The sequence below is a fragment of the Chiloscyllium plagiosum genome, unplaced genomic scaffold, assembly GCF_037043375.1.
Source record: "Chiloscyllium plagiosum isolate Xiang-an unplaced genomic scaffold, Cpla_swu_hap1 HiC_scaffold_6, whole genome shotgun sequence".
NCBI classification, from domain to species: Eukaryota; Metazoa; Chordata; class Chondrichthyes; order Orectolobiformes; family Hemiscylliidae; genus Chiloscyllium; species Chiloscyllium plagiosum.
The window spans coordinates 133,574,106-133,645,570 of NW_028270144.1; the positions used below are offsets into that span (position 1 = coordinate 133,574,106).

The 71,465-nt window shown below is 50.4% G+C and overlaps 1 long non-coding RNA gene across 1 annotated transcript; it reads left to right on the forward strand.

Annotated features, from left to right (window-relative positions):
- Positions 1-32,309: 32,309 nt before the first annotated feature.
- On the forward strand, positions 32,310-50,907 carry LOC148149854 (uncharacterized). Its single transcript, XR_015757511.1, has 3 exons — positions 32,310-32,458; positions 50,248-50,535; positions 50,823-50,907. It is a non-coding gene; the product is annotated as an uncharacterized LOC148149854 (long non-coding RNA).
- The last annotated feature ends 20,558 nt before the right edge of the window (positions 50,908-71,465 follow it).

A 71,465-nucleotide genomic window follows, 5' to 3' on the forward strand; every position in this document is an offset into this window, starting at 1 on the left:
GTGTGCGGGGCTATATCCCAGTGAGAGACAGTGTGTGCGCGGGGCTGTATCCCAGGGAGAGTCAGTGTGTGCGCGGGGCTGTATCCCAGTGAGAGTCAGTGTGTGCGCGGGGCTGTATCCTAGTGAGAGTCAGTGTGTGCGCAGGGCTGTATCCCAGTGAGAGTCAGTGTGTGTGCGGGGCTGTATCATCGTGAGAGTCAGTGTGTGTGCGGGGCTGTATCCTAGTGAGAGTCAGTGTGTGTGCGGGGTTGTATCCCAGTGAGAGTCAGTGTGTGTGCGGGGCTGTATCCCAGTGAGAGTCAGTGTGTGTGTGGGGCTGTATCCTAGTGAGAGTCAGTGTGTGTGCGGGGCTGTATCCCAGTGAGAGTCAGTGTGTGTGTGGGGCTGTATCCCAGTGAGAGTCAGTGTGTGCGCGGGGCTGTATCCCAGTGAGAGTCAGTGTGTGTGTGGGGCTGTATCCCAGTGAGAGTCAGTGTGTGCGCGGGGCTGTATCCTAGTGAGTGTCAGTGTGTATGCGGGGCTGTATCCTAGTGAGAGTCAGTGTGTGTGCGGGGCTATATCCCAGTGAGAGTCAGTGTGTGCGCGGGGCTGTATCCCAGTGAGAGTCAGTGTGTGCGCGGGGCTATCCCAGTGAGAGTCAGTGTGTGCGCGGGGCTGTATCCCAGTGAGAGTCAGTGTGTGCGCGGGGCTGTATCCCAGTGAGAGTCAGTGTGTGTGCGGGGCTGTATCCTAGTGAGAGTCAGTGTGTGTGTGGGGTTGTATCCCAGTGAGAGTCAGTGTGTGTGCGGGGCTGTATCCTAGTGAGAGTCAGTGTGTGTGCGGGGCTGCATCCCAGTGAGAGTCAGTGTGCGCACGGGGCTGTATCCCAGTGAGAGTCAGTGTGTGCGCGGGGCTGTATCCCAGTGAGAGTCAGTGTGTGTGCGGGGCTGTATCCTAGTGAGAGTCAGTGTGTGTGCGGGGCTGTATCCTAGTGAGAGTCAGTGTGTGTGCGGGGCTGTATCCTAGTGAGAGTCAGTGTGTGTGTGAGGCTGTATCCCAATGAGAGTCAGTGTGTGTGCGGGGCTGTATCCCAGTGAGAGTCAGTGTGTGTGCGGGGCTGTATCCTAGTGAGAGTCAGTGTGTGTGCGAGGCTGTATCCTAGTGAGAGTCAGTGTGTGTTCGGGTCTGTATCCTAGTGAGAGTCAGTGTGTGTGCGGGGCTGTATCCCAGTGAGAGTCAGTGTGTGTGCGGGGCTGTATCCTAGTGAGAGTCAGTGTGTGTGCGGGGCTGTATCCCAGTGAGAGTCAGTGTGTGTGCGGGACTGTCTCCCAGTGAGAGTCAGTGTGTGCGCGGGGCTGTATCCTAGTGAGAGTCAGTGTGTGTGCGGGGCTGTATGTGTGTGCGGGGCTGTATCCTAGTGAGAGTCAGTGTGTGTGCGGGGCTGTATCCCAGTGAGAGTCAGTGTGTGCGCAGGGCTGTATCCCAGTGAGAGTCAGTGTGTGCGCGGGGCTGTATCCCAGTGAGAGTCAGTGTGTGCGCGGGGCTGTATCCCAGTGAGAGTCAGTGTGTGTGCGGGGCTGTATCCCAGTGAGAGTAAGTGTGTGTGCGGGGTTGTATCCCAGTGAGAGTCAGTGTGTGTGCAGGGCTGTATCCCAGTGAGAGTCAGTGTGTGTGCGGGGCTGTATCCTAGTGAGAGTCAGTGTGTGTGCGGGGTTGTATCCCAGTGAGAGTCAGTGTGTGTGCAGGGCTGTATCCCAATGAGAGTCAGTGTGTGTGCGGGGCTGTATCCCAGTGAGAGTCAGTGTGTGCGCGGGGCTGTATCCTAGTGAGAGTCAGTGTGTGCGCGGGGCTGTATCCCAGTGAGAGTCAGTGTGTGTGCGGGGCTGTATCCCATTGAGAATCAGTGTTTGTGCGGGGCTGTATCCCAATGAGAGTCAGTGTGTGTGCGGGGCTGTATCCCAGTGAGAGTCAGTGTGTGTGCGGGGCTGTATCCCAGTGAGAGTGAGTGTGTGTGCGGGACTGTCTCCCAGTGAGAGTCAGTGTGTGTGCGGGACTGTATCCCACTGAGAATCAGTATGTCGGGGGGCTGTATCCCAGTCAGAGTCTGTGTGTGTGTGGGGCTATATCCCAATGAGAGTCAGTGTGTGGTGAGGACTGTACCCCAGTGAGAATCAGTGTGAGGGGGGTCTGTATCCCAGTGAGAGTCAGTGTGTGGGGGGGACTGTACCCCAGTGAGAGTCAGTGTGCCTTCGGGGCTGTATCCTAGTGAGAGTCAGTGTGTGTGCGGGGCTGTATCCCAATGAGAGTCAGTGTTTGTGCAGGGCTGTATCCCAATGAGAGTCAGTGTGTGTGCGGGGCTGTATCCCAGTGAGAGTCAGTGTGTGTGCGGGGCTGTATCCCAGTGAGAGTCGGTGTGTGTGCGGGACTGTTTCCCAGTGAGAATCAGTATGTGGGGGGGCTGTATCCCAGTGAGAGTCAGTGTGTGTGGGGAGGGCTGTATCCCAGTGAGAGTTAGTGTGTGTGGGGGGCTGTATCCCAGTGAGAGTCGGTGTGTGTGCGGGGCTGTATCCCACTGAGAGTCAGTGTGTGTGCGGGGCTGTATCCCAGTGAGAATCAGTGTGTGTGCGGGGCTGTATCCCAGTGGGAATCAGTGTGTGTGCGGGGCTGTATCCCAGTGAGAGTCAGTGTGTGGGGGCGACTGTACCCCAGTGAGAGTCAGTGTGCATGCGGGGATGTGTCCTAGTGAGAGTCAGAGTGTGGGAGGGGGGGCTGTATCCCAGTGAGAGTCAGTGTGTGTGCGGGGCTATATCCCAGTGAGAGTCAGTGTGTGCGCGGGGCTGTATCCCAGTGAGAGTCAGTGTGAGCGCGGGGCTATCCCAGTGAGAGTCAGTGTGTGCGCGGGGCTGTTTCCCAGTGAGAGTCAGTGTGAGCGCGGGGCTATCCCAGTGAGAGTCAGTGTGTGTGCGGGGCTATATCCCAGTGAGAGTCAGTGTGTGCGCGCGGCTGTATCCCAGTGAGAGTCAGTGTGTGCGCGGGGCTGTATCCCAGTGAGAGTCAGTGTGTGCGCAGGGCTGTATCCCAGTGAGAGTCAGTGTGTGTGCGGGGCTGTATCCTAGTGAGAGTCAGTGTGTGTGCGGGGCTGTATCCCAGTGAGAGTCAGTGTGCGCGCGGGGCTGTATCCCAGTGAGAGTCAGTGTGTGCGCGGGGCTGTATCCCAGTGAGAGTCAGTGTGTGTGCGGGGCTGTATCCCCTTGAGAATCAGTGTTTGTGCGGGGCTGTATCCCAATGAGAGTCAGTGTGTGTGCGGGGCTGTATCCCAGTGAGAGTCAGTGTGTGTGCGGGGCTGTATCCTAGTGAGAGTCAGTGTGTGTGCGAGGCTGTATCCTAGTGAAAGTCAGTGTGTGTGCGGGTCTGTATCCTAGTGAGAGTCAGTGTGTGTGCGGGGCTGTATCCTAGTGAGAGTCAGTGTGTGTGCGGGGCTGTATCCCAGTGAGAGTCAGTGTGTGTGCGGGGCTGTATGTGTGTGTGGGGCTGTTTCCTGGTGAGAGTCAGTGTGTGTGCGGGGCTGTATCCCAGTGAGAGTCAGTGTGTGTGCAGGGCTGTATCCCAGTGAGAGTCAGTGGATGTGCGGGGCTGTATCCTAGTGAGAGTCAGTGTGTGTGCGGGGCTGTATCCCAGTGAGAGTCAGTGTGTGTGCGGGGCTGTATCCCAGTGAGAGTCAGTGTGTGTGCGGGGCTGTATCCCAGTGAGAGTCAGTGTGTGTGCGGGGCTGTATCCTAGTGAGTGTCAGTGTGTGTGCGGGGCTGTATCCTAGTGAGAGTCAGTGTGTGTGCGGGGCTATATCCCAGTGAGAGTCAGTGTGTGCGCGGGGCTGTATCCCAGGGAGAATCAGTGTGTGCGCGGGGCTGTATCCCAGTGAGAGTCAGTGTGTGCGCGGGGCTGTATCCTAGTGAGAGTCAGTGTGTGCGCAGGGCTGTATCCCAGTGAGAGTCAGTGTGTGTGCGGGGCTGTATCATAGTGAGAGTCAGTGTGTGTGCGGGGCTGTATCCTAGTGAGAGTCAGTGTGTGTGCGGGGTTGTATCCCAGTGAGAGTCAGTGTGTGTGCGGGGCTGTATCCCAGTGAGAGTCAGTGTGTGTGTGGGGCTGTATCCTAGTGAGAGTCAGTGTGTGTGCGGGGCTGTATCCCAGTGAGAGTCAGTGTGTGTGTGGGGCTGTATCCCAGTGAGAGTCAGTGTGTGCGCGGGGCTGTATCCCAGTGAGAGTCAGTGTGTGTGTGGGGCTGTATCCCAGTGAGAGTCAGTGTGTGCGTGGGGCTGTATCCCAGTGAGAGTCAGTGTGTGTGCGGGGCTGTATCCCATTGAGAATCAGTGTTTGTGCGGGGCTGTATCCCAATGAGAGTCAGTGTGTGTGCGGGGCTGTATCCCAGTGAGAGTCAGTGTGTGTGCGGGGCTGTATCCCAGTGAGAGTCAGTGTGTGTGCGGGACTGTCTCCCAGTGAGAGTCAGTGTGTGTGCGGGACTGTATCCCAGTGAGAGTCAGTGTGTGCGCGGGGCTGTATCCTAGTGAGAGTCAGTGTGTGTGCGGGGCTGTATGTGTGTGTGGGGCTGTATCCTAGTGAGAGTCAGTGTGTGTGCGGGGCTGTATCCCAGTGAGAGTCAGTGTGTGTGCAGGGCTGTATCCCAGTGAGAGTCAGTGGGTGTGCGGGGCTGCATCCTAGTGAGAGTCAGTGTGTGTGCGGGGCTGTATCCCAGTGAGAGTCAGTCTGTGTGCGGGGCTGTATCCTAGTGAGTGTCAGTGTGTGTGCGGGGCTGTATCCTAGTGAGAGTCAGTGTGTGTGCGGGGCTATATCCCAGTGAGAGTCAGTGTGTGCGCGGGGCTGTATCCCAGGGAGAGTCAGTGTGTGCGCGGGGCTGTATCCCAGTGAGAGTCAGTGTGTGCGCGGGGCTGTATCCTAGTGAGAGTCAGTGTGTGCGCAGGGCTGTATCCCAGTGAGAGTCAGTGTGTGTGCGGGGCTGTATCATCGTGAGAGTCAGTGTGTGTGCGGGGCTGTATCCTAGTGAGAGTCAGTGTGTGTGCGGGGTTGTATCCCAGTGAGAGTCAGTGTGTGTGCGGGGCTGTATCCCAGTGAGAGTCAGTGTGTGTGTGGGGCTGTATCCTAGTGAGAGTCAGTGTGTGTGCGGGGCTGTATCCCAGTGAGAGTCAGTGTGTGTGTGGGGCTGTATCCCAGTGAGAGTCAGTGTGTGCGCGGGGCTGTATCCCAGTGAGAGTCAGTGTGTGTGTGGGGCTGTATCCCAGTGAGAGTCAGTGTGTGCGCGGGGCTGTATCCTAGTGAGTGTCAGTGTGTGTGCGGGGCTGTATCCTAGTGAGAGTCAGTGTGTGTGCGGGGCTATATCCCAGTGAGAGTCAGTGTGTGCGCGGGGCTGTATCCCAGTGAGAGTCAGTGTGTGCGCGGGGCTATCCCAGTGAGAGTCAGTGTGTGCGCGGGGCTGTATCCCAGTGAGAGTCAGTGTGTGCGCGGGGCTGTATCCCAGTGAGAGTCAGTGTGTGTGCGGGGCTGTATCCTAGTGAGAGTCAGTGTGTGTGTGGGGTTGTATCCCAGTGAGAGTCAGTGTGTGTGCGGGGCTGTATCCTAGTGAGAGTCAGTGTGTGTGCGGGGCTGCATCCCAGTGAGAGTCAGTGTGCGCACGGGGCTGTATCCCAGTGAGAGTCAGTGTGTGCGCGGGGCTGTATCCCAGTGAGAGTCAGTGTGTGTGCGGGGCTGTATCCCATTGAGAATCAGTGTTTGTGCGGGGCTGTATCCCAGTGAGAGTCAGTGTGTGTGCGGGGCTGTATCCTAGTGAGAGTCAGTGTGTGTGCGGGGCTGTATCCTAGTGAGAGTCAGTGTGTGTGCGAGGCTGTATCCCAATGAGAGTCAGTGTGTGTGCGGGGCTGTATCCCAGTGAGAGTCAGTGTGTGTGCGGGGCTGTATCCTAGTGAGAGTCAGTGTGTGTGCGAGGCTGTATCTAGTGAGAGTCAGTGTGTGTTCGGGTCTGTATCCTAGTGAGAGTCAGTGTGTGTGCGGGGCTGTATCCCAGTGAGAGTCAGTGTGTGTGCGGGGCTGTATCCTAGTGAGAGTCAGTGTGTGTGCGGGGCTGTATCCCAGTGAGAGTCAGTGTGTGTGCGGGACTGTCTCCCAGTGAGAGTCAGTGTGTGCGCGGGGCTGTATCCTAGTGAGAGTCAGTGTGTGTGCGGGGCTGTATGTGTGTGCGGGGCTGTATCCTAGTGAGAGTCAGTGTGTGTGCGGGGCTGTATCCCAGTGAGAGTCAGTGTGTGCGCAGGGCTGTATCCCAGTGAGAGTCAGTGTGTGCGCGGGGCTGTATCCCAGTGAGAGTCAGTGTGTGCGCGGGGCTGTATCCCAGTGAGAGTCAGTGTGTGTGCGGGGCTGTATCCCAGTGAGAGTAAGTGTGTGTGCGGGGTTGTATCCCAGTGAGAGTCAGTGTGTGTGCAGGGCTGTATCCCAGTGAGAGTCAGTGTGTGTGCGGGGCTGTATCCTAGTGAGAGTCAGTGTGTGTGCGGGGTTGTATCCCAGTGAGAGTCAGTGTGTGTGCAGGGCTGTATCCCAATGAGAGTCAGTGTGTGTGCGGGACTGTATCCCAATGAGAGTCAGTGTGTGCGCGGGGCTGTATCCCAGTGAGAGTCAGTGTGTGTGCGGGGCTGTATCCCAGTGAGAGTAAGTGTGTGTGCGGGGTTGTATCCCAGTGAGAGTCAGTGTGTGTGCAGGGCTGTATCCCAGTGAGAGTCAGTGTGTGTGCGGGGCTGTATCCTAGTGAGAGTCAGTGTGTGTGCGGGGTTGTATCCCAGTGAGAGTCAGTGTGTGTGCAGGGCTGTATCCCAATGAGAGTCAGTGTGTGTGCGGGACTGTATCCCACTGAGAATCAGTATGTCGGGGGGCTGTATCCCAGTCAGAGTCTGTGTGTGTGTGGGGCTATATCCCAATGAGAGTCAGTGTGTGGTGAGGACTGTACCCCAGTGAGAATCAGTGTGAGGGGGGTCTGTATCCCAGTGAGAGTCAGTGTGTGGGGGGGACTGTACCCCAGTGAGAGTCAGTGTGCCTTCGGGGCTGTATCCTAGTGAGAGTCAGTGTGTGTGCGGGGCTGTATCCCAATGAGAGTCAGTGTTTGTGCAGGGCTGTATCCCAATGAGAGTCAGTGTGTGTGCGGGGCTGTATCCCAGTGAGAGTCGGTGTGTGTGCGGGACTGTTTCCCAGTGAGAATCAGTATGTGGGGGGGCTGTATCCCAGTGAGAGTCAGTGTGTGTGGGGAGGGCTGTATCCCAGTGAGAGTTAGTGTGTGTGGGGGGCTGTATCCCAGTGAGAGTCGGTGTGTGTGCGGGGCTGTATCCCACTGAGAGTCAGTGTGTGTGCGGGGCTGTATCCCAGTGAGAATCAGTGTGTGTGCGGGGCTGTATCCCAGTGGGAATCAGTGTGTGTGCGGGGCTGTATCCCAGTGGGAATCAGTATATGGGGGGGTCTGTATCCCAGTGAGAGTCAGTGTGTGGGGGCGACTGTACCCCAGTGAGAGTCAGTGTGCATGCGGGGATGTGTCCTAGTGAGAGTCAGAGTGTGGGAGGGGGGGCTGTATCCCAGTGAGAGTCAGTGTGTGTGCGGGGCTATATCCCAGTGAGAGTCAGTGTGTGCGCGGGGCTGTATCCCAGTGAGAGTCAGTGTGAGCGCGGGGCTATCCCAGTGAGAGTCAGTGTGTGCGCGGGGCTGTTTCCCAGTGAGAGTCAGTGTGAGCGCGGGGCTATCCCAGTGAGAGTCAGTGTGTGTGCGGGGCTATATCCCAGTGAGAGTCAGTGTGTGCGCGCGGCTGTATCCCAGTGAGAGTCAGTGTGTGCGCGGGGCTGTATCCCAGTGAGAGTCAGTGTGTGCGCAGGGCTGTATCCCAGTGAGAGTCAGTGTGTGTGCGGGGCTGTATCCTAGTGAGAGTCAGTGTGTGTGCGGGGCTGTATCCCAGTGAGAGTCAGTGTGTGCGCGGGGCTGTATCCTAGTGAGAGTCAGTGTGTGCGCAGGGCTGTATCCCAGTGAGAGTCAGTGTGTGTGCGGGGCTGTATCATCGTGAGAGTCAGTGTGTGTGCGGGGCTGTATCCTAGTGAGAGTCAGTGTGTGTGCGGGGTTGTATCCCAGTGAGAGTCAGTGTGTGTGCGGGGCTGTATCCCAGTGAGAGTCAGTGTGTGTGTGGGGCTGTATCCTAGTGAGAGTCAGTGTGTGTGCGGGGCTGTATCCCAGTGAGAGTCAGTGTGTGTGTGGGGCTGTATCCCAGTGAGAGTCAGTGTGTGCGCGGGGCTGTATCCCAGTGAGAGTCAGTGTGTGTGTGGGGCTGTATCCCAGTGAGAGTCAGTGTGTGCGCGGGGCTGTATCCTAGTGAGTGTCAGTGTGTGTGCGGGGCTGTATCCTAGTGAGAGTCAGTGTGTGTGCGGGGCTATATCCCAGTGAGAGTCAGTGTGTGCGCGGGGCTGTATCCCAGTGAGAGTCAGTGTGTGCGCGGGGCTATCCCAGTGAGAGTCAGTGTGTGCGCGGGGCTGTATCCCAGTGAGAGTCAGTGTGTGCGCGGGGCTGTATCCCAGTGAGAGTCAGTGTGTGTGCGGGGCTGTATCCTAGTGAGAGTCAGTGTGTGTGTGGGGTTGTATCCCAGTGAGAGTCAGTGTGTGTGCGGGGCTGTATCCTAGTGAGAGTCAGTGTGTGTGCGGGGCTGCATCCCAGTGAGAGTCAGTGTGCGCACGGGGCTGTATCCCAGTGAGAGTCAGTGTGTGCGCGGGGCTGTATCCCAGTGAGAGTCAGTGTGTGTGCGGGGCTGTATCCCATTGAGAATCAGTGTTTGTGCGGGGCTGTATCCCAGTGAGAGTCAGTGTGTGTGCGGGGCTGTATCCTAGTGAGAGTCAGTGTGTGTGCGGGGCTGTATCCTAGTGAGAGTCAGTGTGTGTGCGAGGCTGTATCCCAATGAGAGTCAGTGTGTGTGCGGGGCTGTATCCCAGTGAGAGTCAGTGTGTGTGCGGGGCTGTATCCTAGTGAGAGTCAGTGTGTGTGCGAGGCTGTATCCTAGTGAGAGTCAGTGTGTGTTCGGGTCTGTATCCTAGTGAGAGTCAGTGTGTGTGCGGGGCTGTATCCCAGTGAGAGTCAGTGTGTGTGCGGGGCTGTATCCTAGTGAGAGTCAGTGTGTGTGCGGGGCTGTATCCCAGTGAGAGTCAGTGTGTGTGCGGGACTGTCTCCCAGTGAGAGTCAGTGTGTGCGCGGGGCTGTATCCTAGTGAGAGTCAGTGTGTGTGCGGGGCTGTATGTGTGTGCGGGGCTGTATCCTAGTGAGAGTCAGTGTGTGTGCGGGGCTGTATCCCAGTGAGAGTCAGTGTGTGCGCAGGGCTGTATCCCAGTGAGAGTCAGTGTGTGCGCGGGGCTGTATCCCAGTGAGAGTCAGTGTGTGCGCGGGGCTGTATCCCAGTGAGAGTCAGTGTGTGTGCGGGGCTGTATCCCAGTGAGAGTAAGTGTGTGTGCGGGGTTGTATCCCAGTGAGAGTCAGTGTGTGTGCAGGGCTGTATCCCAGTGAGAGTCAGTGTGTGTGCGGGGCTGTATCCTAGTGAGAGTCAGTGTGTGTGCGGGGTTGTATCCCAGTGAGAGTCAGTGTGTGTGCAGGGCTGTATCCCAATGAGAGTCAGTGTGTGTGCGGGACTGTATCCCACTGAGAATCAGTATGTCGGGGGGCTGTATCCCAGTCAGAGTCTGTGTGTGTGTGGGGCTATATCCCAATGAGAGTCAGTGTGTGGTGAGGACTGTACCCCAGTGAGAATCAGTGTGAGGGGGGTCTGTATCCCAGTGAGAGTCAGTGTGTGGGGGGGACTGTACCCCAGTGAGAGTCAGTGTGCCTTCGGGGCTGTATCCTAGTGAGAGTCAGTGTGTGTGCGGGGCTGTATCCCAATGAGAGTCAGTGTTTGTGCAGGGCTGTATCCCAATGAGAGTCAGTGTGTGTGCGGGGCTGTATCCCAGTGAGAGTCAGTGTGTGTGCGGGGCTGTATCCCAGTGAGAGTCGGTGTGTGTGCGGGACTGTTTCCCAGTGAGAATCAGTATGTGGGGGGGCTGTATCCCAGTGAGAGTCAGTGTGTGTGGGGAGGGCTGTATCCCAGTGAGAGTTAGTGTGTGTGGGGGGCTGTATCCCAGTGAGAGTCGGTGTGTGTGCGGGGCTGTATCCCACTGAGAGTCAGTGTGTGTGCGGGGCTGTATCCCAGTGAGAATCAGTGTGTGTGCGGGGCTGTATCCCAGTGGGAATCAGTGTGTGTGCGGGGCTGTATCCCAGTGGGAATCAGTATATGGGGGGGTCTGTATCCCAGTGAGAGTCAGTGTGTGGGGGCGACTGTACCCCAGTGAGAGTCAGTGTGCATGCGGGGATGTGTCCTAGTGAGAGTCAGAGTGTGGGAGGGGGGGCTGTATCCCAGTGAGAGTCAGTGTGTGTGCGGGGCTATATCCCAGTGAGAGTCAGTGTGTGCGCGGGGCTGTATCCCAGTGAGAGTCAGTGTGAGCGCGGGGCTATCCCAGTGAGAGTCAGTGTGTGCGCGGGGCTGTTTCCCAGTGAGAGTCAGTGTGAGCGCGGGGCTATCCCAGTGAGAGTCAGTGTGTGTGCGGGGCTATATCCCAGTGAGAGTCAGTGTGTGCGCGCGGCTGTATCCCAGTGAGAGTCAGTGTGTGCGCGGGGCTGTATCCCAGTGAGAGTCAGTGTGTGCGCAGGGCTGTATCCCAGTGAGAGTCAGTGTGTGTGCGGGGCTGTATCCTAGTGAGAGTCAGTGTGTGTGCGGGGCTGTATCCCAGTGAGAGTCAGTGTGCGCGCGGGGCTGTATCCCAGTGAGAGTCAGTGTGTGCGCGGGGCTGTATCCCAGTGAGAGTCAGTGTGTGTGCGGGGCTGTATACCCTTGAGAATCAGTGTTTGTGCGGGGCTGTATCCCAATGAGAGTCAGTGTGTGTGCGGGGCTGTATCCCAGTGAGAGTCAGTGTGTGTGCGGGGCTGTATCCTAGTGAGAGTCAGTGTGTGTGCGAGGCTGTATCCTAGTGAAAGTCAGTGTGTGTGCGGGTCTGTATCCTAGTGAGAGTCAGTGTGTGTGCGGGGCTGTATCCTAGTGAGAGTCAGTGTGTGTGCGGGGCTGTATCCCAGTGAGAGTCAGTGTGTGTGCGGGGCTGTATGTGTGTGTGGGGCTGTTTCCTGGTGAGAGTCAGTGTGTGTGCGGGGCTGTATCCCAGTGAGAGTCAGTGTGTGTGCAGGGCTGTATCCCAGTGAGAGTCAGTGGATGTGCGGGGCTGTATCCTAGTGAGAGTCAGTGTGTGTGCGGGGCTGTATCCCAGTGAGAGTCAGTGTGTGTGCGGGGCTGTATCCCAGTGAGAGTCAGTGTGTGTGCGGGGCTGTATCCCAGTGAGAGTCAGTGTGTGTGCGGGGCTGTATCCTAGTGAGTGTCAGTGTGTGTGCGGGGCTGTATCCTAGTGAGAGTCAGTGTGTGTGCGGGGCTATATCCCAGTGAGAGTCAGTGTGTGCGCGGGGCTGTATCCCAGGGAGAGTCAGTGTGTGCGCGGGGCTGTATCCCAGTGAGAGTCAGTGTGTGCGCGGGGCTGTATCCTAGTGAGAGTCAGTGTGTGCGCAGGGCTGTATCCCAGTGAGAGTCAGTGTGTGTGCGGGGCTGTATCATAGTGAGAGTCAGTGTGTGTGCGGGGCTGTATCCTAGTGAGAGTCAGTGTGTGTGCGGGGTTGTATCCCAGTGAGAGTCAGTGTGTGTGCGGGGCTGTATCCCAGTGAGAGTCAGTGTGTGTGTGGGGCTGTATCCTAGTGAGAGTCAGTGTGTGTGCGGGGCTGTATCCCAGTGAGAGTCAGTGTGTGTGTGGGGCTGTATCCCAGTGAGAGTCAGTGTGTGCGCGGGGCTGTATCCCAGTGAGAGTCAGTGTGTGTGTGGGGCTGTATCCCAGTGAGAGTCAGTGTGTGCGTGGGGCTGTATCCCAGTGAGAGTCAGTGTGTGTGCGGGGCTGTATCCCATTGAGAATCAGTGTTTGTGCGGGGCTGTATCCCAATGAGAGTCAGTGTGTGTGCGGGGCTGTATCCCAGTGAGAGTCAGTGTGTGTGCGGGGCTGTATCCCAGTGAGAGTCAGTGTGTGTGCGGGACTGTCTCCCAGTGAGAGTCAGTGTGTGTGCGGGACTGTATCCCAGTGAGAGTCGGTGTGTGTGCGGGACTGTATCCCACTGAGAATCATTATGTCGGGGGGCTGTATCCCAGTGAGAGTCAGTGTGTGTGCGGGACTGTTTCCCAGTGAGAATCAGTATGTGGGGGGGCTGTATCCCAGTGAGAGTCAGTGTGTGTGGGGAGGGCTGTATGCCAGTGAGAGTTAGTGTGTGTGGGCGGCTGTATCCCAGTGAGAGTCGGTGTGTGTGCGGGGCTGTATCCCACTGAGAGTCAGTGTGTGTGCGGGGCTGTATCCCAGTGAGAGTCGGTGTGTGTGCGGGACTGTTTCCCAGTGAGAATCAGTATGTGGGGGGGCTGTATCCCAGTGAGAGTCAGTGTGTGTGGGGAGGGCTGTATCCCAGTGAGAGTTAGTGTGTGTGGGCGGCTGTATCCCAGTGAGAGTCGGTGTGTGTGCGGGGCTGTATCCCAGTGAGAGTCAGTGTGTGTGCGTGGCTGTATCCCACTGAGAGTCAGTGTGTGTGCAGGGCTGTATCCCAGTGAGAGTCAGTGTGTGTGCGGGGCTGTATCATAGTGAGAGTCAGTGTGTGTGCGGGGCTGTATCCTAGTGAGAGTCAGTGTGTGTGCGTGGCTGTATCCCACTGAGAGTCAGTGTGTGTGCAGGGCTGTATCCCAGTGAGAGTCAGTGTGTGTGCGGGGCTGTATCATAGTGAGAGTCAGTGTGTGTGCGGGGCTGTATCCTAGTGAGAGTCAGTGTGTGTGCGGGGTTGTATCCCAGTGAGAGTCAGTGTGTGTGCGGGGCTGTATCCCAGTGAGAGTCAGTGTGTGTGTGGGGCTGTATCCTAGTGAGAGTCAGTGTGTGTGCGGGGCTGTATCCCAGTGAGAGTCAGTGTGTGCGCGGGGCTGTATCCCAGTGAGAGTCAGTGTGTGCGCGGGGCTGTATCCCAGTGAGAGTCAGTGTGTGCGCGGGGCTGTATCCTAGTGAGAGTCAGTGTGTGTGCGGGGCTGTATCCCATTGAGAATCAGTGTTTGTGCGGGGCTGTATCCCAATGAGAGTCAGTGTGTGTGCGGGGCTGTATCCCAGTGAGAGTCAGTGTGTGTGCGGGGCTGTATCCCAGTGAGAGTGAGTGTGTGTGCGGGACTGTCTCCCAGTGAGAGTCGGTGTGTGTGCGGGACTGTATCCCACTGAGAATCATTATGTCGGGGGGCTGTATCCCAGTCAGAGTCAGTGTGTGTGTGGGGCTATATCCCAATGAGAGTCAGTGTGTGGTGAGGACTGTACCCCAGTGAGAATCAGTGTGAGGGGGGTCTGTATCCCAGTGAGAGTCAGTGTGTGGGGGGGACTGTACCCCAGTGAGAGTCAGTGTGCCTTCGGGGCTTTATCCTAGTGAGAGTCAGTGTGTGTGCGGGGCTGTATCCCAATGAGAGTCAGTGTTTGTGCAGGGCTGTATCCCAATGAGAGTCAGTGAGTGTGCGGGGCTGTATCCCAGTGAGAGTCAGTGTGTGTGCGGGACTGTTTCCCAGTGAGAATCAGTATGTGGGGGGGCTGTATCCCAGTGAGAGTCAGTGAGTGTGCGGGGCTGTATCCCAGTGAGAGTCGGAGTGTGTGCGGGACTGTTTCCCAGTGAGAATCAGTATGTGGGGGGGCTGTATCCCAGTGAGAGTCAGTGTGTGTGGGGAGGGCTGTATCCCAGTGAGAGTTAGTGTGTGTGGGCGGCTGTATCCCACTGAGAGTCAGTGTGTGTGCGGGGCTGTATCCCAGTGGGAATCAGTATATGGCGGGGTCTGTATCCCAGTGAGAGTCAGTGTGTGGGGGCGACTGTACCCCAGTGAGAGTCAGTGTGTGGGAGGGGGGGCTGTATCCTAGTGAGAGTCAGTGTGTGTGCGGGGCTGTATCCTAGTGAGAGTCAGTGTGTGTGCGGGGCTGTATCCCAGTGAGAGTCAGTGTGTGTGCGGGGCTGTATCCTAGTGAGAGTCAGTGTGTGTGCGACGCTGTATCCTAGTGAGAGTCAGTGTGTGTGCAGGGCTGTATCCCAGTGAGAGTCAGTGTGTGTGCGGGGCTGTATCCCAGTGGGAATCAGTATATGGCGGGGTCTGTATCCCAGTGAGAGTCAGTGTGTGGGGGCGACTGTACCCCAGTGAGAGTCAGTGTGTGGGAGGGGGGGCTGTATCCTAGTGAGAGTCAGTGTGTGTGCGGGGCTGTATCCTAGTGAGAGTCAGTGTGTGTGCGGGGCTGTATCCCAGTGAGAGTCAGTGTGTGTGCGGGGCTGTATCCTAGTGAGAGTCAGTGTGTGTGCGACGCTGTATCCTAGTGAGAGTCAGTGTGTGTGCAGGGCTGTATCCCAGTGAGAGTCAGTGTGTGTGCGGGGCTGTATCCCAGTGAGAGTCAGTGTGTGTGCGGGGCTGTATCCCAGTGAGAGTCAGTGTGTGTGCGGGGCTGTATCCCAGTGAGAGTCAGTGTGTGTGCGGGGCTGTATCCTAGTGAGAGTCAGTGTGTGTGCGGGGCTGTATCCTAGTGAGAGTCAGTGTGTGTGCAGGGCTGTATCCCAGTGAGAGTCAGTGTGTGTGCGGGGCTGTATCCTAGTGAGAGTCAGTGTGTGTGCGGGGCTGTATGTGTGTGCGGGGCTGTATCCTAGTGAGAGTCAGTGTGTGTGCGGGGCTGTATCCTCGTGAGAGTCAGTGTTTGTGCAGGGCTGTATCCCAGTGAGAGTCAGTGTGTGTTCGGGGCTGTATCCTAGTGAGAGTCAGTGTGTGTGCAGGGCTGTATCCCAGTGAGAGTCAGTGTGTGTGGGGGGCTATATCCCAGTGAGAGGCAGTGTGTGCACGGGGCTGTATCCCAGTGAGAGTCAGTGTGTGCGCGGGGCTGTATCCCAGTGAGAGTCAGTGTGTGTGCGGGGCTGTATCCCAGTGAGAGTCAGTGTGTGTGCAGGGCTGTATCCCAGTGAGAGTCAGTGTGTGTGCAGGGCTGTATCCCAGTGAGAGTCAGTGTGTGTGCGGGGCTGTATCCCAGTGAGAGTCAGTGTGTGTGCGGGGCTGTATGTGTGTGCGGGGCTGTATCCTAGTGAGAGTCAGTGTGTGTGCGGGGCTGTATCCCAGTGAGAGTCAGTGTGTGTGCGGGGCTGTATCCCAGTGAGAGTCAGTGTGTGTGCGGGGCTGTATCCTAGTGAGAGTCAGTGTGTGTGCGGGGCTGTATCCTAGTGAGAGTCAGTGTGTGTGCGGGGCTGTATCCCAGTGAGAGTCAGTGTGTGTGCGGGGCTGTATCCCAGTGAGAGTCAGTGTGTGTGCGGGGCTGTATCCTAGTGAGAGTCAGTGTGTGTGCAGGGCTGTATCCCAGTGAGAGTCAGTGTGTGTGCAGGGCTGTATCCTCGTGAGAGTCAGTGTGTGTGCGAGGCTGTATCCTAGTGAGAGTCAGTGTGTGTGCAGGGCTGTATCCCAGTGAGAGTCAGTGTGTGTGCGGGGCTGTATCCTAGTGAGAGTCAGTGTGTGTGCGGGGCTGTATCCTAGTGAGAGTCAGTGTGTGTGCGGGTCTGTATCCCAGTGAGAGTCAGTGTGTGTGCGGGGCTGTATCCTAGTGAGAGTCAGTGTGTGTGCGGGGCTGTATCCTAGTGAGAGTCAGTGTGTGTGCGGGGCTGTATCCTAGTGAGAGTCAGTGTGTGTGCAGGGCTGTATCCCAGTGAGAGTCAGTGTGTGTGCGGGGCTGTATCCTAGTGAGAGTCAGTGTGTGTGCGTGGCTGTATCCCAGTGAGAGTCAGTGTGTGTGCGGGGCTGTATCCTAGTGAGTGTCAGTGTGTGTGCGGGGCTGTATCCTAGTGAGTGTCAGTGTGTGTGCGGGGCTGTATCCTAGTGAGAGTCAGTGTGTGTGCGTGGCTGTATCCCAGTGAGAGTCAGTGTGTGTGCGGGGCTGTATCCTAGTGAGTGTCAGTGTGTGTGCGGGGCTGTATCCTAGTGAGAGTCAGTGTGTGTGCGGGGCTATATCCCAGTGAGAGGCAGTGTGTGCACGGGGCTGTATCCCAGTGAGAGTCAGTGTGTGCGCGGGGCAGTATCCCAGTGAGAGTCAGTGTGTGTGCGGGGCTGTATCCCAGTGAGAGTCAGTGTGTGTGCAGGGCTGTATCCCAGTGAGAGTCAGTGTGTGCGCGGGGCTGTATCCTAGTGAGAGTCAGTGTGTGTGCAGGGCTGTATCCCAGTGAGAGTCAGTGTGTGTGCGGGGCTGTATCCCAGTGAGAGTCAGTGTGTGCGCGGGGCTGTATGTGTGTGCGGGGCTGTATCCTAGTGAGAGTCAGTGTGTGTGCGGGGCTGTATCCCAGTGAGAGTCAGTGTGTGTGCAGGGCTGTATCCTAGTCAGTGTCAGTGTGTGTGCGGGGCTGTATCCTAGTGAGAGTCAGTGTGTGTGCGGGGCTATATCCCAGTGAGAGGCAGTGTGTGCGCGGGGCTGTATCCCAGTGAGAGTCAGTGTGTGTGCGGGGCTGTATCCCAGTGAGAATCAGTGTGTGTGCAGGGCTGTATCCCAGTGAGAGTCAGTGTGTGCGCGGGGCTGTATCCCAGTGAGAGTCAGTGTGTGCGCGGGGCTGTATCTCAGTGAGAGTCAGTGTGTGCGCGCGGCTGTATCCTAGTGAGAGTCTGTGTCTGGGAAAACCCTGCTCTAAATGTACTCCTGCAATTAATCCAGTTTTACAGGTGTCACTGGTGACTCTGTGTGAGTAATTGAATCAGGAAACAGTGTGCACTCTGCCATTGAAACTTTATCTGTCTGAAAACTGAGGTAAGTCGGCCTGTGAAACAGAGAGTTGGAAACGCTGTCCACAGACATCCTCCTGTCCCAGCAAACCTTGGAATGAGGAACCCTCTCTGACTTGAATCATATTTGTGGGAATTTTAAAATGCTTCAAAAATCACATACAGGCACGCACACATACACATAGACAACCACTCTCACACACAGACTCACACACATACGCACACGCAGATATAAACACACTCTGACATACACACACTCTCACACAAACTGACACACAAACATACTCTGACACACACACACAAACACTCACACTCTTTCACACACAGTAACACACAGACATACCCTGACACACACACACAAACTCACACACACATACTCTCACACATACACAAACTCTCATCCTCCATCACACACACACAAACACACACTCTCTCACACACACACTCTGACACACACAAACACTATCACAATCCCTCACACACACACATACTCTCACACATACACACTTACACTCTCACACACACACACTCGCACACATTCACACACACACAAACACTCTCACATTCCCTCACACACACAAACACACATTCTCACACACACACACACATTCACACACACAAACACTCTCACACTCCATCACACACACAAACACACATTCTCACACACACTCACACACACAAACACTCTTACACTCCATCACACACACAAATACACACTCTCACATACACACACTCTGACACACACACACAAACACTCTCACACTCTCTCACACTCACACACACACCGGTGCACAGTCTTGTCAGGCTCTCCAGGTGAAATTGGCTGAGTGATAGGAAGAATGGATAACGGTCAATTGAAAGTGCAGCATGGGCTGGTGAGGGTGGGGTTATTGTGGTCCCCCTTATGCACAGGTATGGCTTTCCATGTGATAGAGAGCCACAGCGTGTAGTCCTTGCAGGAGAAGTGGCTGATCTCCCGGAGACTGTCGCCATATCACCTAATCCTCATGAATAACAAACCCACCGCTGGAATTGACCAAAGCAAGTCGAGAGTTTGGGACATCAGCAAGAAAAGGAAATGCAACCGATTACAGTGGAGGCGCCCAGGGATCGGGACCAGGACCCCTTGCTTTAGATATTTGTCAATGATTTGGATGTTGGTGAGCAGGGCACAGAACATAAGATATCACAGCGCAGTACAGGCCCTTCGGCCCTCGATGTTGCGCTGACCTGTGGAACCAATCTGAAGCCCATCTAACCTACACCATTCCATTTTCATCCATATGTTTATCCAATGACCATTTAAATGCCCTTAAAGTTGGCGAGTCTACTACTGTTGCAGGCAGGGCATTCCACACCCTTACGACTCTCTGAGTAAAGAAACTACCTCTGATATCAGTCCTATATCTATCATCTCTCAATTTAAAGCTATGTCCCCTCATACCTATCTGAGGAAAAAAGTTCTCGTTGTCCACCCTATCTAACCCTCTGATTATCTTGTATGTCTCAAATAAGTCACTTCTCAACCTTCTCTCTAACAAAAACAGCCTCAAGTCCCTCAGTCTTTCCTCATAAGACTTTCTTCAGGAATGAGGCTGGTGTGCCAAGCGGGCTGAGATAAAGGGTAGGGGGGAGGGAATTTGGGGGAGGGGCACTGGGAATACGATAGGTGGAAAGAGGTGAGGGTGAGGGTGATAGGCCGGAGAGGGGGTGGGGGCGGAGAGGTTGGGAAGAAGATTGCAGGTCAAGATGGCGGTGCTGAATCTGGGGGTTGGGACTGACATAAGGTGGGGGGAGGGGAAATGAGGAAGCTGGAGAAATCCACATTCATCCCTTGCGGTTGGAGGGTTCCTAGGCAGAAGATGAGGCGCTCTTCCTCCAGGCGTCGTGTTGCCATGGTCTGGCGATGGAGGAGTCCAAGAACCTGCATGTCCTTGGCAGAGTGGGAGGGGGAGTTAAAGTGTTCAGCCACAGGGTGGTTGGGTTGGTTGGTGCGGGTGTCCCAGAGGTGTTCTCTGAAACGTTCCGCAAGTAGGCGGCCTGTCTCCCCAATATAGAGGAGGCCACATTGGGTGCAGAGGATGCAGTAAATGATGTGTGTGGAGGTGCAGCGCCGTTTCTGCCCGGCGCACCACTTCCGCCCCCAGTGACGTCACTCACCTGCTCAAGGACCACACCACATGCTACTCCACCCCCACGTTAATCTCCGCCCCCATGTTGATCTCCACCCCCATGACCAACTCTGCCCCCCACGACTAACCCCGCCCCCACTCCCAGCTCCAGCCCCACACCAGGTCCTAGCTCCCAGCCCTGCCGTATTTTCACCATCCCTCCAGACCTCCCCCTCTCTGAGGATGAAAGATCAGTCCTCAGCAGAGGCCTCACCTTCATCCCCCTACGCTCTCGATTAACGAGTTCAACACGTGATGAGACATCGAACAATTCTTCCGCCGCCTTCGCCTCCGTGCCTACTTCTTCAACCAAGACTCTCGCCCACCCTCTGATGACCCCTTCTCCCGCCTCCAACACACCCCATCCACCTGGACACCCCGTGCTGGCCTCCTACCTGCCCTCGATCTCTTCATAGCAAACTGCCGCCGCGATATTAACCGCCACCTGAACTCCCCCACCCCTCTCACCCACTCCAACCTCTCACCCTCGGAACGCGCAGCCCTCCACTCCCTCCGTTCCAACCCCAACCTCACCATCAAACCAGCAGACAAGGGAGGCGCGGTAGTAGTTTGGCGCACTGACCTCTACACCGCTGAGGCTAAACACCAACTCGCGGACACCTCCTCCTACTGCCCCCTTGACCATGACCCCACCACCCACCACCAAACCATCATCTCCCAGACCATCCATAACCTCATCACCTCAGGGGACCTCCCATCCACCGCCTCCAACCTCATAGTCCCACAACCCCGCACCGCCCGTTTCTACCTCCTGCCCAAAATCCACAAACCTGACTGCCCCGGCCGACCCATTGTCTCAGCCTGCTCCTGCCCCACCGAACTCATCTCTGCATACCTCAACACGGTGCTGTCCCCCTTAGTCCAAGAACTCCCCACCTACGTTCGGGACACCACCCACGCCCTCCACCTCCTCCATGATTTTCGCTTCCCCGGTCCCCAGCGCCTTATTTTCACCATGGACATCCAGTCCCTGTACACCTCCATCCCCCATCACGAACGCCTCAAAGCCCTCCGCTTCTTTCTTTCCCGCCGTACCAACCAGTACCCTTCCACCGACACCCTCCTTCGACTGACTGAACTGGTCCTCACTCTTAACAACTTCTCCTTCCAATCCTCCCACTTCCTCCAAACCAAAGGAGTAGCCATGGGCACCCGCATGGGCCCCAGCTATGCCTGCCTCTTCATAGGATATGTGGAACAGTCCATCTTCCGCAGCTACACTGGCACCACCCCCACCTTTTCCTCCGCTACATCGATAACTGTATCGGCGCCGCCTCGTGCTCCCACGAGGAGGTTGAACAGTTCATCCACTTCACCAACACCCTCCACCCCGACCTCAAATTCACCTGGACCGTCTCAAACTCCTCCCTCCCCTTCCTAGACCTTTCCATTTCTATCTCGGGCGACCGAATCAACACGGACATTTACCACAAACCGACCGACTCCCACAGCTACCTAGACTACACCTCCTCCCACCCTGCCCCCTGTAAAAACGCCATCCCATATTCCCAATTCCTTCGTCTCCACCGCATCTGCTCCCAGGAGGACCAGTTCCAAAACCGTACAACCCAGATGGCCTCCTTCTTCAAAGACCACAATTTCCCCACAGACGTGGTCGACGATGCCCTCCACCGCATCTCCTCCACTTCCCGCTCCTCCGCCCGTGAACCCCACCCCTCCAACCGCCACCAGGACAGAACCCCACTGGTCCTAACGTACCACCCTACCAACCTCCATATACATCGTATCATCGGCCGTCATTTCCGCCACCTCCAAACGGACCCCACCACCAGGGATATATTTCCCTCCCCTCCCCTATCAGCATTCCGGAGAGACCTCTCCCTCTGCGACTGTCTCGTCAGGTCCACACCCCCCACCAACCCAACCTCCACTCCCGGCACCTTCCCCTGCAACCGCAAGAAATGCAAACCTTGTGCCCACACCTCCCCCCTCACTTCCCTCCAAGGCCCCAAGGGATCCTTCCATATCTGCCACAAATTCACCTGCACCTCCACACACATCATTTACTGCATCCGCTGCACCCAATGTGGCCTCCTCTATATTGGGGAGACAGGCCGCCTACTTGCGGAACGTTTCAGAGAACACCTCTGGGACACCCGCACCAACCAACCCAACCGCCCCGTGGCTCAACACTTCAACTCCCCCTCCCACTCTGCCAAGGACATGCAGGTCCTTAGCCTCCTCCATCGCCAGCCCATGGCAACACGATGGCTGGAGGAAGAGCGCCTCATCTTCCGCCTAGGAACCCTCCAACCACACTTGAGAATGTAGGTTTCTCAAGCTTCCTCATTTTCCCTCCCCCCACCTTATCTCAGTCCCAAACCCCGGATTCAGCACCATCCTCTTGACCTGCAATCGTCTTCCTGACCTCTCCGCCCCACCCCCTCTCCGCCTATCACCCTCACCTTAACCTCCTTCCACCTATCGTATTCGCAATGCCCCTCCCCCAAGTCCCTCCTCCCTACCTTTTATCATAGCCTGCTTGGCACACCAGCCTCATTCCTGAAGGAAGGCTTATGCCCGAAACGTCGATTCTCCTGCTCCTCGGATACTGCCTGGCCTGCTGTGTTTTTCCAACACCACATTTTTCAACTCTGGTCTCCAGCATCTGCAGTCCTCACTTTCTCATAAGACCTTCCCTCCATACCAGGCAACATCCTAGTAAATCTCCTCTGAACCATTTCCAATGCTTCTACATCATTCCTATAATGTGGTGACCAGAACTGTACACAATATTCCTAGTGCAGCCGCATCAGAGTTTTGTACAGCTGCAGCATAACCTCATGGCTCTGAAATGTAATCCCTCTACCAATAAAAGCTAACACACCATGTGCCTTCTTAACAATCCTATTAACCTGTGTGGACATAATTAGGAGATGCCGGTGATGGACTGGGGTGTACAAAGTTAAAAATCACACAACACCAGGTTATAGTCCAACAGGTTTAATTGGAAGCACTAGCTTTTGGAGCATCACTCCTTCATCAGGTGATTGTGGAGGACACAATTCTAAGGCACAGAATTTATAGCAAAAATTTACAGTGTGATGTAACTGAAATTATACATTGAAAAATACCTTGATTGTCTGTTGAGTTTTTCATCTGTTTGAATACCATGATAGTTTCACTTCTTTCATGTGTAAATCACAAAAGCTTTTTTTTAAAAGTTGCATTCTCAGGTTAACTGTAACAATGGGTGTTAGCTAGACAATATGTTGAAGGTGTTAGCCCCCTGTGTTCTCTGTCTATGACCTGATGTTTAGATTGATTCTAATCTAAAAAGTGAGATATCGGAGTTTTACATAAATTCATGCAGTTTTTGAGCAAAGTACAATGTAACTCTGCAAGTACAAATTCACCCCACAAAATATATGTGTGCATGTGTGTGTGTGTGTGTTTATGTGTGTCTGGGTTGGGGGTTGTGAGTGTGAGAAAGTGTATATGTGTGTGTGGTGAGTGTAGAGTGTCTTAAGTCTGTGAGGGGGTGCATGTGTCAGTGTGGGAGAATGCATGCGTGTCTGGGGTGGGGGGTTGTGAGTGTCTGTGAGAGAGAGTGTATATGTGTGTGCATGAGTGTAGAGTGGTCTAAGTCTCTGAGAGGATGTATGTGTGAGTGTGGGAGTGTGTGTGCCAGTAAGATTGTGTGTGAGTGTCTATGAGAGAGAGTGTATATGTGTGTGTGCATGAGTGTAGTCTAAGTTTCTGAGAGGATGCATGTGGGAGTATGTGTGTCTGTAAGGGTGTGTGTGAGTGTCTGTGTACGTGTCTGTGTATATGTGTCTCCTTGTGTATGTGTATATAGGAGTGCCTGTGTGTGTGTGAGAGAGTGTGTGCGCGAGTGTGTGTGTGTGTAGGAGTGTCTGTGTGTGTGTATAGTGCAATGAGGATCACCTGTAACGTGACATGAACCCAAGGTCCCGGTTGAGGCCATCCCTATGGGTACCGAACTTAGCTATCAGCCTCTGCTTGGCCACTTTTCTCTGCTGCCTGTCCCGAAGTCCACCTTGGAGGATGGTCACCCGAAGGTCCGAGGCTGAATGTCCTGGACCACTGAAGTGTTCCCCAACTGGGAGGGAACCCTCCTGTCCGTTGATTGTTGTGCGGTGCCCATTCATCCGTTGTCGTAGCCTTTGCCTTTGTTGGACTATAACCTGGTGTTGTGTGATTTTTAACCTGGGTAGAAACTTTCAGGGATCTATGTACATGGACACCAAGATCTCTCTGCTCATCTACACTACCAAGAATCTTACCATTAGCCCAGTATTCTGCATTCCTGTTACTCCTTCTATAATTGAATAGTTTGTGGAAGCTTTGTAACCTGAGAGGATACGTACTTTCACAGTCTGCAGACAGATGGCAGATACAGTTCATAAGTAGAAATATGAAATTATGCAGTTTGGCTGGGAAAACAATGTCAAATGGGGGTACAATTGTCAAGGGGGTGCAGGAGCAGAGGGAGCTGGGTGTGCAGAGAGGTAGGGTAGGACAGGACAAGAAGGTGTTTAATAAAAACAGTGTCCTCCGGTGTACTTCAATGTCCATCAAGCACAGCTGCATCTGCAGCCGACAGATTGGTAAGGTTGAGGTCAGGTATGTTTTTCCCTCTTGTCGGCTCCCTCCCCACCTGCTGCAGACCCAGTCCTGCAGAGATGTCCTTTAGGACCCGACCAGCTCCATCAGGAGTGCTGCTGCTGAGATGCTCTCAGAGGAGGGCATTCAAGTTCGTCCCCATCATTGCCAGGGCCTCAGCAGTTTCCATCCCCACAGACGTCACTCACCGGAACACCACCAACAAACACAGTCACTGCCGAAGACACCGCAAATGTCACACGGAACGTCACTTCCACCGAATGCACCATTTCAGCCCCCCCGACCTCCACGGTGTGCGTCATTTCCTTTGGTGACGTCGCACACAATACCATGACCACATCCACGTCAGAGACACACTGGGTCCTAGCTCCCAACCATGCCGTGTGTTCACCATCCCCCCAGACATCCCCCCTCACTGAGGACAAACGATTAGTCCTCAGCAAAGGCCTTACCTTCATCCCCCTCTGCTCCTGGAACAATGAATTCAACATGCGTTGTGACATGGAACACTTCTTCTACTGCCTCCGCCTTTGGGCTTACTTTTTCCACCAAGACTCCCACCCACCTTCCGAAGATCCCTTCTCATGCTTCCAGCAGACCCCCATCCACCTGGACACCCGTGCCAGTCTGATACCCACCCTTAACTCTTTATTTCCAACTGTGGCTGGGACATTGACTGACTGACTGACTGCCTCAACCTGTCCGCCCCCCTCACCCACTCCAACCTCTCACCCTTGCAACACGTAGCCCTCCACTCCCTTTGCTCCAACCCCAACTTCACCATCAAACCAGTGCACAAATGGGGCGCAGTGTTGTTTGGTGCACTGACCTTCTACACTGCCGAAGCCAGGTACCAACTGGCGGACACCTCCTCCTATTGCCCCCTTGACCACAATCGCATCTCCCATCACCAAATCATCATCTCCCAGTCTGTACACAATCTCATCACCTTGGGGATTTCCCACACACAGCTTCTAACCTCATAGTTCAGGAACCCTCCTACCTGAGATTCACAAGCCTGACTGCCCTGGCCGATCTATTGTCTTGGCCTGTTCCTGCCACTGAACCCATCACCACATTTCTTGATACTGTTCTGTTTCCCCCACCTCCCCAGCCGGTCTAGGAACTTCCCACATACATTCAGGGCACCACCCAAGCCCTCCACTTCCTCCATGACATCCTGCTCAATAGACAATAGACAATAGACAATAGGTGCTGGAGTAGGCCATTCTGCCCTTCGAGCCTGCACCACCATTCAATATGATCATGGCTGATCATCCTTAATCAGTATTCTCTTCCTGCCTTATCTCCATAACCTTGGTTCCACAATCCTTGAGAGCTCTATCCAACTCTTTCTTAAATGAATCCAGAGACTGGGCCTCCACTGCCTTCTGGAGCAGAGCATTCCACACAGCCACCACTCTCTGGGTGAAGAAGTTTCTCCTCATCTCTGCCCTAAATGGTCTACCCCGTATTTTTAAGCTGTGTCCTCTGGTTCGGCACTCACCCATCAGCAGAAACATGTTTCCTGCCTCCAGAGTTTCCAATCCTTTAATAATCTTATATGTCTCAATCAGATCCCCTCTCAGTCTTCTAAACTCAAGGGTATACAAGCCCAGTCGCTCCAGTCTTTCAGTGTAAGGTAATCCTGCCATTCCAGGAATTGATATCGTGAACCTACGCTGCACTCCCTCAATAGCCAGAATGTCTTTCCTCAAATTTGGAGACCAGAACTGCACACAGTACTCCAGGTGTGGTCTCACCAGGGCCCTGTACAGCTGCAGAAGAACCTCTTTGCTTCTATACTCAATCCCTCTTGTTATGAAGGGCAGCATGCTATTAGCCTTCTTCACTACCTGCTGTACCTGCATGCTTACCTTCATTGACTGGTGTACAAGAACACCCAGATCTCTTTGTACTGCCCCTTTACATAAATTGATTCCATTTAGGTAGTAATCTGCCTTCCTGTTCTTGCCACCAAAGTGGATAACCATACATTTATCCACATTAAACTGCATCTGACCACTCACCTAACTTGTCCAGGTCACCCTGTAACCTCCTAACATCCTCATCACATTTCACCCTGCCACCCAGCTTAGTATCATCAGCAAATTTGCTAATGTCATTACTAATACCATCTTCTATATCATTAACATATATTGTAAAAAGCTGCGGTCCCAGCACTGATCCCTGCGGTACCCCACTGGTCACTGCCTGCCATTCCGAAATGGAGCCGTTTATCACTGCTCTTTGTTTTCTATCAGCCAACCAACTTTCAATCCAAGTTAGTACTTTGCCCCCAATAGCATGCGCCCTAATTTTGCTCACTAACCTCCTGTGTGGGACTTTATCAAAAGCTTTCTGAAAGTCCAGGTACGCTACATCTACTGGATCTCCCTCATCCATCTTCAGGGTTACATCCTCAAAACATTCCAGAAGATTAGTCAAGCATGATTTCCCCTTCATAAATCCATGCTGACTCTGACCTATCCTGTTGCTACTATCCAGATCTGTTGTAATTTCATCCTTTATAATAGACTCCAGCATCTTTCCCACCACTGAGGTCAGACTAACTGGTCTATAATTTCCTGCTTTCTTTCTCCCATCTTTTTTAAAAAGTGGTACAACATTAGCCACCCTCCAATCCGCAGGATCTGATCCCGAAACTATCGAACTCTGGAAAATAATCACCAATGCATCCACGATTTCTCGAGCCACCTCCTTCAGTACCCTGGGATGTAGACCATCAGGCCCTGGGGACTTATCAACCTTCAGACCTAACAGTCTCTCCAACACCAATTCCTGGCAAATGTAAATTCCCTTAAATTCAGGTCCTTCAGCCGCTGTTACCTCGGAGATTGCTTGTGTCTTCCCCAGTGAACACAGATCTGAAGTACCAATTCAATTCCTCTGCCATTTCTTTGTTCCCTGTAATACATTCCCCTGTTTCTGTCTTCAAGGGCCCAACTTTAGTCTTAAAAGTGCCTCATCTTCACCATGGACATCCAGTCCCAATACTCCTCTATCTGCCATAACCAAGACCTCCAAGCCCTCCATTTCTTCCTCTCCTGGTATCCTCACCAGTACCCCTCACTTGTTTGGCTGATCTAGTTCGCACTCTCAATAATTTTTCCTTTGAATCCTCCCACTTCCTCCAGATGAAAGGAGTAGCCGTAGGCACCCAACATGGGCACCTACTTGGCTGCAGCTATACCTGCCTCTTTGTTGGCTACGTAGAACAGTCCATCTTCCGCAGCTACACCGGCACCACTCCCCACCTTTTCCTTCACTACATTGATGACTGTATTGGCGCCACCTTGTGCTCCCCCGAGGAGGTTGGACCACCTCAGACACCTGTCTCCCCTTCCTGGACCGCTTCATCTCCATCTCCGCTGATCGACTCACCATGGACATCTGTACAAACCCACTGACTTCCACAGCTACCTGGACTACAACTCCTCCCACCCTGCCTCCTGTAAAAATGCTATCCCTTATTCCCAATTCCTCTGCCTCTGCTGCATCTGCTCCCAGGAGGATCAATTCCACTCCAGAACATCCCAGATGGTCTCCTTCTTCAAGGACCACAATTTCACCTCCCACATGGTCAACAAAGCCATCCAGCACATATCCTCCCCTTCCCGCACCTCTGCCTTTGAACCCCACTTCCCAACCACAACAAGGACAGAGCCCCCCCCAGTCCTCTCCTTCCACCTCACCAACCTCCAGATACAACGCATCATCTTTTGCCATTTCTGCCACCTTCAGTCAGACCCCACCACCATCACCACCCCATCAACATTCTGCAGAGACCGCTCCCTCCTCAACTCCTTTATCAGGTCCACACCCCCCACCAATCCACCCTCCACTCCCAGCACCTTTCCCTGCCACTGCAGGAAATATAAATCCTACACCCATACCTGTCCCTCACCTCCAACCAAGACCCCAAAGGATCCTTCCATATCTGACAGAGATTTTCCTGCACATCCAAACACCTCATTTACTATGTTCATTGCCCTCGATGTGGTCTCCTCTACATCGGAGAGACAGAATGTGGAATATTTCGGAGAAAATCTCCAGGACAAATGCACCAACCAACCCCACCGCCCTCCACCTCCTCCACTGAACACTTCAACTCCCCCTCCCTCTCCGCCAAGGACATGCCGGTTCTGGGCCTCCTCTATCACCAAACCCTAACCACCTGACACCTGGAGGAAGGACGCCTCATCTTCCACTTTGGGATCCTCCAACCCTATGGCATCAATGTTTATTTCACCAGTTTCCTCATTTCCCCTCTCCCCACCTTATCCCAGATCCAACCTTCCAACTTGGTTCCGCCCTCATTCCCAGATACCTTATCCCCCTCCCCACCACCCCGCCATTTATCTCTCAGCAACCCACTCCTCCCCACCAACCAACATTCCTGATGAAGGGCTTATGCCTGAAACATCCATTCTCCTGCTCCTCGGATGCAGCCTGACCTGCTGTGCTTTTCCAGCCCCACTCTCTTTGCCACTGAAATCCCCACCCAGAGTATATCTTGTGCCTTTACCACCTTCAGTGCTTCCTCTAAATGTTCTTCAACATGGAGGAGCACCGATTCATCAACTGGGGGAGGAAGATACATGGTAATCAGCAGGAAGTTTCCTTTCTCAGGTTTAACCCGAAGCCATGACACTTCATGAGATCTGGAATCAATGTGGAGGACTCCCAGAGCAACCCCCTCCTGACTGTATCCCACCGTGCCACCACCTCTGCTGGGTCTGTCTTGCCGGTGGGACAGGACATATCCAGGGATAGTGATGGTGGGGTCTGGGGCATTGTCCGTAAAGTAGGATTCCATGAGTGCGACTATGTCAGGCTGTTGCTTGACTTGACTATGAGACAGCTCTCCCAATGTTGGTACTAGCCCCCAGATGTTAGTCAGGAGGATTCCAAGTGATATCATGAAATGGTTGGAGGAACTGGATATTGTGAAAATTATGGGCCAAAGAACAAAGAACAAAGAAAATGTACAGCCCAGGAACAGGCCCTTTGGCCCTCCAAGCCTGAGCTGATCCAAATCCACTGTCTAAACCTATTGCCCAATTCCTAAGGATCTGTTTCCCTCTGCTCCCCACCTACTCATGCATCTGTCCAGACGCATCTCAAATGAATCTACCGTGCCTGCCTCTACCACCTCTGCTGGCAACACGTTCCAAACGCCCACCACCCTCTGTATAAAGCACTTTCTTTGTGTATTCCCCTTAAACTTTCCACCTCTCACTTTGAAAGCGTGACGTCTCATTATTGAATCCCTCACCCTGGGAAAAAGCTTGTCTCTATCCACCTTGTCTGTACCCTTCATGATTTTGTAAACCTCAGTCAGGCCCCCCCTCAATCTCTTTTTTTCTAATGAAAACAATCCTAACCTCCTCAACCTCTCTTCATAACTAGCACCTTCCATACCAGGCAACATCCTCGTAAACCTTCTCTGCACCCTCTCCAAAGCGTCCATATTCTTTTGGTAATGTGGTGACCAGAAATGGACACTGTATTCTAAATGCGGCCGAACCAATGTCTTGTACAATTTTAACATGACTTGCCAGCTCTTATACTCAATACCCCGTCCAATGAAGGCAAGCATACTACATGCCTTCTTGACCACTCTATCCACCTGTGCACCAACCTTCAGGGTACAATGGACCTGCACTCCCAGTTCTCTCTGCCCACCAACTTTTCCCAAGGCTCTTCCGTTTACAGTATAGTTCGCTCTAGAATTAGACTTCCCAAAATGCATCACCTCTCATTTGCCTGGATTGAACTCCATCTGCCACTTTTGCGCCCAACTCTTCAGTCTATCTATATCCTCCTGTTCTTTTTCTTAAGGGGTGGTAAATGGGATCCAAGTCAACGTGTTTGTTGATAGAGTTCCGGTTGGAATGCCATGCTTTGACTGACGTGGCTGAGATTGGTTAACTAAGCACAGGCCCCTATGCTTCCTGCTACTCCACCAATCTTCGTGCCATCTGCAAACTTGCTGATCATACCAACAGTGCCCTCTTCCAGATCATTTATGTATATTAAAAATAACAGTTGCCCCAACACTGACCCCTGTGGAACACCACTGGTCACCTTTCTCCATTTTGAGAAACTCCCTTCAACTACTACTCTCTGTCTCCTGTTGCTCAACCAGTTCCTTATCCATCTAGCTAGAACATCCTGCACACCATGTGACTTCACTTTCTCTATTTCCATATATATAACATTCCAGCAATTGTACTGAAGACTTGTGCTCCTGAACTTACTGCTCCCCTAGCCAAGCTGTTCCAGTACAGTTATAACACTGGCATCTACCCAACAATGTGGAAAATTGCTCAAGTATGCCCTGTACACAGAAAAGCAGAACAAATCCAACCCAGCCAATTACTGCCCCATCAGTTTACTCTTGATCATCAGTAAAGTGATGGAAAGTGTTATCAACACTGCTATCAAGCAAACCTGCTCAGCAATAGCCTGCTCAGTGATGCCCAGTTTGGGTTCTGCCAGGGCCACTTACCTCCCTGGAAGACCATTGGAATGAAGCAGTCTGGGAAGAGTGTCAAGAAGTGATGCAGAACAAGAGGAAATCGTTGATTGAGTGAGTAAGGTTAGGTGAACATTTTTAATCACATAGTTTGTAAGGGTTTTCATTTGGATTTGCAGTTTGAAAGGACAATCATGTGTCATTTGATTTTAAAGACAATTTGTGAGTTTGATATAAATGGAGTACATCATGGAAGCTGGACTGAGGCCATTGAGATACTTTCTCTGCTCTACGTGGGATGTTGGGCATAGTTCCATTGCTCTGGGCCAGCATGTCGCCAGGTTTAGGAACTGCAGCAGTAGCTAGAAATATCATAGGGTAACGGCCTGGCCCCTTGGGAAACAGTGACCATAATGTGATCAAATTGTTTATTAAGGGAATGAGATGCATCCATGGATCTTGAAAAAAATGAAGGTGCAAATTTCAGAGACATATGTTTCAGTCTTCACTGGACTCAGGGGAGGTGTCAACATACTTGAAAAAGCAAACCTTACACCCAGGGAGAGTCATTGTGTGTGGGACTGTACCCCAGTGAGAGTCAGTGTGTGTGGGACTGTACCCCAGTGAGAGTCAGTGTGTGTGGGACTGTACCCCAGTGAGAGTCAGTGTGTGTGGGAGTGTATCCCAGTGAGAGTCAGTGTGTGTGGGACTGTACCCCAGTGAGAGTCAGTGTGTGTGGGACTGTACCCCAGTGAGAGTCAGTGTGTGTGGGAGTGTATCCCAGTGAGAGTCAGTGTGTGTGGGAGTGTATCCCAGTGAGAGTCAGTGTGTGTGGGACTGTACCCCAGTGAGAGTCAGTGTGTGTGGGACTGTACCCCAGTGAGAGTCAGTGTGTGTGTGTGACTGTATCCCAGTGAGAGTCAGTGTGTGTGGGACTGTACCCCACTGAGAGTCAGTGTGTGTGTGGGACTGTACCCCACTGAGAGTCAGTGTGTGTGTGGGACTGTACCCCAGTGAGAGTCAGTGTGTCAGTGTGTGTGTGGGACTGTACCCCAGTGAGAGTCAGTGTGTGTGGGACTGTACCCCAGTGAGAGTCAGTGTGTGTGTGTGGGACTGTATCCCAGTGAGAGTCAGTGTGTGTGTGGGACTGTACCCCAGTGAGAGTCAGTGTGTGTGGGACTGTACCCCAGTGAGAGTCAGTGTGTGTGGGACTGTACCCCAGTGAGAGTTAATGTGTGTGTGTGTGGGACTGTACCCCAGTGAGAGTCAGTGTGTATGGGACTGTACCCCAGTGAGAGTCAGTGTGTATGGGACTGTACCCCAGTGAGAGTGGAATATATGGTAGATGTCTGTCATATTCCTTGGTCTGGTGTCCTGTAAATTCACATCCAAATCTTTGTCACTTGTAGCTTTTGAGCGTGACAGCATACAGTGAGTGTTTAGTCATTGTGAGTAGTTGCTGTATCAGCTCCCACCCTGTGTAGGAAGATTAAAGTGAGGTTTGCCTGTCAGAAATAAACATTCCTCTTTGTTGGAATGATTTGGAGGGAATCAGCATTGTGGTTTGCCAGAAGAATGTGCAGCAGTTTCACTGAGACAATGAGTCAGGTCTCCCTGTGAACTGGAATGGAGCAGAGCTTTCTGGTTTGGTGTTTGACGTTATTTTTCTCGATCATTAAGCTGCCTCGTGCAGCCACCTTGAGCTGTTCTTTCATCACGTTTGAATCTGTTGAAGGGAATGAGGAGAGGCTGTGACAACCCTGTCTCCTTGTGTGTATTACCTCCCTCCACCCTCACCAACCAACCACAGCTCCATTAGTTGGCGTCAAGTCTATTTTAGTGACAGTTCTGATCTCTTTCCCAGAATGCTCTACATCACGTTCAGGAGATTCTGCACTTTTTAAATGATGGGTTGCTTTTTTGAGTGGAAAATAAAAAGCACAAAACAAGAAACATTTGTTTGTGGATTCCATTCCCAATGTTCCCAGCTCAGATCCACAGATCATACAGAGTAGGACCAGGCCATTCAGCCCCTTCAGTCTGTTTTATCACAGGACAACTCCACTTCCCTGTCTTTCACCTGAATGTTTCTCTCGCTGCAGGTTGCAGACTGACACAGCTGCTCCATCATTTTCTGTCTTTGGAAATGTTTGGCTCCATCTTTAATCAAAAATTACCACCGCAGACAGCAGTATGTTCAATTACCCTGCCTCTACCACAGACTCCGGAGAAGAAGAGAATTCCACAGACTGGCTAGACTCTGAGGTAATGAAACATCTCCTTATCGCCATCTTCAAAGTGAGACTCTGTTCTGTGTTCCTCAGTTTCAGATCTCCTCACGAAAGTGAAACATCCTCTCTGCATTGTCCCTGTTAAAATCCCCAGAAACCTCACTGTTTCAAAGCAATCAGGTGTCATTAATTAAGACAATTTTTGTTTGTGTCCCTGCCTGACCCAACATTTACTGCCTGTCCCTTGTTGCCCTTGAGAAGGTGGTGGTGAGCTGCCTTCTGGAACCACTACAGTGTCTGTGCTCTCAATGCACTTAGGGAGGGAGCTGACCCAGCGAAAGGGAAGGAACAGTGATATGCTCCAAGTCAGGGTGGTGAGTGATTTGGAGGGGAGCTTGCACGGGGTGGTGTTCCCATGTATCTTCTGCCCTTGTCCTTCTAGATGGAAGTGGTTGTGGATTTGGACGGTACTGTCTGAGGTTCTTTGGTGAATTTCTGCCATACATCTTATAGATGGTACACTGCTGCTACTGCGCCTCGATGGTGGAGGGAGCACCAGGTCAGTCATGAGGTCAGGAGCTGAGTGTCCCTTGTGGACCCCAAAATGAATGGTAACCCCCAGGTGTTGTTGATTGGTGTTTCAGTGATGGTAACACCATTGAATGTCAAGGAATATTGGTCAGATTGTCACTTATTAGTGATGTGTGTGATGTGAATGTTACTTGCCACTTGTCAGCCCAAGCCTGGATATTGTCCAGATCTTGTATTTGAACATGGACTGCTTCAATATCTGAGCTGTCTCAAATGGTGCACGCAGGCAGTATGTTCTCAATGGTGCATCTGTAAAGGTTGGTGAGGGTCCTGATGGACATGCTGAATTTCCTGAGCTGCCTGAGGAACTTGAGGCGGTGTTGTGCCTTCTTGACTGTCACATCTACATGGGAAGGCCAGGACAGATTGTCAGTTATCGTCACTGCTAGGAATGTGAGGCATTGCCGCCTGTCTACCTCAGCTCCGTTGATGCAGATGGGGGGGGGGGGGGGGGGGGTGTCCTACTTTCTTCCTGAAGTTAACAATCAGTTCTTTAGTTTTGCCGATGTTGAGAGGTGAGACATGAGTGTGATTGAGCATTTGTGTGTGTGTGTGTCAGAGAGAGAGTGTGTGTGTGAGAGAGTGTGTGTCTGAGATTATGTGTGTGTGTATACGTGTGTGTGTTTGTGTGGGTGTGTGTGTGTCAGAGTGTGTGAGTATGAGAGAGTGTTTGAGTGTGTGTGCGTGAGATTATGTGTGTGTATACATGTGAGTGTGTGTTTGTGTGAGTGTGTGTGAGTGAGTGAGTGTGTGTGTGTATGTGTGTGTAAGTGAGTGTGTGTATGTGTGTGAGATTATGTGAGTGTGTGTGTATGTATGTGTGTGCATGTGCGCTGTGTGAGTGTGAGCATGTGTGTGCATGCGTGTGTGTACTTGTGTACGTGTGTGTGTGCGTGTACATGTGTGTGTGAGTGCATGTGTACGTGTGTGTGTGCGTGTACATGTGTGTGTGAGTGCATGTGTGTGTGTACCTGGGTACGTGTGTGTCTGAGTGCGTGTGTGTGCGCAGGCGTGTATGTGCGTGTGAGAGAGAGTGTGTGTGTGTGTGCACGCGTGTACGTGTGTGAGAGTGTGTGTGGGAGAGAGTGTGTGTGTGTGCACGCGCATGTACGTGTGTGAGAGAGAGTGTGTGTGCGTGTGCGCGTGTGGACATGTGTGTGAGAGAGAGTGTGTGTACGTGCGTGCGCGTGTGTACATGTGTGTGAGAGAGAGTGTGTGTGTGCGTGCGCGTGTACGTGTGTGTGAGAGAGTGAGTGTGTGTATGTGTGTGAGTGTGTGTATGTGAGTGTGTGTGTATGTGTGTGTGTGCGCGCGCGGGTGTACGTGTGTGTGACAGAGAGAGTGTGTGTGTGCGCGCGCGTGTATGTGTGTGTGCTTGTGTGAGTGTGTGCGCGTGTGTATGTGTGTGTGTGAGTGTGTGTGTGCGCGAGTGCGTGTGTGTGAGAGAGTGTGTGAGAGAGTATGAGTGTGTGTCCGCGTGTACGTATGTGTGAGAGAGAGTGTGTGTGTGTACGTGTGTGAGAGTGTGTGTGTGAGAGAGTGTGTGTATGTGCACGCGCATGTACATGTGTGTGAGAGAGAGTGTGTGTGCGCGTGTGTACGTGTGTGAGAGAGAGTGTGTGTGTGAGAGAGTGAGTGTGTCTACGTGTGTGAGTGTGTGTATGTGAGTGTGTGTGTATATGTGGGTATGTGTGTGTGTGCGCGCACGCGTGTACGTGTGTGTGACAGAGAGAGTGTGTGTGTGCGCGCGCGTGTATGTGTGTGTGAGTGTGTGCGCGTGCGCGTGTGTATGTGTGTGTGTGAGAGTGTGTGTGTGCGCGTGTACGTGTGTGTGAGAGAGTGTGTGTGTGAGTGTGTGTGTCCGCGTGTACGTATGTGTGAGAGAGAGTGTGTGTGTGCACGCGCGTGTACGTGTGTGAGTGTGAGAGTGTGAGTGTGTGTGTCCGGGTATATGTATGTGTGAGTGTGTGTGTGCACGCGCGTGTACGTGTGTGAGAGAGTGTGTGTGTATGCGTGCGCGTGTACGTATGTGTGAGTGTGAGTGTGTGTCCGTGTACGTGTGTGTGAGAGTGTGTGTGTGCATGCGCGTGTACGTGTGTGAGAGAGAGTGTGTGAGTGAGTGTGAGTGTGTGTGTGTGTGTAGTGTGACTGCAGCATGTGATCCCTGTGCATGTGGTTTGAATGAGTCTCTGTCTCCCAGCTGCTGAGGTGAACGTGGTTTGGCTTCTATGAACACTCACTAGCCCAGGTTCAGCTCTCCCACTCCGACAGTATGACACCAAGTCCCAGCCTGACCTGAGTTCATTTCTAACAATTTTTGGGGCTTTCCGGCAGAGATCAGCATCCTTTCTTTAAAGTGGATTGATTCTTGGCCGTACGTATCATTGGTTTAATTTAGAGAAACGTTGTGTCCTCAGGTCAGTATAGAATCGATCAACAATTACAGGAAATAACTTTAAGAGTACTGCTCAGAAATGAGACCTGTTGCTTCAGCCTTTCATTTTACACTCATCAGCATAAATGTAATGACATAAACAAGGAAAGGACGAGGCCATTCTGCCCCTCAAGCCTTCTCCTCCATTCAGTAAGATCGTGGCTGACCTTACAGTAACCTCAACTGCACGTTCCTGCCTCTCCCATAAACTTTCACCATCTTGGTTCACAAAATTCCCTCATCCATTTGCAATTAAGGAGTTACACTCTCCAGCTTCCAATGGAATGGCACCATCTCAGAGTGAAGGCAGTTTTGGAAACAGTTTAAAACCAAAGCATCCGGCTATATCAGTTCTGAAGAAGTGTCATTAGACCCAAAATGATAACTCTGCTTCCTCTCTACAAATGCTGATTTTCTCTGGCAATTTTGGTCTTCATTTCCCACTATCCATAGTCCTTTGTTTTGTTTTATAATGACAACAAGCTCACTTTTGTTAAGATTATGGCTTGGAGTCCATTGAAATCACTACTCCAACAATTTCCTCACTCCCATTTCCCTGTTTAGATTACTTACAGTGTGGAAACAGGCCCTTCGGCCCAACAAGTCCACACCGCCCCGCCGAAGCGCACCCACCCAGACCCCTTCCCCTACCTTTACCCCTTACCTAACACTACGGGCAATTTAGCATGGCCAATTCACCTGACTTGCACATCTTTGGACTGTGGGAGGAAACCGGAGCACCCGGAGGAAACCCACGCAGACACGGGGAGAACGTGCAAACTCCACACAGTCAGTCGCCTGAGGCGGGAATTGAACCCGGGTCTCTGGCGCTGTGAGGCAACAGTGCTAACCACTGTGCCACCGTGCCGCCCACAAATGTTGATGGTGATTTTCCTGAGTTCCTCTCTCCCTTAAAATTCTTGATATATTTATCCTTCTGGGACATTCCTCCCTGTAGTGATTGTAGCAAGGTCAGCCATAGAATAAGAGTTCCCTGACTGGGGCTGTTAACCTGGTGCAATCAGGGAGCCCAGATATAAACAGGAGTGTCAGAGATTCTGTTCACTCTGAGAGTTGGCTCTGAGGGAGTTGGGTCAGTGTCAAGATCTCTCCCCGATCTTCCTCTGTGGAATTATTTCAGTGGCGATGAGAGTAAAGCACCACCTGAAGAAATTCACTCACAACAGTCGTCTTTGAGTTGGGGTAAGCCTTTCTGGCATCATGTTGTTATTTGGGAAGTTTGACTTGTTCAATCCTAACGTCAAAGACTGGGCCCGGTATGGACTCAGTTACATGTCAACTATGCTGGTCCTTTCATGGGCTCAATATTCATACTGAAAGTGGTCAGACCTGCACAGAGTTCATTCATCAAACCCAGAGACAACGATAGAAAAACTGTGTATATTAATAAACTGACTGTATTGGTCACAGACGATGGGTTATTGTTCACCAGCAGGGAAGGTTGTTTTTCGTAATGCAAGATGTTTCACAGGCATTGGAGCTGGGTCCATTTCTGTTTATTATTTATGCAAATAATTTAGATGAGAATATAGGAGGCAAGGCTAGCAAGTTTGTAGATGACACCAAAATCGGTGTTGTAGTAGACAATGACAAAGGCTATCCAAGATTACAAGGGGATTGATCGGGTCAAAGGCTGAGCAGTGGCAGATCGAGTTTAAATTGAATAAATGTGAGGCATTATACTTTGGTAAAACAAACAAGGGCAGGACTTATACAATAAATGGACGGCCTTGGGTAGTGTTGTAGAACAGAGAGCCAGGTGTTAAAATGCATAATTCTTTGAAGTTTGTATGTAGATATTGTGGTTAAGAATGCGTTTAGCACGCTTGCCTTCATTGCTCAGATCTTTGAGTAAAGGAGTTGGGACATCACGTTGAGATTGTACAGGACGTTGGTGAGGGACCTTCTGGAGTAATGTGTGTATGTTCTGGTCACCCCGGTTACAGCTGGAGAAGAAAGATTTACCGGGATATTGCCGGGGACAGAAGGTTTGAGTTATAAGGAGAGGCTGGATAGGCTGAGATCTCTTTCCCTGAAGCGTAGGAGGTTGAGGAGTGACCTTATAGAGGTTTATAAACTCATGAGGGGTGTGAATAGGGTGAATGGCAGGTATTTTTTCCCTGGGGTGGGGGGATTTCAAGGAAGGGGTGCATATTTTTAAGGTGAGGAGAAAGATTTTAAAAAGGCATTTGGAATGAATTTCCCGAGGAGATGGTGGTGTTGGTACAGTCACAGCATTTTAAAAGACATTTATCTAAGTACTTGAATAGGAAAGGTTTTGAGGGCCAGGAGCAGGCAGATGGGACTAGTTCAGTTTGGGATTGTGTCCAGCATGGACTGGTTTGACCAAAGTGTCTATTTCCATGCTGTATGACTGTGACTCTGACTCTATGAAGTTGAATGGTATTTGTCATACAGGGTCAGCTCCGATACCATCCATGATCCAATGGTCTGGCAGAAACAACCTACAGCTTCACTCGATACCAAACTGTCCTGGTTCCTATTTGTTCCTGGTTCCCTCATGTATTTACAGAGATCACTCCAGCAGAGTTGCCGGTAGAGAGAAGACTCCGCAGTGACCTGGGGGTGGGGGGGAGGGGGAAATGGCATCAGGAATGCCAATGCCAAACATGACTCCGGTAAGCATGAGAGAGAGTTTATTTCAGGGGACAAAGTTTCATGTATGAGCCACGGTGCTAAAACCACCAGGAGGATCTACAAGAAAAAGATCCTGCCTACATCCTTGGACTCAGAGGGATAGGGATGGATTGATTGTAATGAGGTAAGTCAAGTGGGCCTCATAGAATATGAGTTCCCTGATTGGGGCAGTTAATCTGGTCCAATCAGGGAGCCCTGGCTGACAGATAGAAACAGGAGATTCAGAGATTCTGCTCACTCTGAGAGCCAGCTCCGAGGAAGCTGAGTCAGTTTCTCCACGTGTAAAAAAAGTGAGAGTCAGTGATGGGATACTGGCCTCTGTGGAGTTAATGCACTTCACAATGAAGTTTGTCGAGAATCTCTGTTCCCAAAATGGTGATGACAGCAGTGTAGGCCCCTGAGCCTGTCTGCTCCCAAACTCCAAGTCGACCAAATACAACTTCCTCTTTCTTTGTTTTCCCTTTCTTTTGCATTTTCTTTTCCTCTTTTCAGTGATGGTGATGGAGAAGGTAGTATCTGAGATCAGAGCTGAAAATGTGTTGCTGGAAAAGCGCAGCAGGTCAGGCAGCACCCAGGGAACAGGAGAATCGATGTTTCGGGCATGAGCCCTTCTTCAGGAATGAGGAAAGTGTGTCCAGCAGGCTAAGATAAAAGGTAGGGAGGAGTGACTTGGGGGAGGGGCGTTGGAAATGCGATAGGTGGAAGGAGGTCAAGGTGAGGGTGATAGGCCAGAGTGGGGTGGGGGCGGAGAGGTCAGGAAGAAGATTGCAGGTTAGGAAGGTGGTGCTGAGTTCGAGGGATTTGACTGAGACAAGGTGGGGGGAGGGGAAATGAGGAAACTGGAGAAATCTGAGTTCATCCCTTGTGGTTGGAGGGTTCCTAGGCAGAAGATGAGGCGCTCTTCCTCCAGGCGTCGTGTTGCTATGGTCTGGCGATGGAGGAGTCCAAGAACCTGCATGTCCTTGGTGGAGTGGGAGGGGGAGTTGAAGTGTTGAGCCACGGGGTGGTTGGGTTGGTTGGTGCGGGTGTCCCAGAGGTGTTCTCTGAAACGTTCCGCATTGGGCCTGTCTCCCCAATGTAGAGGAGGCCACATTGGGTGCAGTGGATGCAGTAAATGATGTGTGTGGAGGTGCAGGTGAATTTGTGGCGGATATGGAAGTGTCCCTTGGGGCCTTGGAGGGAAGTAAGGGGGGAGGTGTGGGTGCAAGCTTTGCATTTCTTGCGGTTGCAGGGGAAGGTGCCGGGAGTGGAGGTTGGGTTGGTGGGGGGTGTCGACCTGACGAGGGAGTCATGGAGGGAGTGGTCTTTTCGGAACGCTGATACGGGAGGGGAGGGAAATATATCCCTGGTGGTGGGGTCCATTTGGAGATGGCGGAAATGAGTTCAGTGTCAGTATTGGAGGTGTTGGCCTTTAACTGTGGCAGTGCAGTGGGCCAGATTCGGTGTTCCTGACGACAGCGAGGTGTTGGCCCAGGAATGGGAATCCCGGAATCGAGTGTGATGTGGGGCTTTGGGGGTGTGGAGCCTGTTATGGAACTCCCCCCTCCTCCCCACTCCCCCCTCCCCGACTCCGATACCAAGGGGAGCAGAGGGAAGGAGGAAGATTAATTCTGTTTTTAATTACACTGAAACATGGCAACATATTACACTTTTCACTGTATTTATTTGTTCAATACAGTGACAATAAATCATTCAATTCAATTCAATTCAAAACATTCCTGTTTAATTCACCTGCCATCTCTTTATTTTCCAGCATCATTCTCCAGACTCACTGTCTATACGATTCACTGGCTATACAACTGCCTATATGGTTCACTGTCTATATGACTCACTGTCTATACGATTCACTGGCTATACAACTGTCTATATGGTTCACTGGCTATATGACTCACTGTCTATACGATTCACTGGCTATACAACTGTCTATATGGTTCACTGGCTATATGACTCACTGTCTATACGATTCACTGGCTATACAACTGTCTATATGGTTCACTGGCTATATGACTCACTGTCTATACGATTCACTGGCTATACAACTGTCTATATGGTTCACTGGCTATATGACTCACTGTCTATACGACCAATTGTTCACTTTGTCAACTCTTTGCTTCAAGTATTTACAGGAACAGTTTATATTCTTATCTACGTTGTTCTTGTATCTTGTCACTTGTCTTTGCTCAATGGCATTGTTTTTCTTCCAGTTTGGTAAAATCTACTACATTTTGAATTAACCACAGATAGTGGATCTGTCCCTTGGAAACATTTCACTTGTTGAATGTGTCAATTCTGTGTCTTCCAGAAAAGCTCCTTAAACCTTTCCCACTTCAGTACTATTGAATTTCCCTTCTGCCTAGTTTATTGATTCACTTTAGCTAACCAGGGGGTAAAATCTCTGCTAGTCAGAGTCACGCCTGGCACATAGGAAAACTGTTGTGGTTGTTGGAGGTCAGTCATCTCAGCTCCAGGACATCTCTGCAGGAGTTTCTCAGGATAGTGTCCTGTGTCCAACCATCTTCAGCTGCTTCATCAATGACCTTCTCTCCAACATAAGGTCAGAAATGGGGATGTTTGCCGGTGACTGCAAGGTGTTTAGCACCATTTGTGAATCCTCAGATACTGTAGCAGTCCATGTTCAAATGCAACAAGGTCTGGTCCCATCTCTTTCTCTCTCTCTCTCTCTCTCTCTCTTTTTTTCATCCTCTCTCTCTCTCTGTCACTCTCTCTCTCTTTCACTCTCTCTCTCTGTCTCTCTCTCTCTCTCTTTTTCATCCTCTCTCTCTCTGTCACTCTCTCTCTCTTTCACTCTCTCTCTCTGTCACTCTCTCTCTCTCTTTCACCCTCTCTCTATCTGTCACTCTCCGTTTTGGTCACTTTCTCTCCCTCCGTTGTGCTGTCATTCTCTCTCAGTCTGACTCTATTGCCCTCTGTCTCTCTTTCTCTCTCTCTCTCTTTGTCTCTCACTCGGGCTGACAACTAGCGAATAATCTTGGACCACACAAATGCCAGGCAATGAACATTTCCAAAAAGACACAATTTAATCACCGCCCCTTGTCATTTGTCATAACTCAGGAAGTCCAATTGGAAAGGAACACAGTTTATTGATGAACACTAACATGGAGCTAATACTCATGCTGTACACAGGTCACGGTTCGGGTCTTTGCCATTCTATCTTTTATTTGAACCTCAGCCTCTTGGTCCAAAATTAGGGACACTACCAATGTGCCACAACAGGGCCCTCTGTATCTGTTTTTTTCTCTTTTTAAAATTTTTATCCGTCATGAAACAGAAAAAGACTTTATTGTTTCCCCACCACCAGGAACACACCCGAGGGCCAATTGTATACTGACCCACAAAACCTGTTAAAGGCAACACTAACGTCAATTTAAAAAAAAAACAGCTGGGGGTAGTAGGGAGGGAGTGAGGGGATTAAATCTAAATGGAATTGGAGGGGGATTTAAAGTATTCCATCGTCCATGGTGCCCATCTCTCCCTGAAAATCTCTGGTGAACACGGTGTGCTCCTTCTCCAGAGACACCCGGACTCTAACGTAACCGCGGAAGAGGGGCAGGCAGTCGGCCCTAACAACCCCCTCCATGGCCCGCTGCCTCGACCTGTTTATGGCCAGTTTGGTCAGGCCCAGGAGCAGACCCACGAAGAGGTCCTCAGACCTGCCCTCCCCCCTCCGTACTGGAGATCAGGAGCGTGGCACTGAAGTGCAACCAAAAACAGAGAAGGAGGCTTTTAAGGAAATCAAAAAGGGAGTGCAAATGCCCCCACCCAATATACACATGGTCCACGGACTCCACAGCACCACTGAACAAGCAGTTGGGCTGGGAGTCCGTGAACCATCGCAATCTGCAGTTGCATGGGACCGCTGTGTGCAGCACCCTCCACCTCAGATCCCCGAGAAAAAGGGGGGAGGACCCCTGCATACAGAGCCCTCCACTGGGGATCCCCACCACCTGGTGGTAAATGGACAGGCCAAGGTATGTCTGGGTGGTGGATAAGGAGAACAGGTGGCCAGTGTGCAGCATCGGTCTGTATAGGGCCCACTGTTTTGTCTCCCAGACAGACACACAACACATATTCTGGAGGTAGCTGAGGTTTTTGGGCACTGGCTCCCCGGGGGAGGTACGGGATCCTGGGGCCAATGTGGAATTCCATCCAGACAGGGATACGTTCAGACGGGATCCCATCGCACACCTGAGCATGCTCCAACTGGGGCACGTCATCAGATCCAAGCATTGCCATTTTAAGAGATCAGACAGTATTGTCTGTAAAGCTACATGTTTGTTGCCAATCTACTCCCTGTGTCGGCTTTTTTTTTAATCAACTGCTCACTGATGGCATTACACATCCAGGCCTCCTGGCCCAGAGATAGAGACACTACTACTGCACCACAAGAACCCTGCTGGATCCTTCAAGTACTCCAAGAACTGGAACCATTTCTCCCAAACCAGTCCCTGAGGTGGGCAGCTCTCTCACTGATCTCATTTACTGCCATCAAACGTTGGTGTGGCTGAAGTAATTATCCTCAGATTACAATCATTGAGGTTCTGCTTCTTAAATGGGTTTTGATGACACAACACCTCTCTGTCACATCATTGGTATCTACAGAAACCATGGCAACGGGATCTTCCTGCTCTGGCTTTGATTGAATCCAGGACCTGGGCAGGAAACATAATCGCCATAGAGTCATAGAGCACAGAAACAGACACTTCAGCCCAACTTGTCCATGCCCACCAGCTTTCCCAAACTGAACTAATTCCATTTGTCTGCATTTGGTCCACATCCTTCTGAACTATTCCTATCCATTTACAGATACCTGTTCCTTTTCAATATATTTTAAAAATGCTATCATTGTACCAACCTCCACCACTTCATCTGGCAGCTTGTTCCATACACACACCACCCTCTGGGAGAAAACGTTGCCCCTCAGATCCCTTTTAAATCTGCCCCCTCTCACCTTAAACCTATGCCCTTTAGTTTTGGCTCCCATAACGTGGGGAAAAGACCTTGTCTATTCACCCTATCCATGTCCCTCATTATTTTATAAACCTCTGCAAAGTCACCCCTCAAACTTTGATGCTCCAAGGAGAAATGTCCCAGTCTATCCAACTTCTCCTTATATTGTTCACACCTCCAGTCCCGGCAACATCCTTGTAAATGTTTTCCGAACCCTTTCCAGTTTAATCACATCCTTCCTATAGCAGGGCGACCAGAATTATACACAGTTTGACAAATGTGGCCTTACCTATGTCTTGTACAGCCGCAACATGATGTCCCAACTCCTGTACTCAGCCTTCTTCACCGCCCTGTCTACTTTTCAAGGAATAAAGCACCTGTATTCCTAGGTCTCTCTGTCTGACAACAAGGCCCCATCATTAACTGTGTAAGTCCTGTTCTGGTTTGTCTTATCAAAATGCAATAAAAGAGAGCTCCTTTTTCTGAGGCACTTTGGAGATTCTCTGCAGGAAATGTGTGGCAGATAACACCCCTCTCCACACACACACACCCATCCTCCTTCTCTAAACAAAATAAAATGTTCTGTGCGCCCATTCAGTAAAAGGTTACAAGTTTTTTTCAACAATCTGTTTGCAAATTCAGAACAGTGGGAATGGAGGTTACGGCAGTTGAATGTTCCTCCTGCAGAATGTGGGAGGTAAGAGTCACCACTAGTGTCCCTGCTGACTACATCTGCGGGAAGTGCACCCAACTCCAGCTCCTCGTAAACCGCGTTAGGGAATTGGAGCTGGATGAACTTCGGATCACTCGGGAGGCAGAGGGGGTTATTGAGAGGAGTTAGTCACACCTCAGGTAAAGAAGAAGGGAGATGCATTACAGTCATGGGATGGAAAGGGAACCAACAGGCAGTGCAGGGAACCCCTGTGGCTGTTCCCCTCAACAACGAGTATACCGTTTTGGATACTGTTGGCGGGAGGCAGGTGAACTTACCAGGGGTAAGACATGGGGAACAGGTCTCTGGCACAGAGTCTGTCCCTGTTGCTCAGAAGGGAAGGGGGAAAGAGGAGCACAGCATTAGTCATTGGGGACTCCATAATTAGGGGGACAGATAGGAGGTTCTGTGGGGACGAGAGAGAGAGGCTCACGGTTGGTGTGTTGCCTCCCAGGTGCCAGGGTCCGTGATGTCTCTGATTGTGTTTTTGGGATCCCTGAGGGGGAGGGGGAGCAGCCCAAAGTCATGGTCCACATGGGCACCAATGACATAGGTAGGAAAGGGATGGGGATTTCAGGCAGAAATTCAGGGAGCTAGGATGGAAGCTTAGAGCTAGAACAAACAGAGATGTTATCTCTGGTTTGTTACCCATGCCATGTGCCAGTGAAGTGAGGAATAGGGAGAGAGAGGAGTTCAACACGTGGCTACAGGGATGGTGCTGGAGGAAGGGTTTTGGATACCTGGGTAATTGGGGAAGGTGGGACCTCTACAAGCTGGATGGTCTACACCTGAACCAGAGGGGTACCAATATCCTCGGGGGAATTTTCCTCATGCTCTTCGGGGGGGTTTAAACTAATGAAGCTGGGGAATGGGAACCAGAATTGCAGTTCCAGTGTACAGGAGATTTAGAGTATGACATCATACATAAGGTTTCAAGGTCGAGGGAGTGTACTGGCAAGCAGGAAGGTGGTTTGAAGTGTGTCTACTTCAACGCCAGGAGCATCTGGAATAACTTGCAGCATGGGGTGGAATCTGGACTTCGATGTTGAGGCTGTTTTGGAGACTGGATAGAGCAGGGACAGGAATGGTTGTTGCAGGTTCAGGGGTTTAGATATTTCAGTAAGAACAGGGAAGGTGGTAAAAGAAGGGGAGGTGTGGTATTGTTAGTCAAGGACAGTATTTTAATGGCAGAAAGGATGTTTGACAAGGACTCGTCTACTGAGGTAGTATGGGCTGAGGTTAGAAACAGAAAAGGAGAGGTCACCCTGTTAGGAGCTTTCAGTAGCCCACTGAATAGTTCCAGAGATATAGAGGAAAGGATTACAAATATGATTTTGGATAGGCGTGAAAGTAATAGGGTAGTTGTTATGGGGGTCTTTAACTTTCCTAATATTGACTGGAAACACTATAATTCAAGTACTTTAGATGGGTCAGTTTTTGTCCAGTGTGTGCAGGAGGGTCTCCTGACACAGTATGTAGACAGGCCAACAAGGGGTGAGGCCACATTGGATTTGGTACAGGGTAATGAACCAGGCCAGGTGTTAGATTTGGAGGTAGGTGAGCACTTTGGTGATAGTGACCACAATTTGGTTATGTTTACTTTAGCGATGGAAAGGGACAGGTATATACCACAGGGCAAGAGTTCTAGCTGGGGGAAAGGCAATTATGATGCGATTAGGCAAGATTTAGGATGCATAGAATGGAAAAGGAAATGGCAGGGAATGGGGACAATTGAAATGTGAAGCTTGTTCAAGGAACAGCTGCTGCATATCCATGATAAGTATATACCTGTCAGGCAGGGAGGAAGTGGTCAAGCGAGGGAACTGTGATTTACTAAAGAAGTTGAATCTCTTGTCAAGAGGAAGAAGGAGGCTTATATAAAGATGAGATGTGAAGGCTCACTTAGGGCTTGAGTGTTACAAGTTAGCAGGAAGGACCTAAAGAGAGATCTAAGAAGAGCCAGGACGGGACATGAGAAGTCTTTAGCAGATAGGATCAAGGAAAACCCTAAAGCTTTCTATTGGTATGTCAGGAAGAAAAGAATGACTAGAGTAAGAATAGGGCCAGTCAAGGACAGCAGGGGGAAGTTGTGCGTGAAGTCTGAACGGATAGGAGAGGCGCTAAATGAATATTTTCATCAGTTTTCACATAGACAAAAGACAATGTTGTTGAGGAGAATATTGCGATATCGGCTGTTAGACTAGATGGGATTGAAGTTCACAAGGAGCTGTTAGCAATTCTGAAAAGTGTGAAAATAGATAAGTCCCCTGGGCCGGATGGGATTTATCCTAGGATTCTCTGGGAAGTGAAGGAGGAGATTGCCAAGCCTTTGGCTTTAATCTTTATGTCGTCATTGTCGACAGGAATAGTGCCAGAAGACTGGAGGATAGCAAATGTTGTTCCCTTGTTTAAGAAGGGGAGTTGAGACAAGCCTGGTAATTATAGGCCAGTGAGCATTACTTCAGTTGTGGGTAAAGTGTTGGAAAAGGTTATAAGAGATAGGATTTATAATCATCTAAAGGAATAAGTTGATTAGGGATAGTCAGCATGGTTTTGTGAAAGGTAGGTCGTGCCTCACAAACCTTATTGAGTTCTTTGAGAAGGTGATCAAACAGGTAGATGAAGGTAAAGTGGTTGACGTGGTGTATATGGATTTCAGTAAGGCGTTTGATACGGTTCCACATGGTAGACTATTGCACAAAAAACAGAGGCATGGGATTGAGGGTGATTTAGCGGTTTGGATTAGAACTTGGCTTGCTGAAAGACGACAGAGGGTGGTGGTTGATGGGAAATGTTCATCCTTGAGTTCAGTTACTAGTCGTGTACCGCAAGGATCTGTTTTGAGGCCACTGCTGTTTGTCATTTTTATAAATAACCTGAATGAGGGCGTGGAAGGATGGGTTAGTAAATTTGTGGATGACACTAATATAGGCAGAGTTGTGGATAGTGCCAAAGGATGTTGTTGGTTACAGAGGGACGTAGATAAGCTGCAGAGCTGGGCTGAGAGGTGGCTAATGGAGTTTAATGTGGAAAAGTGTGAGGTGATTCACTTTGGAAGGAGTAACCGGAATGCAGAGTACTGGGCTAATGGTAAGATTCTTGGTAGTGTAGATGAGCAGAGAGATCTTGGTGGTATCCTGATGAAGGGCTTTTGCCCGAAATGTCAACTCTCCTGCTCCTTGAAATCTGCCTGACCTGCTGTGCTTTTCCAGCACCACACTCTCTACTCTAATCTCCAGCATCTGCAGTCCTCACTTTTGCCTAGAGAGAGCTTGGTGTCCATGTGCATAAATCCCTGAAAGTTGCCACCCAGGTTGATATTTCTGGTAAGAAGGCGTATGATGTGTTAGCTTTTATTGGTAGAGGAACTGAATTTCGGAGTCATGAGGTCTTATTGCAGCTGTACAAAACTCTGGTGCGGCCGCACTTGGAGTATTGTGTACAGTTCTGGTCATTGCATTATAAGAAGGATGTGGAAGCTTTGGAAAGGGTTCAGAGGAGATTTACTAGGATGTTACCTGGTATGGAGGGAAGGTCTTACGACGAAAGGCTGAGGGACTTGAGGCGGTTTGTGTTAGAGAAGAAGGTTGAGAGTTGACTTAATAGAGACATACAAGCTGATCAGAGGGTTAGATAGGGTGGACAGAGAGAGCCTTTTTCCTCAGATGGTAACGGCTAGCACGAGGGGACATAGCTTTAAATTGAGGGGTGATAGATATAGGACAGATGTTAGAGGTAGTTTCTTTGCTCAGCGAGTAATAGGGGCATGGAACAGCCTGCCTGCAACAATGGTAGACTCAGCAACTTGATGGGCTTTTAAATGGTCATTGTATATGCACGTGGATGAGAATGGAATAGTGTAGGTTAGATGAGCTTCAGATTGGTTTCACAGGGCGGCGCAACATCGAGGGCTGAAGGGCCTGTAATGTGCTGTAATGTTCTATGTTATATATTCTATGCAGAGATGGAAATGTGTTGCCGGAAAAGCGCAGCAGGTCAGGCAGCATCTAGGGAACAGGAGAATCGACATTTCGGGCATTAGCCCTTCTTCAGGAGGGGCTTCTCTCACTGCACCCCCCAGGTCTCTTTCTCCCTCTACAAAGGTTTCAGTGAGTCCCTCTCTCACTGCACCCCCCAGGTCTCTTTCTCCCTCTACAAAGGTTTCAGTGAGTCCCTCTCTCACTGCACCCCCCAGGTCTCTTTCTCCCTCTACAAAGGTTTCAGTGAGTCCCTCTCTCACTGCACCCCCCAGGTTCTCCTCATATTCTATGCAGACACAGACAAACACAGGCATACACATGGACACAGACACACACACAGCCACACACACACAGAGACAAATGCACACATGTACACTGACACACGTGCATACGCAAACACATGCACACACACACACACACAGTGGGAAGGTGCTCAGACTGCAGTGTAGGGGCTTCAATGGAGGATCCTCCTGTGATGAAGTTGAGAGAGAGGTGGAGGGGTATGTGTAATGTGGGGGGGGGGGGGGAGAGGGAGAGGGGGGGGAGAGGGAGAGGGGGGGGGGGAGAGGGAGAAGGATACTGCAGCTGCAGTTGGCCAACAGGATGTCCAGTCTGGTGTCAGCAAAGAGGCAGTGTGTCCTGGGCACAAAGATTTGGAGAGACGTTACCATCCAATGGGCAATGTCCTGCAGACATTGGTCTGCCTGATCAGAGACACTGTCATAGCTGTCTGTACTGTGACCCTACTAAGTACCAGCTGTTGCCAGTTACCCTCAGAATTCCAGACACCTGATGATCCCCCTCGGCTACACATTAAGCTAGTGACAGAAACTCGCTTCAGAAGAACATCTGGTTTGGGCTGATATAGATGGTCAGGCACCATTCCCCCAGCAGGGGGCACCATTTCCCCAGCAGGGGGCACCATTCATCCAGCAGGGGGCACCATTTCCCCAGCAGGGGGCACCATTCATCCAGCAGGGGGCACCATTTCCCAGGCAGGGGGCACCATTCATCCAGCAGGGGGCACCATTTCCCCAGCAGGGGGCACCATTCATCCAGCAGGGAGCATTACCATGTTTCCATCAGGGCTCCTAGGGACCCAGCTCAAGGCAGGGATCTGACCACAATGAACACCGTCTGTAGGCAGTCTGGAGGGGAGTCACTGCCCCAGGATGGGGTCATAGGCTCTACGTCCTTGGCCACATCTCCAACTCAATGGCTTCAAAGATGGGGACTCAGTGCTGCCGCTCAGCCACTGAATAGAGGGCTGATTACAAGGCAAGCGATGGGACAGTCAATAGTTTTCTCAGACAGAGATTTCAGTTACTGGGTCATTCACATGGTGCCTTTCTCATCAGTTTTTTATTCACTAAATTGCACACAGACGTCACTGGCTGGGCCCAGTATTTATTACCCATCCCTATGTGCCCCTTGAGAAGATGGGAGTGAGCTGCCTTCTTGAACTGCTGCAGTCCATGTGCTGTAGGTTTGCCCACAATGCTCGTAGGGAGGGAATTCTAGGATTCTGACCCAGCAACACTGAAGGACAGCAATATATTTTCAAGTTAGGATGGTGAGGGGCTCGGAGGGGACTTGGAGCGGGTGGTGTTCCCATATATTTGCTGCCCTTGTCCTTTTAGTTGGAAGTGGTTATGGGTTTTGGAAGATGATGTCTGAGGATTTTTGGTGAATTTCTGCCGTGCATCTTGTAGATGGTACACACCGAGCATCAGTAGGGGTGGGAATGCATGTGGTGCCAACAGAAGTTTGCATTGACAAAGAGTCATGTTTTTTGGAATTTCGAATAGCTGTCAGACTTTTGATAAATGTTTATGTATTTATAGACTTTAGATTCGATTCTCTACAGTGTGGAAACAGGCCCTTTGGTCTAACAAATCCACACCGACCCTCTGAAGAATAACCCACCCACCCACATCCCCCTGACTAATGCACCTAACACTTATGGCCAATTTAGCATGGCCAATTCACCTAGCCTGCACATCTTTGGGCTGTGGGAGGAAACCAGAGCACCTAGCAGATATGGGTTGAATGCACAAAATCTACACAGATAGTGGCCCGAGGCTGGGTCCCTGGCTCTGTGAGACAGCAGTGTAACCAATGAGCCACCATGCCACACGCTTTGCTGGACTTGAAATATAAACCTGTTTCTCTCTCTATAGATGCTGCCAGACCTGTAGAGTTACTCCAGCACTTTCTGTTTTAGTTTCAGATCTCCAACATCTGTAATTTGGATAGAACCAGGAGTCGACCATTCAGCCCCTTGCACCTGTCCCACCGTTTAACCAGATTAAAGGTGATTTGGGACCTAACTCCATTCACCCGACCCTGGTCATATCCTTTAATTCCTTTACTTAATAAAAATGTATCCAACATTACCTGCCATTTGTTGAAAAGATTTCCAGATGTAGATGATGGTTTGTTTTATTTGGTTTTAATAGGATGGCTTTTCACTGAAACGTAAGCACACACATTGCTGCAGATTTTACTGTAACAGTAATACAGAAGATTATCGGCTGATGAAGGGCTTATGCCCGAAATGTTGACTCTCCTGCTCCTCGGATGCTGCCTGACCTGCTGCGCTTTTCCAGCACCATACGTTTTGACTCGGACTCTCCAGTATCTATAGTCCTCACTTCCACCTCGAAGTTTATGAAGCAAAAGAAAGAAGATAAAATGGAAGAAACCAATCTAGGTCTCATCTAAATTTAAAGATTTTTAAACACAAGGTAAAAGTATACTCTCATTCATTCCAAACACTGCTTGGTATATTCCAGAAAAACAGCCCTGGTCCAGCACCACCCCAGGGGCTCTCTCTCTAATACCTCATTAAGTTTAATTTAACTGTGGCTTTAACTCTCACTCTGAAGACTCCTGATAACTTCTTCCTGGAGGTTAAACATTCTTAGCTTCAAATAACTTCTTTTTTTTACAAACTCTTCAGCCCCATAACAATGACTAACCCCCAGGTTATCTAACGTTAACAAATCTAACTGTTGCCTATTTTTCTCAGCAGAAACTTTCTGTATGAAAACTGTCCAAATCTGAAAGTAAAGCTGAAAAGGTCTCTCACTCTAGGCTGTGGGAAACAACAAGTCCAGAAATTTCTAACAGAAAGCTGGAGCTACAGTCCCTTACCTTGCTAGATCATAAATCCTCCTAAATTAAATAAAAACCTATCAATTCTGAAAGCTGACCCTCACAACTGTTTTTCAAGATGTCACCATAAACACTCACAAGTTAATCATTTATTAATTCCAACAGAGAAAAACCAGTATGTCACTACTTCACAATGAAAATGTCTATCCTTAAACAAGTGACATTGAAAGTATCTATAAACTGCAGAGTTTGTATCACACTGTAACAACAAGCATTATGTTTTTGACCAGCTATACAGGCCCAGGAGGCTGGTGCATGGCAGTGACCTCTGGAATTAGATATCAGTGCTGGATTAACCCACTGTCACAGATCACCATGTGGAATATCAGAGCAGCTGCACATGCAGCTCAGTGGGAACGCTGCCTTGACCCCTCGCTGGCTCATCGAGGGAGACAATAGCCCCAACGTTTGTCACCCAGCCCTAATTACCCCTTGGACTGACTGCTCAGCTATTTCACAGGGCAGTAAAGAGATATCCAGATTACTGAGTCTGGAGCCACATGTAAACCAGACCAGGTAAGGATGGCAGATTTCATTCCCTGAACAACATGAGTGAAGCTGATGGGTTGTTTAATTTTTTAATTTTTTAATTTCAAATTTATATTGAATTCAAATTTCACTGTCTGCCATGGTGGCTGGAACATTAACCTGGGGGGGAGGGTCCAAATTACCCATCCAGTGAGATAGGAACAGGAAGAGGCCATTCAGCCTTTCAAGCCCACCCCACCAATCAACTCAATTATGGCTGTTTGAACACTTCACCACATTTTACCCACCCTGACCCTTCAACCCTGTAGATTAGAGTGGTCCTGGAAAAGCACAGCAGTTCAGGCAGCATCCGAGGAGCATCCGAGGAGCTCCCACTTATCTCTCCACCCTTCAGGCACTCTGCCTCTATTCCCGATGAAGGGCTTTTGCCCAAAACGTCGATTTTCCTGCTCCTCGGATGCTGCCTGACCTGCTGTGCTTTTCCAGCACAACTCTAATCTAGACTCTGGTTTCCAGCATCTGCAGTCCTTGTTTTTACCCCTTCAACCCCGCATACCATTGGGAATTAAAAATCTACCACCTTTTACCTTAACCTGGGCTTCTACCACCTCCTGTGGGCTACAGAAATTCAACTCTGAGTAAATATTTTCTTTTCACCATATTAGACATTGTTGCTGATATTCAGTATGACTGGCCGCCTCCTATTACATCTGACACCTGTCTCATCCCTGAATGCAGTGACACGGACTTCACCTGCCCCTTGTTTTACCTGGAGACTGGAATGATATCCACCCTAGAACAGTGAGGCTGCCCACAGGGAAGCAAGAGCCTGCCATGTTTCCACAGCTCCTCAAGGTTTTGCAGACTCTCGGAGGGAGGGAGTGGAGGTGCAGTCTGAACCTGGAGTTCTGGCAGATAGAGTGGGTGCAGGCCAATGTCTAATCCTGGCTCTCCCTTTCCTATTTCACCAATTAGTCAGCTGGGGTTTAATTCCAGTTGGAGCAGGGGCCACCTTTGACCTTGCTAAGATCATGTGATACACCAGCTACTCATGTGGACCATTTGTATTTCCAATAGTAGCTGCAGTGTTTTCCATATTCCTGCAGCTGAAACCTGCCCTGTTGTTTCCAGCTTTAGTTCCTCTCTCTCCCTTTCTCACTGTCCCCACTACATTCAGGTTCTTTCATCAGCAGGACCTGCATTTTTGGAGCAGAGACAGAGTCTGGAATGATTGGACAATACTGTGAGTTCGACAGTAATCTCCCTCAATCTCTTAATGCACTTTCATGTGGAGAGCTGTTTGAAATTCTGTGCTTTGATATGATGAAGGGGAGTGAGTTCAGTCGTTTTGTTAATGTTTGTGAGTTTCCAGTCAAAAGTGAACTCCCTTGAGCTTGGAGCTGATGTTGTAACAGACCCTATTTGGAGACACACCAGCTTTCAATAAGCCCTGGACCTTGTCCAATAGGAGGTTGATGGGAAAAGCAGTTTTGAAAACGGATTATTGCAGAGAAATGGAGAACCTTATGTGATTAAGTAGTCCAACAGAGGTTCCGGAATTTTCTTAGTGAAGTGTCAGTGATGAACAATATTCCAGCTTCCGGTTCCTGTTGAGAGCTCAGTGTGCACAGCAATAGATAGAGACCCAAAGCCATTGAGATAGAACTCCTGAGGAAGAGGCTTCAGCAGCGATCACGCTGTTACATCCAGTTCATTCACAAGATGGACCAACATCTGTTACTCATCCTTGATCATTCCTCGAGAAGATGGAAGTGAGCTCTCTGTTTGAACCACTGTAGGGTGACCCATGATGCCCTTAGGGAGAGAATTCCAGGATTTTGACGCAAAATAACCCTAATCCAATAAATCTAACCATGGGAGTTACCATTGACCAGAAACTCAACTCACCACATAGACACAGTGACTATGAGCCAGGAATCCTGCAATGAGTAACTCACCCCCTGACTCCCCAAAGCCTGTCCACCATCTACAAGGCACGAGTCAGGATTGTGATGGAAAAGGTGCACCTGGATGGGGGCAGCTCCAACAACACTCAAGAAGCTCAACACCATCCAGGACAAAGCCACTCACTTGATTGGCACCACATCCACAAACATTCACTCCCTCCACCGCCCAGTAGGAGTGTGTACTATATACAAGATGCATGGCAGAAATTCACGAAAGATCATGGCTCGGTGGTTAGCACTACTGCCGCACAGCACCAGGACCCCAGGTTTGATTCCAGCCTCTATCTGTGTGGAGTTTGCACATTCTCCCCGTGTCTGCGTGGGTTGCCTCTGGGTGCTCCGGTTTCCTCCCACAGTCCAAAGATGTGCAGGTCAGGTGAATTGGCCATACTAAATTGCCCATAGTGTTAGGTGCATTAGGGAAATGGGTCTGGGTGGGTTACTCTTCGGAGGGTCGATGTGGACTGGTTGGGCCGAAGGGCCTGTACCCACACTGTAGGGAATCTAATCTAAATTGCCCATAGTGTCAGGGGTAAATGTGGGTAGGGGAATGGGTCTGGGTAAGTTGCTTTTTGGAGGGTCGATGTGGATTTATTGGGCCAAAGGGCCTGTTTCCATGCTGTAGGTAATCTGACCTAACCTAATCCTCAGGCAGCACCTTCCAAACCCACGACCACTTCCAACTAGAAGGACAAGGGCAGCAGATACATGGGAACACCACCCCCTGCAAGTTCCCCTTCAAGCCACACAACATCCTGACTTGGAAATATATCGCTGTTCCTTCAGTGTCACTGGGTCAATATCCTGCAATTCCCTTCCTTCAGGGCACTGTGGGTCAACCTACAGCACACGGACTGCAGCAGTTCAAGAAGACAGCTTACTCCCACTTCTCAAGGGGGCAACTCGGGATGGGTATTAAATGCTGGGCACAGATAGCAACACCATATCATAGGAATGAATAAAAAAAGGGGACAAAAGGCTATTGGGATATGTGGGATTGCGTAGAACTGAGAAGTCTACTCCTGTCCCTCATTTTTGTCAATGACAGACAATGTTAAACGTGAAGTGAGCAACTTTTGTCACAATGCAATTCATCAACTACTGATGGTTCAGGCTGCATTGCCCTCAGCTCAGTCACAGAGAATCTGAGAAATTTGAGCCAGACAGATACCAGAACCAATGATGTCTGGTCCCTCTCCCCATCAAATCATCAACCCCAAACCCAGTGGCAATGATGTTCTACATAACTGACAGTTTCTTTGCCATGGGATGTGAAGACAATTTAACAAGTCCATTTCAGATCTGTTGACATGAACGTTTCATAAACCTGAGAGTCTTAATGTTCTCAGTGTTAATAAGCTGCAGACTGCTGACTAAACTCTCCGGGTTTGGAACATTCACAAACTAACCCTGTTCCTGGCGTAACCTGTTCCCTGAATTCCTTCCCAGGAAAGAAATTAAACTCGCATCTGAACTCAACCCTGGAGTTTTCTGAACTGAATTAATAACTATAAAATGAAGGAGCATGATTAGACCATCCAGCCCATTGATTCTGCACTGCATTCGATCATTGGCTGATGTTTCTGAACCCATTCTCCTCTCTCTGATCCCCTTACCAATCAAGAGCCCATATACCTCGTAAATCCACTCAATGACATGATCCAATTGTTTAAGAAGGGTAGCAGGGATAATCCAGGAAATTACAGGCCTGTGAACTTCAGTGTTAGGGAAGTTATTGGAAAAGATTCTCAGGGACAAGGTCGATACACATTTAGAAGCAAATGAACATATTAGCGATAGACAGCATTGATAGACAGCATGGTTAGTGCAGGAGATGTTGTGCCTCACTAACTTGATTGAGTTTTTTGAGGAGGTGACAAAGATGTTTGATGAAGGAAAAGTGGTTGATGTTTTCTACATGGACTTCAGTGAAGCCTTTAACAAGTTCCCTCATGGCAGACTGGTACAAAAGGTGAAGTCTCATAGTATCGGAGGTGAACTGGCAAGATGAATACAGAATTGGCTTAGTCATCGGAGTCAGAGGGTAAAGATATTTTTCGGAATGGAGGGTTGTGACTAGTGGTGTTCCACAGGGATCAGTACTGGGACCTCTGCTGTTTGTGATCTATATAAATGATGAGGCGTACTTCCTCCAGACGTCTGGTGGTGAGGGAGCGGCGGTGGAGGAGACCTGCATGTCCTTAGCAGAGTGGGAGGCAGAGTTGAAGTGTTTGCCCATAGGGTGGTGGGTTTGGTTGGTGCGGGTGTCCCAGAGATGTTCTCTGAAGCTCTCTGCGAGAAGGTGTCCTGTCTCCCCAATGTAGAGGAGACCGCATCGGGAGCAACGGATACAGTAAATGACATGTGTGGAAGTGAAGGTGAAACTTTGATGGATGTGGAAGGCTCCTTTGGGGCCTTGGATGGAGGTGAGGGAGGAGATGTGGGCGCAGGTTTTGCAATTCCTGCGGTGGCAGGGGAAGGTGCCAGGAAGGGAGGGTGGAGTGGTGGAGCAGAGGTGGTGTGGTGTGGACCTGACCAGGTAGTCGGGAGGGAATGGTCTTTACGGAAAGCGGAAAGGGGTGGGGAGGGAAATATATCCCTGGTGATGGGGTCCGTTTGGAGCTGGCGGAAATGTTGGCGGATGATGCAGTTTATGCGAAGGTTGATAGGGTGGAAGGTAAGCACTGGGGAGTTCTGTCCTTGTTACGGTTAGAGGGGTTGGGTTCGAAGGCAGAGGAGTGGAGATTGGATGAGATGTGCTGGAGGGCATCATCAACCACGTGGGAGGGGAATTTGTGGTCTCTAAAGAAGGAGGCCATCTAGTGCATTTTGTGGTGGAACTCGTCGTCCTGGGAGCAGATGTGATGGGGGCGGAGGAATTGAGAATAAGGGATAGCATTTTTACAGGAGGGAGAGTGGGATGTGGTGTAGTCCAGGTAGCTGTGGGAGTCGGTGGGTCTGTAGTAGATGGCTGTGTTGAGTTGGTCACCATTGGTAGAGATGGAGAGGTTCAGGAAGGGGATGCAGGTACCTGAGATGATTCAGATGAACTTAACTTTGGAGTGGAATGTGTTGGTGAAGTTGATGAATTGTTCAACCTCCTGATAGAGGAGGAATCGATGTAGCGGAGGAAAAGGTGGGGAGCGATGCCAGTGTAACCGTGGAAGATGGATGTTGCTGACAAAGAGACAGTCATAGCTGGGGCCCATGTGTGTACCCATGGCTCCCCCTTTGGTCTGGAGGAAGTGGGAGGATTCAAAGGAGAAATTGTTGAGGGTCAGCCAATAGGACAGACCAGCCAATAGGACAGGCCAGCCAATAGGACAGGCCAACTAATAGGATAGATCAGCCAATCAGACAGACTGGCCAACGGGACAACCAGCTGATGGGGTGGGCAAGTGGTAGATGGAATTTAATGGAGAAATGTGAGAGGTGACACATTTTTTCAGGAAAGATTGGAAGAGAGCACAATGCAGATCTGTTTGACTAGTGACCAGGGGCACGGTCAGCAATCTCCTGAAGGTGACAGGATGTATTGAGAGAGTGGTTAGCAAAGCATGTAGGTCCTTGGGCTCAAAACTAGAGGCATTGAGTGCAAAGTTAACATTGTACCTTCAGAAAGCCCTGGCTAGGCCACACCTGGAGCATTGAGTCAAGTTCTGGGTCAAGTTCCAATCTTTCCTGAAAAAATGTGTCACCTCTCACATTTCTCCATTAAATTCCATCTACCACTTGCCCACCCCATCAGCTGGTTGTCCCGTTGGCCAGTCTGTCTGATTGGCTGATCTATCCTATTAGTTGGCCTGTCCTATTGGCTGGCCTGTCCTATTGGCTGGTCTGTCCTATTGGCTGACCCTCAACAATTTGTAAGGAAGTGAGGCTCCTTGAAAAGAGCTTTGTTGGGGGAGTGGTTCCTCAGAATGGTGCCAGGGAAGGAGGGGGGGAGGGTTAATGACAAGCTCAGGTTAGAGAAACTGTGTTTGTTCTCTGTGGAGTAAAGGGGATTCCAGGGAGCTCCCATTGATGGATGAGGTGTTTAGGTAAGATCGTCAGAGAAAAGCTGCTTCCATTGGCTGATGGATCAGGAGGATCACAAGTTTAAGGTTTTAAATGAGAGATTGGAGAGGGGTTGGGAAGGGGGAGGTGAGGGTGAAGGCACTCCCAAAGTGAGTGGGAATGAGCTGGAACCCGCTGCCCAGGGGGTGGGGAATGTGGACATGATGAAAGATTCTGAAAGGAATTTGGGAGGGGCACCTGAAATATTGACACTCTAGTGGGGTGGGGGGAGTGGGAGTGAGGTCACAGAGGTCGGCCACGGATTGATGCAAAAAGCTGGCATCGACTTAATAGGCTGAATGGCCTCCTGATGTGTTGTAAGTGGGTATTGAGCTTTATGAGGAGGATGCTTGTAGTGTGATGAGGATGGATCACCCTTTTCCTGCTGGCACATGAGGGGCTGAACAGCCTCTCTGTATGGTTACGGTTACTTTCATTGGGACATTGGCAACTTTCCGCTCCAGGCAAGTGTGAATCTGGCAATTCCCTTGTTCTAATTGAACAGACAAATGTCTGGTAAAGGATAGGTTTTACTTTCCAGTCATGAAACAGGAACAGAGTGCAATTCAACTGGGGGGAGTCCCTGAGGGGAATCCCTGCTATAGCCCAGTCACGATCCCAGTTTGACCCCAATGGATTCCACATACATACTTGATCAGAAAGGATTATTTATTGTCTAATATTTGTTGAACCATGAGGTAGAAAGTTCCAGAAAGTTAATTCTCTCCTCCAATTGCATCCAAGCAGTTTTCCATTTGCGTTTTCGCAAAGACATGTGGTCTCATACCCTCACATCCTGACTTGGAAATATATCGCCGTTCCTTCCCTATTGCTGGGTCAAAATCCTGGAATTCCCTCCCTAAGGACATTGTGGGGTCTGCCGACAGGACATGGACTGCAGAGGTTCAAGGAGGCAGCTCACCCCCACCTTCTCAAGGGGCAACTAGGGATGAAGAAGGGCTCATGCCCGAAACGTCGATTCTCCTGTTCCTTGGATGCTGCCTGACCTGCTGCACTTTTTCAGCAACACATTTTCAGCTCTGATCTCTAGCATCTGCAGTCCTCACTTTCTCCTGGCAACTAGGGATGGGCAATAAATACTGGGCCCAGCCAGTGACACCCACATCCCACAAGAGAATTAAAAACAAGTGGCTTTGAGCAGATCCTGGGGGCAGATTGTGTCGTGTCTGAATGAGACCAATCCAGTGAGTGAAACGAAGAATTTGGTTCAAAGGAAAGGTTTGGTGCAGAGAGGGGCTTTGCAATATTTACGGTGAGAGGTGAGTCAGTGGGGGGAGGTCAGGCCTCAGTGAAACCAGCAGTAACGAGACATCATAAACCACTGCGTGACATGAGCACGGGGTAAGGCTTCCGAGTCTTTCAGGAAAGGTCAGGCCTTCACTTTGTGTTTCAGCCTCCAGTGCCTTTCTTTAAAAGCAGCTGCTTCACGATCAAATGGATTCTGCTGATTTTTGAATCAAAACTAACCACAATAAAATGTGAACACCAGGGAATCTCCAGGAATTAATTAAATCAAGTGCAATATTGATGGCAGGACAGATGATCTTTTTAGTTTATTCACAGGATGTGGGCATAGCTGCCAAAAAAACTGAAATCGCTGGAAAAACTCAACAGGTCTGGCAGCATCAATGGAGGGAAACAGTTGAAGTTTTAGGTTCAGTGACCCTTCCTCAGAACTGGACCTGAAATGTTAACTCTGCTTTCTGTCTGCAGGTGCTACCAGATCTGCTCAGCAACTTCTGTTTCTCTTTCTGATTTCCAGCATCTGCAGTTCTTTCAGTTTTATTTTGTGGGCATAGCTGACTGGGTCAGCATTTATTGTCTGTTACTGGAACTTAGTGGTTAGCTGTAGCATTTCAGAGAAAAATCATGAGCTACCACATTGCTGTGGGTCTGGAGTCACATGTAGGCCAGACCAGGTAAGGATGGCAGATTTCCTTCCCCAGAGGACATTAGTGACCCAGATGGGTTTTTACAACAATCGACCAATGGTCATTATGAGCTTTTCTTTTTACTCCAGATCATCCTTTATTTAATTCAAATGTTACAGTCTAAAATGGTGGGATTTGAACTCTTGTCTCCATAGATTCAGCCTGCAGTTATGGATTGCTAGTCCAATGATATTACCATGAGGTTCTGCTGCATTGCTGCTGCAGTATGTGGGAGTTGATGGACACGAATGTGATCTGCAATAAGTGTTTTCAATTCGAGGAACTTCCAATCTGCGTTAAGCTGGATTCTGAGCAGAGACATAGTATCAATATGGGAAGGGTAACACTGCTGTACCATGGCTACAGGAGCAGGTGTAATACTAGGAACTCACCTCCTGACTCCCCAGAGCCTGTCCACCATCTACAAGGCACCAATCAGGAATGTGGTGGAACACTCCACCCTTGCCTGGATGGTTCCAGCTCCAACAACACTCAAGAAGCTTGACACCATCAAAGATAAAGTAACTGCCTGATTGTCGTGTATCAACAAAGTTCCACTTCCTCCACTACTGATGCTCATTCGCAGCAGGGAATACTAGCTATAAGATGCACTTCAGAAATTCACCAAAGATTCCCAGACAGTACCTTCCAAACCCACAACCAATTCTTTCTAGAAGGGCAACAGATACATGTGAACACCACCCCATGTGATGCCAATGTCCCACACTGAATAAAATATTTTGGCTCCATGAAGTGTCAACACCCCTCCGACCAGGAATTGATACAGGGCAATGGGGATAGAGTCGGGCAGTGGGATTAGTTTGGGGAATGATACAGGGCAATGGGGATAGAGTCGGGCAGTGGGATTAGTTTGGGGAATGATACAGGGCAATGGGGATAGAGTCGGGCAGTGGGATTAGTTTGGGGAATGATACAGGGCAATGGGGATAGAGTCGGGCAGTGGGATTAGTTTGGGGAATGATACAGCGCTATGGGGAGAGAGAGCGGGGGGGCAGTGGGATTAGTTTGGGGATTGATACAGGGCTATGGGGAGACAGAGCGGGGGGGGCAGTGGGGATTAGTTTGGGGATTGATACAGCGCTATGGGGAGAGAGAGCGGGGGGGCAGTGGGATTAGTTTGGGGATTGATACAGGGCTATGGGGACAGAGCGGGGGGGCAGTGGGATTAGTTTGGGGATTGATACAGCGCTATGGGGAGAGAGAGCGGGGGACAGTGGGATTAGTTTGGGGATTGATACAGCGCTATGGGGGGAGAGAGCGGGGGGCAGTGGGATTAGTTTGGGGATTGATACAGCGCTATGGGGAGAGAGAGCGGGGGGCAGTGGGATTAGTTTGGGGAATGATATAGGGCAATGGGGATAGAGTCGGGCAGTGGGATTAGTTTGGGGATTGATACAGCGCTATGGGGAGAGAGCGGGGGGGCAGTGGGATTAGTTTGGGGATTGATACAGGGCTATGGGGAGAGAGAGCAGGAGGCAGTGGGATTAGTTTGGGGATTGATACAGCGCTATGGGGAGAGAGAGCGGGGGGGCAGTGGGATTAGTTTGGGGATCGATACAGGGCTATGGGGACAGAGCGGGGGGGCAGTAGGATTAGTTTGGGGATTGATACAGCGCTATGGGGAGAGAGAGCGGGGGACAGTGGGATTAGTTTGGGGATTGATACAGTGCTATGGGGGGAGAGAGCGGGGGGCAGTGGGATTAGTTTGGGGATTGATACAGGGCAATGGGGAGAGAGAGTGGGGGGACAGTAGGATTAGTTTGGGGATTGATACAGCGCCATGGGGACAGAGCGGGGCAGTAGGATTAGTTTGGGGATTGATACAGGGCAATGTGGTTGACTTGATTTTCATAAATTCTGTCCAATAGTCAGCGATCTGGTTAAAAATATAAAAGCGGAATTGGAAATGATTTAGTTGCGCTCCAGTCTAGGTAACGGTTTCCAAACGTGAGTTCATTTTTGTAAAGTAGCAGTTTGTTCTGGGAGGGTGATGTGGTGGAATATATTGGGTGTGGTCTACTGCGGAGAAAATGCCAACCTATAAACTCAGCAAATGCTGAAGCTGCTTTTCACAGTCTCTTCCTGCTACGAGCGTTTTCCTCCTTCAATTGCAAAGAGAATGTGTAACTTCCTGCTGTTAGATGGCTGTGTGCCCATACACTCTCTGTTTCCAGAATGTTCTGCCTGAGATATTCACATTCTGAATGCTAGCTTAATTGACTTCGATTTCAGTCAGGTATTTGTCGAGTCACACAGGCCAGGTTAAACCATGTCATGCCTTTCCTGACGGTGAACAGGGTTCGTGTGACACTCACAGCATCATTGAGCTGATACAGCCCAGTCAGAGACCATTTGGCCCATCGTACCTGCACTGACTCATTAATTGAGCATTATTACCTGGTGCCAATCTCCTGTTTTTTCCCTGTACCCCGGCACTGTATTTTTATCCAAATAATTATCCTGTGCCCTCAGGAATGGCTGGCCCAGGGGTTTTAGCTGGTTCCCACAAATTGACAACTAAACTGTAAGATCCCAGCCAGTGATAGGGAGACACTCGATCACGTGAGGGGTAAAGCTTTTCACTGGTGAAAGCCCCTGTCAGCTGACCATGCAGCTGGTCCAGGCAGTCTATAAGAGAGCTTCCTGGAGAAAGGGGGACGCTGGATTGGCCATCCTGCTGCAGCCTTGTGTCGGAAATGAGCGGCTCCTTCCTCGTGGATCCCTTCAACATCCACCAGGGGGCAGCCCATTCCCCACTTGCAGGATCCCCACATACCCCTGCCCCTGTCCACACACCCCCCCCACTCCCTGACCAATGACACAGTCTGAGGGGATGAGGTGGAGCAGACCAGGGGTACAGAGACACAGCGGAGTGACACTGATAACTGCACCTGCCAGTGGAGAGGGGGAAGCCTGAGATGGGCCCAGACACTGGCATTTATGGTCCCCCTGGGGGGGAGGCAGTGTTCACTGGTCGTGATCCACATGGTATGGCCGGATTCAAAGAGCAGGGTTTGTCACTGCTGAGGCAGCAATTAGTCCATTTTTTAAAAATCCTTTCACACGATGAGGGTGTCACTGGCTCAGCCAATGTTTATTGCCCAGAGGGGAGGGAAGACTCACCCACATCACTGTGGGTCTGGAGTCACATGGAGGCCAGACCAAGGGAAATACAACAGTTTCCTTCCCTAATGGGGATTAGTGAACCAGTTGGATTTTCCCAACAATTGGCAATGGATTTATGGTCATCTTTAAACTCTGAATCACAGATGGTTATTGAATTCACATTCCTCCGGCTGCCGAAGCAGGATTCGAACGTGGGTCCCCAGAACATTCCCTGGGTCTCTAGTTTAAAACTCCAGTGATAATCCCACTAAACCATCACCTCCCCTGCTGTATATGGGGTAAGAGCGGCTGATGAAAGGCACACACTCTGAGATGGTGCCCAGGGACAATGGGAGGTAGAGCTTGGAGATGGGGTGGGCTACGGGGGAAAGGCAGGCCAGAAATCAAATGAAGGGTCTACCCTCAGCTTGAGCTGTGCTAGGGTTTGGGTTCAGGTCAAAGTTGGGTGTGATGGGGAAGGTGCTGTTATCCATCATGGTGGTCAGTGCACCATTAGGAACAAACTCTTTGCTCCTGGATCCTTCCATGGAGTAGCTGTGGATATTGGTTGTATCTGGTCAGCTTCTGTACCTCACGGTCAGTAAGGATTTGTCTGCCCTGAGCTGGACATTACAGGGTAGGGGAGAGAGTTATCGATTGCCCCCAACAGGAGTGAAAAATGTGTTGCTGGAAAAGTGCAGCAGGTCAGGCAGCATCCAAGGAACAGGAGAATCGACGTTTCGGGCATAAGCCCTTCTTCAGGAATGAGGAAGGTGTACCAAGCAGGCTAAGAAAAGGTAGGGAGAAGGGACTTGGGGGAGGAATATTGGGAATGCGATAGGTGGAAGGAGGTTAAGGTGAGGGTGATAGGCCGGAGAGGGGGTGGGGACGGAGAGGTCGGGAAAAAGATTGCAGGTCAAGAAGGCGGTGCTGAGTCCGAAGGTTGGGACTGAGACAAGGTGGGGGGAGGGAAAATGAGGAAGCTGGAGAAATCTGCATTCATCCCTTGTGGTTGGAGGGTTCCTAGGCGGAAGATGAGGCGCTCTTCCTCCAGCCGTAGTGTTGCTATGGTCTGGCGATGGAGGAGGCCAAGGACCTGCATGTCCTTGGTGGAGTGGGAGGGGGAGTTAAAATGTTCAGCTACGGGGCGGTTGGGTTGGTTGGTCCGGGTGTCCCAGAGGTGTTCTCTGAAACGTTCCGCAAGTAGGCGGCCTGTCTCCCCAATATAGAGGAGGCCACATCGGATGCAGCGGATGCAGTAACACAGACATTTACTATAAACCGACCGACTCCCACAACTACCTAGACTACACCTCCTCCCACCCTGACCCCTGTAAAAACGCCATCCCATATTCCCAATTCCTTCGCCTCCGCCGCATCTGCTCCCAGGAGGACCAGTTCCAAAACCGTACAACCCAGATGGCCTCCTTCTTCAAAGACCACAATTTCCCCTCAGACGTGGTTGACGATGCTCTCCATTACATCTCCTCCACTTCCTGCTCCTCTGCCCTTGAACCCTGCCCCTCCAATCACCACCAGGACAGAACCCCACTGGTCCTCACCGACCACCCCACCAACCTCCATATACATCGTATCATCCTTCGTCATTTCCACCACCTCCAAACAGACCCCACCACCAGGGATATATTTCCCTCCCCTCCCCTATCAGCATTCCGGAAAAAACACTCCCTTCGCGACTCCTTTGTCAGGTCCACACCCCCCACCAACCCAACCTCCACTCCCGGCACCTTCTCCTGCAACCGCAAGAAATGCAAAACATGTGCCCACACATCCCCCCTTACTTCCTTCCAAGGCCCCAAGGGATCCTTCCATATCCACCGCAAATTCACATGCACCTCCACACACATCATTTACTGCATCCACTGCACCCGATGTGGCCTCCTCTACATTGGGGAGTCAGGCCGCCTACTTGCGGAACGTTTCAGAGAACACCTCTGGGACACCCGCACCAACCAACCCAACCGCCCTGTGGCTCAACACTTTAACTCCCCCTCCCACTCTGCCAAGGATATGCAGGTCCTTGGACTCCTCCATCGCCAGACCATAGCAACACGCCGCCTGGAGGAAGAGCGCCTCATCTTCCGCCTAGGAACCCTCCAACCACAAGGGATGAATGCAGATTTCTCCAGTTTCCTCATTTCCCCTCCCCCCACCTTATCTCAGTCCCAACCCTCGGACTCAGCACCGCCTTCTTGACCTGCAATCTTCTTCCCGACCTCTCTGCCCCCACCCCCTCTCCGGCCTATCACCCTCACCTTAACTTCCTTCCACCTATCGCATTCTCAACGCCCCTCCCCCAAGTCCCTCCTCCCTACCTTTTATCTTAGCCTGCTGGACACACTTTTCTCATTCCTGAAGAAGGGCTTATGCCTGAAATGTCGATTCTCCTGTTCCCTGGATGCTGCCTGACCTGCTGCGCTTTTCCAGCAACACATTTTCAGCTCTGATCTCCAGCATCTGCAGACCTCACTTTCTCCCAACAGGAGTGAGACCAGCCTCAGGACGGTCAGTTGGGCTGTGCCTATGGGAGTGTCCGCTGTGTGTAAGCCTGAGGTCCTGACACTTTCATCCCTTCTCTGGGTCTCACCTCACTTCCCAAACCTCACAGCCGGACTCTGAGGAACAAGGAGGGTCCTCATACAGACGGTGCCTCCCTCTCTCAGACACAGAAGTGCAGTCTCACTCAGATACCCCACACTACACTGGCTGCACTCAGGATGGCATTAGTCAGGGGCTGTCCCACTTCTCACCCCCTTCTTTCCACTTCCTCAAACCCCCTTTCCCCCCCCACCTCCTCCACCCCCCAATAAGGGCTCCCTGATCCTGGGGTCCAGCTGCTTCACTGGGGGCAGGCTTTCCAGACAGGAGTCAGAGTGTGTATGGAACCAGCTCACGAGGCAAAGAGAGAGAGAGAGGGATTATGGGTGGGGGTGGGGGAGGCTCAGAGTAAGGAAGCCCCCAGCTGAGAGGCCAGGGAGCAGGCATTCTCTGGTAGAGCAGCTGCTGGATGTAATGGGCACAGCATCACTCAGGGAGATCAAACCACACTGGAATAGTGGGCAGGGAGGGGAGGTTCCTGGGGATCAATGAACAGGCAGGGTAGTGGGCCTGGGGGGAGGTGTTTTCACTGAAAGACAGTACTGACACAGTGAGCTGAAAGGCCTCCTGCTGTTCTGTCATGAGGAACATGTTAACAGGAAAGGGCAGTGAAATCCCAGGAAGGAGAATGGCAGCAGGGATAGTGCTCTATTCACATTGTTACAGGCCACACATTTGTGCACATCGGGGAGCTCCCCACCTTCCCGAGGAGATGATTAAGGGTGAATTATTCTCCTTTTGTGAGTGTGGTATTTGTTTGCTGCAGGAAGGGGAAATGAAAGCCATGTGTGCTGGATGTGTCAGTCTCACTGCCTGCTCACACGCACTGCCACAGTCTGAGGTGTGGGCAGTCTGTGTGATCCTCTCCCTGAGACATTCACCCAATCCAAAACTCTCAGTCTGTTCCCAGCTGTTTAGGCTAACGTGCAAACACGGGTCTGGCTCAGTGCGCATAGCAACAACAACACCAGGCAGTACTCAGCACCAAAACATTACTAATGTTCAGCAGGTCAGACAGTGGCTGTGGCAACAGAAGCTGAATCACCTACTCATGACGTTCCAGTCCCAGAGGGCACCAGGGGGTAAAGACCCACACAAACACAGAAAACAGGAAAAGGCCATTTGGCCCTTTCAACCTGCTCTGCCAATCAATATGATCCTGGCTGATCATCCAACTCAGTCCCCTGGCCTCAACCATGTTCTATGGTGGAGAATTCCACAGGCTCACCACTCACTGGTGGAAAATATTTCTCCTCATCTCAGTCCAAAATAGTATCTGTTCTGGCCTCCCCCTCATTAGGAGAAAGTGAGGTCTGCAGATGCTGGAGATCAGAGCTGAAAATGTGTATTCCTGCCATTCCTGAATAAGGGCTTATGCCCGAAACGTCGATTCTCCTGTTCCCTGGATGCTGCCTGACCTGCTGCGCTTTTCCAGTAACACATTTTCAGCTCCCCCTCATTAGCAACATTGTTCCAGCATTTGCCCCTGTCTCGCCCAGTTAGAATTTTATAGGTTTCTATGAGATCTCCCCATCCAGTCGGTCTTCATCAGTCAGTCCTGCCACTCCCAGAAGTCAGTCTGGTAGCCCTTCATTGCACTCCCTCCATCGCCAGGGGACCCTTCCTCAGATAAGGAGACAATAACTGCACACAATATTCCAGGTGTGGTCTCACCAAAGCCCAGCATAATTGCAGCAAGACGTCCCTACCCCCGCACTTGAATCCTCTCACTATGGAGGCCAATATATAACTTGCCTTCTTCACTGCCTGCTGTACGTGCAATGTCTACCTTCAGTGATTGGTGCATGAGGACACCCAGGTCTCATTGCACATCCCCCCTTTCCCAATGTCCCAGTTCAGACAACTGTCTGCTTTCCTGTTTTTGTTCCCAAAGTGGAATTTATCCACTCATTTCACATTCACTTATCTCACATTTACCCACATTATACAGCGCATTATACATTATACATTTATCCACACTATACAGCACATTATACATCATGCCTTATACATTTACCCACATTATACAGCATATTATACATTATACATTTACGCACATTATACAATACATTATACATTTACCCACACTATACAGCACATTACACATTATACAGTTACCCACATTATACTGCACATTACACATTATATGTTATATAGTTACCCAAATTATACAGCACATTATACAGTTACCCACATCTTACTGCATATTACGCACTATATGTTTTACAGTTATTATACAGTTACCCACATTATACAGCACATTACACATTATACATTATACAGTTACCCACATTATACAGCACATTACACATTATACATTATACAGTTACCCACATTATACAGCACATTACACATTATATGTTATACAGTTACCCACATTGTACAGCACCTGCCATTCACTCAGCCTGTCCAAATGACACAGAGCATCTGAGCATCCTCCACACAGCTCACTTTCCCACCCGGCTTTGTGTCATCTGCAACCTTGGAGTATAGGGTGACCCCTGTAACCAAGGGTCTGGTTTCCGCAGTTTTAGTTACCCGTGGATTTCCGCAGCGTGAACATATTATGGGGGACATTCCAGAACCAGGGAGCAGGAGACTGCTGGGAAGGTACGTTTCCCATTTAAATGAATGGGTTTGCACCAATCCGTGGTTTTGGGCCTTTGCAGTAGGGCTTGAGACGTATCCCCATGCGTACGGGGGAGGGGAGGCTACTGTATTACATTTAATTCCCTCATTCAATCATTAATATATATTGTGAATAGTTCGGTTCAAGTACTGATCCCTGCGGTACCCCACTAGTTATGCCGACCATTCAGAAAATGACCCATTTATTCCTACTCTGTGTTTCATGTCATACATAAGAGATTGTTAACCAAGGTCAAAGCCCTCGTAATGTGGGCAAATTACTGACATGGCTGGGAAATTAGTTGAGGGACAGGTATCAAAGTAGGGATAATGGGTAGGTCCTGAAATTGGCAGGATGTGACCAGGTGTGTTTTTTTAATTTAATCATTTTGTGGACTGTGAGCATCGTTGGCAGGCCCAGCATTTATTACCTGTCCCTAGTTGCCCCTTGAGAAGGTTGGGGTGGTGGTGGAATGTGAGCTGCCTTCTTGAACTGCTGCAGTCCATGAGCTGTGGGTTGACACACAATGCTATTATCTCACACAGGATCTGTGTTAGGGCCCCAATTACTCACCATCTGGATAATGTCATGATATGAATTTTCAGTAATATAGACCTAAAGGACAATATGACCACTTTAATAGTAAATGGTTGTTTGTCTGAATTTCCATTACTATCATTCAAAGGGGACCTAAAGGACATATTTTTCATGCAGAGAGTGGTTAATGTGTGGAATGAGCTGCCAGAGGAAGTAATAGATGCAGGTGCAGTTACAGCATTTAATATACATGTAGACAAGTCCATGAAGAAGAAAGGTATAGAGGGATACAAGACAAATGCAGGCAAATGGGGCTAGTTTAGTTTGGGGAATGGGGTTGGTATGGATTAGTTGGACCGAACGGTCTATTTCTGCACTGTATGCAAGGAATGGAGGGATATGGACCAAATACAGGCAGAAGGGATTGGTTTAATTTGGCGTCATGTTTGGCCCAACACTGTGGGCTGAATGGCCCATTCCTGTGCTTTATGGGTCTCTACTTTCGATGACTATCCAATAAAAATTTCTGACTGCAGACCCCCATCCCACATAAGGAGCATAGTTTTAATGTGAAAGGCAGGAGGTTTAGAATGGATTTGAAGAAAACATTTTCACTCAGAGGGGAATGCATTGTCTGGGAGAATATTGACGTGGGAATCTTCACAACCTTGGATGAACACTTGGAATATTGTAACATTCAAGGCCATGGGCCTAATGAAACTAGTACAATTTAATGATTGTTTGGCAGTACAGACTGAATGGGCTGAAGGGCCTTTTCTGAATGGTATGATACAATGAGAGGAAGTGTGGAGCTAACTTCAGAGGTTCCCCTCCCCCATTGTCCTTGTGAGCAAGAAAGACAGAAAAGTGTAGATTACAATGTGTGACTGTGGACCAATGGGATGGACTCCATGTCACCATGTTACTGGATGCTCGTGCACCCCTGCTCGGCACCCTCACTCATCATCGCCCCCAGCTGCTGCTGGAGGCCCACTACAGGAGGAACAGGATTTTTACACAAAGAAAATTCATGATCAATAGTCTGTGGTTTCAAGGGGAAGATCTTGCTTGAATGATGTTTTGAGGAGATAGCAGAGAGTGAAGGATTGCAACAAATTACAGGAAGACATTAATAAATTTGAAGCATTGGCAATAATTTGCAGATGAAGTTCAACACAGATAAGTGTACAGTTGTGCATTTAATTTGAAGAAGAAGACAGTCACTTATTACTTGGAAGGTGCAAGTCCAGGTGGGAGTGAGGAAGAAAGTAAGCTCAGATACAAACACAAGTACCAGCAAGAACATGAAGAACAAATGCAAACATTAGACTTTATTTCTTGAGGAATAGAATTGAAAAGAAGTTATGCTTCATCTGTAACAAACCTTGAATAGATCACAGACAGTACTGAATGCAGTTCTGGGTACCATATTATAACAGCAGATGGAGGCACTTGTTAGGGTGTGGAGAAGGTTTACAAGATTGATAACCAGAATGTGTGATTATGCAGACCATTAAAGATTGGCAAACTGTGTTTATTTTCTCTTGAAGAAAGAAAACTTAGTGGTGAGTTAACAAATGTCTTTAAAATTATGAGAGGGTTCTGATTGAGGAGATACAGGGAGAACATTGCTGCTCTCGTGAGGCTATCAATAGATGGATTCCAATTAGGAATTCGGGAATTTGGGAGATACATCTTCATCCCGGGATAGAATAGTGAGAGTGTGGCCCTCAGTCCCTCAGCAGATCGTTGAAGTGAATTGTGTCAATAGCTGAATAAACACAACACTGGGAAAGAGGTAGAGGGTTACAGTTGGTACATCTCATTCTCAAAATTTAGGAGCAGGTTTATTTGGAACATAAACGTCAGCAGAGACTGACTGAGCTGAATGGCCTCTGTCTGTGTAATTCTGCGTGATCCTCAGCTGAATCCACTGCCCATGTTTCAGGGCTGAGGTGGGAGTAGAGACAGAGAATGTTTTTAAAATGAAATAAAATGGACAGTTCATGGGGAATAAACTCTCAGGATCTACGAGGGGGAGGATAGGACGGAATTGGATTGGCTGACAGAGAGAAAGCATGGACTTGATGAGCTGAATGGCACCTCCCATCGTGCAAATGACATCAAGACTTAATGGAAGAGCTCTGTGCTTGGAATGTTTTATGACATTAAAGGCTGTTTCTAACATTCAGTTTCTTGTTGACATAGTGAGGAGCATTGTTGAGCGCTAGGGTTCCAAACGTTTCCATGGAGATAATATTGCCTGGTGACTGGTGCCAGTTGGGAGGGAGTCTGTGAGGGAATGGCAGTGTTTGGGATTGAAGACAATCTGATAGGGTACAGGAAAAGCTGCAGTGCCTGGAGCCTGGCGCAGCAACTTGGAGTAACAGAGAGTAACAGTTACAGAAAGTAACAGAGACTGGTTCAAGCTCCATCAGAAGTCCTGCTTCCAGATCTGCCCAATAAATGTGTGTTTAATGGTGCTGTGAGGGAACCACGTTATAGGCAGCACTGACTGTCCTCTCACTGAGAAAAATACACAGGGTACAACATCCAGCCAATCATTTGAGCTCTCTCAACGCCTTCCAGGAGGGGCATTTAAACCTCAGGATCAAGTTGAATCTTCATCCCACAGCACTCAGTCTCCATACCTCAGACTTTCAGGGCATTGAGTATAGAAGTTGGGAAGTTATGTTGCAGGACGTTGGTGAATTTGCACTTGGAGTATTGTGTTCAGTTTTGGTCACCTTGCTGTAGGAAGGATGTTATTAAACTGGAAAGAGTGCAGAAGAAACTTACAAGGATGTTACCAGGACTCAATGGTCTGGTTATAGGGAGAGGTTGGACAAATTAGGACATTTTTTATTAGAGAGTAGGAGACTGAGGCGGGGGGGGATCTTAAAGAGGTATATAAGATCATGAGAAACACGGATACGATAAATGCACTCAGTCTTTTTCCCAGGGTTGGAGAATCGAGGACTAGAGGGCATCAGTTTAAGGTTAGAGAGGAAAGAATGAAAGGGAACCTGAGGGGCAATTGTTTTACACAGAGGGTGGTACGCATATGGAATGAGCTGCCAGTGGAAGTGGTTGAGGCGGGTACATTAACAACATTAAAAAGGCAT